The 72,089-nt window shown below is 51.5% G+C and overlaps 1 protein-coding gene across 1 annotated transcript; it reads left to right on the top strand.

Annotated features, from left to right (window-relative positions):
• The first annotated feature begins 24,474 nt into the window (after window positions 1-24,474).
• Window positions 24,475-65,352, top strand: LOC140411516 (heme-binding protein 2-like). Its single transcript, XM_072500603.1, has 5 exons — window positions 24,475-24,533; window positions 46,967-47,160; window positions 58,372-58,501; window positions 62,491-62,665; window positions 63,566-65,352. The coding sequence occupies exons 1-5, from the start codon at window positions 24,515-24,517 to the stop codon at window positions 63,729-63,731; spliced, it is 684 nt and encodes a 227-aa protein (XP_072356704.1). The 5' UTR covers window positions 24,475-24,514; the 3' UTR covers window positions 63,732-65,352.
• The last annotated feature ends 6,737 nt before the right edge of the window (window positions 65,353-72,089 follow it).

Here is a 72,089-nt window from a genome sequence, read left to right as displayed (position 1 = left end):
ACGACCGCAGGGGATCCCTGCACTGACTGCTTTTTCCCAGTCCCTCTTACAGTTACCCACCTATCTCCAATCTTTGGTGTAACTAATTCCCTGAAGCTGCTATCTATGACCCCTTCTGCCTCCCGAATGATCCAAAGTTCTTCCAACTCCAGCTCCAGTTCCCTAACTCGGTCTTGGAGGAGCTGGAGATGGCAGCACTTCCTGCAGGTAAAATCAGCAGGGACACTAACTGCATCCCTCACCTCAAACATCCTGCAGGAGGAACATTGCACTCCCTTCCCTGCCATTCCTCTAACTTTCTACCAAGATCTGGCTAACAACTAAATTAAATTTTTTATAAAAAATAATAATAATATAATAAAATATGGTACTTACCTCAGACCAATGGGTTTTATTATTAGGTTAGAGGAGGAGGGCGGGTGGGAGACACTACACGTGTAGTGTCTCGGGTTTCCTCTCCACCAGAATTTATTGGTGAGGGTCTTCCCAGACGTCCGCGGGTCGACTTCCTGTTCCCGCCTAAAACACTAATTAAAAAAAAAAACATTTCTCAGCTCCTTCTGAAATTGACTAACCAGCCAGCTCCACTCCCGCCGAAATCGACTGGCCTGCCCCTGCAAAGACAAGTGCTTTTAAAGGACAGACTTACCTCCCAGCAACCACTTCCGCAATGCTCCCGCTGAAACTGACTCACCAGCTGATTCTCCCGCCGAAATCGACTGTCTTTGAGAAAGTAACAAGGAAGTTAGACAAAGGAGAACCAGTGGACGTGATTTATTTAGATTTCCAGAAGGCCTTTGACAAGGTGCTACATAGGAGACTGTTAAATAAGTTAAGAGCTCATGGTGTTCAGGGTAAGATCCTGGCATGGACAGAGGATTGGCTGACTGGCAGAAGGCAGAGAGTGGGGATAAAGGGGTCTTATTCAGGATGGCAGCCGGTGACTAGTGGTGTGCCTCAGGGGTCTGTGCTGGGGCCACAACTTTTCACAATATACATTAATGATCTGGAAGAAGGAACTGAAGGCTCTGTTGCTAAGTTTGCAGATGATACAAAGATCTGTCGAGGGACAGGTAGTATTGAGGAAGCAAGGGGGCTGCAGAAGGACTTGGACAGGCTAGGAGAGCGGGCAATGAAGTGGCAGATGGAATACAATCTGGAAAAGTGTGAGGTTATGCACTTTGGAAAGAGGAATTTAGCCAGACTATTTTCTAAATGGAGAAATGCTTCGGAAATCAGAAGCACAAAGGGACTTGGGAGTCCTTGTTCACGATTCTCGAAAGGTTAATGTGCAGGTTCAGTCGGCCGTTAAGAAGGCAAATGCAATGTTAGCATTCATGTCGAGAGGGCTACTTCTGAGGCTGTATAAGGCTCTGGTCAGACCCCATTTGAAGTATTGAGAGCAGTTTTGGGCCCCGTATCGAAGGAAGGATGTGCTGGCCTTGGAAAGGGTCCAGAGGGGGTTCACAAGAATGATCCCTGGAATGAAGAACTTGTCGTATGAAGAACGGTTGAGGACTCTGGGTCTGTACTCCTTGGAGTTTAGAAGGATGAGGAGGGATTATTACACAGAGGGCCGTGGGTGCCTGGAACTCGCTGCCGGAGGAGGCGGTGGAAGCAGGGACGATAGTGACATTTAAGGGGCATCTTGACAAATACATGAATAGGATGGGAATAGAAGGATACGGACCCAGGAAGTGTAGAAGATTTTAGTTTAGAGGGCAGCATGGTCGGCACGGGCTTCGAGGGCCGAAGGGCCTGTTTCTGGGCTGTACTTTTCTTTGTTCTTTGCTCTTTGTTCTTATTGAAACTTACAAGATACTGCGAGGCCTGGATAGAGTGGACGTGGAGAGGATGTTTCCACTTGGAGGAAAAACTAGAACCAGAATCTCAGACTAAAGGGACGATCCTTTAAAACAGAGATGAGGAGGAATGTCTTCAGCCAGAGGGCGGTAAATCTGTGGAACTCTTTGCCGCAGAAGGCTGTGGAGGCCAAATCGCTGAGTGTCTTTAAGACAGAGATAGATAGGTTCTTGATCAATAAGGGGATCAGGGGTTATGGGGAGAAGGCAGGAGAATGGGGATGAGAAAATATCAGCCATGATAGAATGGTGGAGCAGACTCGATGGGCCGAGTGGCCTAATTCTGCTCCAATGTCTTATGGTCTTATGGTGAGCCTAACGTCAGGCAGCCGTTAGCATAGTGGTTAGCACTGTTGTTCCACAGCGCCAGGTTCCCAGGTTCGATTCCCGACTTGGGTCACTGTCTGTGCGGAGTCTGCACAGGTGGACAGTGAGAGCCTTTTCCCTCGGATGGTGATGTCTAGCACGAGGGGACATAGCTTTAAATTGAGGGGAGATAGATATAGGACAGATGTCAGAGGTAGGTTCTTTACTCAGAGAGTAGTAAGGGCGTGGAATGCTCTGCCTGCAACAGTAGTGGACTCGCCAACACTAAGGGCATTTAAATGGTCATTGGATAGACATATGGACGATAAGGGAATAGTGTAGATGGGCTTTAGAGTGGTTTCACAGGTTGACGCAACATTGAGGGCCGAAGGGCCTGTACTGCGCTGCAATGTTCTATGTTCTATGTTCTCCCCGAGTCTGCGTGGGTTTCCTCCGGGTGCTCCGGTTTCCTCCCACAAGTCCCGAAAGACGTGCTGTTGGTGAATTGGACATTCTGAATTCTCCCTCTGTGACCCGAACAGGCGCCGGAATGTGGCGACGAGGGGATTTACACAGTAACTTCATTGAAGTGTTAGTGTGAGCCTACCTGTGACAATAACAAAGATTATTAATAATTATATTTATTATCTGATACAGGCCCTTGATTTCAATGCCGATTGTTTCCTTATTCACCTTGCTGCCTTTCTCCCTAGTTCTTGATTCTCCCCCTGCTCTGAATCCTTACAGAGGTTCCCACCCCCTGGCATATCAGCTTAAACCCTCCCCAACCGCTCTAGCAAGTACCCCCCACAAGGACATCAGTCCCAGTCCTGCCCAGGTGTAACCCATCCAGTTTGTACAGGTCCCACCTCCCCCAGAACCAGTTCCAATGCCCCAGGAATCTGAACCCCTCCCCCTGACACCATCTCTCCAGCCACAGAGTTATCCGATATATCCTGCTATTCCGACTCTGACTAGCACGTGGTACTGGGAGTAATCCTGAGATCACTGCCTTTGAGGTCCGATTTCTCAACTTGCTTCCTAACTCCCTACATTCTGCTTTTAAGCTCACATTCCAGGCCCTCATCCCTTTTATTACCTCTGACGTTGGTACCGATGTGCGCCACGGCCACTGACTGTACCCGCTCCCCCTCCAGAATGTCCTGTACCCGCTCCGAGACACCCTTGCCCCCAGCACCAAGGGGGCAACACACTCTGCTGGATTCTCGTTTGCTGCCATAGAAATGGCGATCTGTTCCCCCATCTACAAGTCAGAAGGAGGCCATTCGGCCCACCGAGTCTGTACCGACCCTCTGACAGAGCACCCTATCTGGCTAGTCCCAGGCCCGGCAAACATGTAACCCCACCTAACCTTCGGACAATAAGGGGCAATTCAGCACGGCCAATCCAACTAACCAACACATCTTTGGGCTGTGGGAGGAAACCGGAGCACCCGGAGGAAACCAACGCAGTCACAGGGAGAACGTGCAGACTCCGCACAGACACCCAATGTCGGAATTGAACCCGGGTCATTAGCCACCGTGCTGACCCGGGTCCCTGGTGCTGTGAGGCAGCAGTGCTAACCACTGTGTCACCGTGCTGCCCCGGGTTCCTGGCACTGTGAGGCAGCAGTGCTAACCACTGTGTCACCGTGCTGACCCGGGTTCCTGGCACTGTGAGGCAGCAGTGCTAACCACTGTGTCACCGTGCTGACCCGGGTCCCTGGTGCTGTGAGGCAGCAGTGCTAACCACTGTGTCACCGTGCTGCCCCGGGTTCCTGGCACTGTGAGGCAGCAGTGCTAACCACTGTGTCACCGTGCTGACCCGGGTTCCTGGCACTGTGAGGCAGCAGTGCTAACCACTGTGTCACCGTGCTGACCCGGGTCCCTGGTGCTGTGAGGCAGCAGTTCTAAGCACTGTGTCACCGTGCTGACCCGGGTCCCTGGTGCTGTGAGGCAGCAGTGCTAACCACTGTGTCACCGTGCTGACCCGGGTCCCTGAAGCTGTGAGGCAGCAGTGCTAACCACTGTGTCACCGTGCTGACCCGGTACACTGGTGCTGTGAGGCAGCAGTGCTAACCACTGTGTCACCGTGCTGACCCGGGTCCCTGGTGCTGTGAGGCAGCAGTTCTAACCACTGTGTCACCATGCTGACCCGGGTCCCTGGTGCTGTGAGGCAGCAGTGCTAACCACTGTGCCACCGCGCTGACCCGGGTCCCTGGTGCTGTGAGGCAGCAGTGCTAACCACTGTGTCACCGTGCTGACCCGGGTCACTGGCGCTGTGAGGCAGCAGTTCTAACCACTGTGTCACCGTGCTGACCCGGGTCCCTGAAGCTGTGAGGCAGCAGTGCTAACCACTGTGTCACTGTGCTGACCCGGGTCCCTGGCGCTGTGAGGCAGCAGTGCTAACCACTGTGTCACCGTGCTGACCCGGGACACTGGCGCTGTGAGGCAGCAGCGCTAACCACGGTGTCAATTGACAGACAGACACTTTGGTCGAATTGAGTGGATTATAAATTAGGAAAAACCAATCAGAGATGAAAAGATGGTGAGTCTTTAAGATAATAATCTCCTTAAAAATCACTTGTCGGGATGGAATAATCCATTCCGGGATCAGTCTATCTCTTTCTGAAACCTATTTATTTGCTGCTTGCTTTTGCTAAATCACCATTTTCCTTTTGTTTAAATCAATCCCTAATTTTGTTCTGTGAATGATGATTTGAAGAATTACCAGGATTTGTATTTTAAACTCAACCACTGTATTCGCTAAAGACAATCTACCTGACCTAAGTCTGTATTGTAATCAAAGTTTACCAGTGGACACTAAAGTTGCCAATAATGTTCAACAAAACTTTGCCAAAAAGCACAGCCTGAATCTCTATTATTTGGGAACTAAGAAGGGATAACGCATATCTAGAGTTCCGAAAAGACACAGAGATCCATCCGTGGTCCCAGTTATATTGCAGCAAGGAAACACAGTGATATCCCTCCAAACCTCTCTCAGTCCGACAGCTCAATTAGATATACAATCGCAACCACATCCTCAAAACATTCTAATCTTCCGGATCCTGGGATTTGAGGTGGGGCCAACTGTGTAACCAATATAGAGGCAGGTGTCCTGCTCTGCGATGTTCCTCCCCTGGGAGACAGACATAGAATTCCAGGATTAAGTCCCGAGATCGGATGTGGGGACTCTGGTAATTGAATTTTCACAGTAACTTCCCCCAAATGATTGGAGTCTTCCCTCATTCAGAAACTGATGATGTTTGATGCTTCTTTCTGTTGTTATGATGTGACAGGTAGTAAGTGCCAGGCTACCCAAATCCCAAAGGGAAACTTGAACAAGTTATCACAACAATTTGTAATTTATATTTACACAGAAGATGTCTAAAGTCAGAGGAAAGAATTTCAAACCACTTGCCACTATTTTGAAAACTATATTTGAACATTTATTTTGAAGAAAAGAAAAAACATGAAAGACACAAAATAATATTGACACAGTTGACAGCATTTCTCCAAATATATCCCCAAATAATTTCTGCTTAATTCACGCTGAGCTAATTTGTTACAGCGATCACTGAAAACTTACACAGGCTTTTCTCTCACTCTCATTCCATACAGGGACCAAAGATTGTCACCAAAACCTTGCAGAAACAAACACTTTTCCCTGATAATGACAGAAACTACTTCCTTACTGCTTCAACATCTCAGAACCACACCTACTGATACAGGTGTACATCTCGCTCTTCAAATATTTATGTTTCCCTTTCATCTTTAACTTTTATCGTTTGACCTTCCAATAGTCGTCTCTGTTCTCAGAAGGTGCAGTACATTCATGGTATTTTTATGGCCACTACTTTTGGGTTAACATACACTTAATACTTTGCTTTAGTTAGTTTGACATCCTTTAATTGTACATGTTCCTTTTGAAATAAACAGTTAACTTCAAGTCACTTCCCTTATCTTCCTAATGCACATTTCCATTCAGCCGCTCCCTGGTTCAGTAATGGAGCCGGAAGATCCAGGACACGTTTCTTTTGAGGCACTTACGAGGAAGCAACCACTGTGAGCGATTGTGATCGAGGTGTCGTTTCATTAGATTCCCCCCAGACATGAACTTGGTAAGAGACAGGTCCCGTTTGACGCACGACAATGCCAGATTGCCAGTGAGCACCATCATTGAAGTTATGAACCCGGCATCGTCAGGTATGAATCAACAAAGTGGTCTACCTTGAACTGGGCAACGCCCTTGCAAATTTTGGTTACGACACACCTTTGCACCGATATCCGGTCGAATCAATGTCCGTTGTGTACGATGAGTACGACCCATTAACATCCCAGCGGGGATACCCCAGTTACTGCCTGTGGCGTGATTGTGTCCAAAACTAGTAATCTAGCCAGTCTTGTGTCCCTCTTGTGTCCCCTCAGCACCTGACATGTTTCACTGAGATCATTGACAGGTCTTCTAAACTCCAATGGGAATTGGCCAAACCTGTTCCAGCTTCCTCCATAAGAAAAGCCCTTCATCCCAGAAATCGGCCGAGCAAACCTCCTCTGATCTGATTCTAATGCAATTGTATCCCAGAAGGAGACCAAAACTGTGCACAGTATTCCAGATGTGTCTCCCCAAGGCCTCGTACAGCTGCAATCCACCTTACCTGCACATCTTTGGGATGTGGGGGTGAAACCCAGGCTGACTCGAGAAGAAAGTGCAAACTCCATACGACAGTGACCCGGGGCCGGAATCGAAACCGGGTCCTCCGCTCCGTGAGGCAGTAGTGCTAACCGTGGTGCGGAACGGAAGCACAGTGGTTTGCATTGTTGCTTTACAGCTCCAGGGTCCCAGGTTCGATTCTTGGCTTGGGTCACTGTCTGTGAATACTTTGCATCAGTATTCACCAAAGAGAAGGAATTGGTAGATGTTGAGTCTGGAGAACGGTGTGTAGATAGCCTGGGTCACATTGAGATCCAAAAAGATGAGGTGTTGGGCGTCTTAAAAAATATTAAGGTAGATAAGTCCCCAGGGCCTGATGGTATCTACCCCAGAATACTGAAGGAGGCTGGAGAGGAAATTGCTGAGGCCTTGACAGAAATCTTTGGATCCTCACTGTCTCCAGGTGATGCCCCGGAGGACTGGAGAATAGCCAATGTTGTTCCTCTGTTTAAGAAGGGTAGCAAGGATAATCCAGGGAACTACAGGCCGGTGAGCCTTACTTCAGTGGTAGGGAAATTACTGGAGAGAATTCTTCGAGACAGGATCTACTCCCATTTGGAAGCAAATGGACGTATTAGTGAGAGGCAGCATAGTTTTGTGAAGGGGAGGTCGTGTCTCACTAACTTGATTGAGTTTTTCGAGGAGGTCACTAAGATGATTGATGCAGGTAGGGCAGTGGATGTTGTCTATATGGACTTCAGTAAGGCCTTTGACAAGGTCCCTCATGGTAGACTAGTACAAAAGGTGAAGTCACACGGGATCAGGGTGAGCTGGCAAGGTGGATACAGAACTGGCTAGGTCATAGAAGGCAGAGAGTAGCAATGGAAGGATGCTTTTCTAATTGGAGGGCTGTGACCAGTGGTGTTCCACAGGGATCAGTGCTGGGACCTTTGCTCTTTGTAGTATATATAAATGATTTGGAGGAAAATGTAACTGGTCTGATTAGTAAGTTTGCAGACGACACAAAGGTTGGTGGAATTGCGGATAGCGATGAGGACTGTCAGAGGATACAGCAGGATTTAGATTGTTTGGAGACTTGGGCGGAGAGATGGCAGATGGAGTTTAATCCGGACAAATGTGAGGTAATGCATTTTGGAAGGTCTAATGCAGGTCGGGAATATACAGTGAATGGTAGAACCCTCAAGAGTATTGAAAGTCAGAGAGATCTAGGAGTACAGGTCCACAGGTCACTGAAAGCGGCAGCACAGGTGGAGAAGGTAGTCAAGAAGGCATACGGCATGCTTGCCTTCTTTGGCCGGGGCATTGAGTATAAGAATTGGCAAGTCATGTTGCAGCTGTATAGAACTTTAGTTAGGCCACACTTGGAGTCTAGTGTTCAATTCTGGTCACCACACTACCAGAAGGATGTGGAGGCTTTAGAGAGGGTGCAGAAGAGATTTACCAGAATGTTGCCTGGTATGGAGGGCATTAGCTATGAGGAGCGGTTGAATAAACTCGGTTTGTTCTCACTGGAACGAAGGAGGTTGAAGGGCGACCTGATAGAGGTCTACAAAATTATATGGGGCATAGACAGAGTGGATAGTCAGAGGCTTTTCCCCAGGGTAGAGGGGTCAATTACTAGGGGGCATAGGTTTAAGGTGAGAGGGGCAAGGTTCAGAGTAGATGTACAAGGCAAGTTTTTTACGCAGAGGGTAGTGGGTGCCTGGAACTCGTTACCGGAGGAGGTGGTGGAAGCAGGGACGATAGTGACGTTTGAGGGGCGTCTTGACAAATACATGAATAGGATGGGAATAGAGGGATACGGACCCAGGAAGTGTAGAAGATTGTAGTTTAGTTGGCACGGGCTTGGAGGGCCGAAGGGCCTGTTCCTGTGCTGTACATTTCTTTTCTTTCTTCTGTGCGGAGTCTGCACGTTCTCCCCGTGTCTGCGTGGGTTTCCTCCGGGTGCTCCGGTTTCCTCCCACAAGTCCCGAAAGATGTGCTGTTAGGTGAATTGGACATTCTGAATTCTTCCTCTGTGACCCGAACAGGCGCCGGAGTGTGGCGACTAGGGGCTTTTCACAGTAACTTCATTGCAGTGTTAATGTAAGTCTACTTGTGACAACAAAGATTATTTTTTTCAATTAAAAAACAAATCTCCCTTCCCCCATCTTGCCCTCTTCCCCAACATTCCCTTGCTTCTACTGTTAATATCGCGCTGCCATGTCACACTTATAATAATCACTCATAGATCAGTCAGTCCGGTTGAATGAATTTCAGTCATGCTTATTTATTTAAGAACATATTTTAGGACATTCACACAAAATTAACTGGAAAATACTTTTTTCCTGTGTCTCTAGAAATGTCCTTCAGCCACCAACAAGTGGTAGCAAAAAACTTCAAGATAAAAGTGACTTCAGATTTACAAAATTAAAAGTCATTTCAACAAAGCCTTTAAAAGTAACTTTTACCAACGCTCCAAGGAATTTCCGACGGCTATAATTCCTCTGCTAATCAGTTGGACGGATCACATTCTTAAGGGAATCCTTATCTGGGTTTAGCCCCTTCCTTAGTTTCATTGGTTCAGCTGAGACCCCTTTGATCTGTTCAGGAAAGTGCCAGTCACTTAACAGGTGATTGGTTAATTAGACATTAATCAATTACTCCAAATGAATTAATTAACTTTCCCATGACTTTTGTCCCACGTTCAAACTCCCTACGTCATCTCTGGTCTCAGTTACGATATTGTTTCAAGCTTGGTGAATGTACCTTCATCTCAGTACTTGTGGTACATCAAGGTGATGAGAGGCATGGATAGAGTGGATAATCAGAGACTTTTTCCCAGGGTGGAAATGGCTGTCACGAGGGGACATAATTTTAAGGTGATTGGAGGAAGGTATGGGGGAGATGTCAGAGGTTCTTTACACAGAGAGTGGTGGGTGTGTGGAATGCACGGCCAGCAGAGGTGGTGGAGTCAGAGTCATTCGGGACATTTAAGTGACTCTTGGATTGACACATGGACAACAGTAAATTGAAGGGGTGTAGATTAGGTTAATCTTAAATTAGGACAAGTGGTTGGCGCAACATCGTGGCCCAAATGTCCTGCACTGTGCTGTACTGTTCTATGTTTTATTATTCGTATCATTTGAGACAGTCATGGACAGTATTCAAACAATTAAAACTTACTCATATTTCTACAAATTCAGTAATTTTCAAGAATCATTTTATCTAATATTTTAAAGGGCCCCCCTCTATAATTGTTGAATCCAATGCCAGGACCATAAGAACATAAGAACATAAGAACTAGGAGCAGGAGTAGGCCATCTGGCCCCTCGAGCCTGCTCCGCCATTTAATGAGATCATGGCTGATCTTTGTGGACTCAGCTCCACTCTCCGGCCCGTATACCATATCCCCGAATCCCTTTATTCTTTAGAAAGGTATCTATCTTTTTCTTAAAAACATTTAAAGAAGGAGCCTCAACTGCTTCACTGGGCAAGGAATTCCAGAGATTCACAACCCTTTGGGTGAAGAAGTTCTTCCTAAACTCAGTCCTAAATCTACTTCCCCTTATTTTGAGGCTATGCCCCCTAGTTCTGCTTTCCCCGACCAGTGGAAACAACCTGCCCGCATCTATACTATCTATTCCCTTCATAATCTTATATGTTTCAATAAGATCCCCGGCGTGGGTCGTGAAGGTCAGCCGGCGTGGACAGCGAAGGTCAGCCGGCGTGGACAGCGAAGGTCAGCCGGCGTGGGTCGTGAAGGTCAGCCGGCGTGGACAGCGAAGGTCAGCCGGCGTGGACAGCGAAGGTCAGCCGGCGTGGACAGCGAAGGTCAGCCGGCGTGGACAGCGAAGGTCAGCCGGCGTGGACAGCGAAGGTCAGCCGGCGTGGGTCGTGAAGGTCAGCCGGCGTGGGTCGCGCAGGTCAGCTGGCGTGGACAGCGAAGGTCAGCCGGCGTGGACAGCGAAGGTCAGCCGGCGTGGACAGCGAAGGTCAGCCGGCGTGGACAGCGAAGGTCAGCCGGCGTGGACAGCGAAGGTCAGCCGGCGTGGGTCGCGAAGGTCAGCCGGCGTGGACAGCGAAGGTCGGCCGGCGTGGACAGCGAAGGTCAGCCGGCGTGGGTCGTGAAGGTCGGCCGGCATGGACAGCGAAGGTCGGCCGGCGTGGACAGCAAAGGTCGGCCGGCGTGGACAGCGAAGGTCGGCCGGCGTGGGTCGCGAAGGTCAGCCGGCGTGGACAGCGAAGGTCGGCCGGGTTGGGTCCTGAAGGTCGGCCGGGTTGGGTCCTGAAGGTCGGCCGGGTTGGGTCCTGAAGGTCGGCCGGGTTGGGTCCTGAAGGTCGGCCGGGTTGGGTCCTGAAGGTCGGCCGGGTTGGGTCCTGAAGGTCGGCCGGTTGGGACCTGAAGGTCGGCCGGGTTGGGACCTGAAGGTCGGCCGGGTTGGGTCCTGAAGGTCGGCCGGGTTGGGTCCTGAAGGTCGGCCGGGTTGGGTCCTGAAGGTCGGCCGTGTTGGGTCCTGAAGGTCGGCCGGGTTGGGTCCTGAAGGTCGGCCGTGTTGGGTCCTGAAGGTCGGCCGGGTTGGGACCTGAAGGTCGGCCGGTTGGGTCGCGAAGGTCGGCCGGGTTGGGTCCTGAAGGTCGGCCGGTTGGGACCTGAAGGTCGGCCGGGTTGGGACCTGAAGGTCGGCCGGGTTGGGTCCTGAAGGTCGGCCGGGTTGGGTCCTGAAGGTCGGCCGGGTTGGGTCCTGAAGGTCGGCCGTGTTGGGTCCTGAAGGTCGGCCGGGTTGGGACCTGAAGGTCGGCCGGTTGGGTCGCGAAGGTCGGCTGGGTTGGGTCCTGAAGGTCGGCCGGGTTGGGTCACGAGGGTCGGCTGGGTTGGGTCCTGAAGGTCGGCCGGGTTGGGTCCTGAAGGTCGGCCGGGTTGGGTCCTGAAGGTCGGCCGGGTTGGGTCCCGAAGGTCGGCCGGGTTGGGTCCTGAAGGTCGGCCGGGTTGGGTCCTGAAGGTCGGCCGGGTTGGGTCCTGAAGGTCGGCCGGGTTGGGTCCTGAAGGTCGGCCGGGTTGGGTCCTGAAGGTCGGCCGGGTTGGGTCCTGAAGGTCGGCCGGGTTGGGTCCTGAAGGTCGGCCGGGTTGGGTCCCGAAGGTCGGCCGGGTTGGGTCCTGAAGGTCGGCCGGGTTGGGTCCTGAAGGTCGGCCGGGTTGGGTCCTGAAGGTCGGCCGGGTTGGGTCCTGAAGGTCGGCCGGGTTGGGTCCTGAAGGTCGGCCGGGTTGGGTCCTGAAGGTCGGCCGGGTTGGGTCCTGAAGGTCGGCCGGGTTGGGTCCTGAAGGTCGGCCGGTTGGGTCCTGAAGGTCGGCCGGGTTGGGTCCTGAAGGTCGGCCGGGTTGGGTCCTGAAGGTCGGCCGGGTTGGGTCCTGAAGGTCGGCCGGGTTGGGTCCTGAAGGTCGGCCGGGTTGGGTCCTGAAGGTCGGCCGGGTTGGGTCCTGAATGTCGGCCGGGTTGGGTCCTGAAGGTCGGCCGGGTTGGGTCCCGAAGGTCGGCCGGGTTGGGTCCTGAAGGTCGGCCGATGGTAAAAATGGGTCCCCGGAAACAGAGTTTGAAAAACACTGGTCTACACGGAGTCACCTCCAGACTGAAATCCAGCTCCTCCCACAGTGATGACATCACCCTGTTGGGGCATAACCAGGATCACAAACCCATCTCCAGGTGACATCATAAAGGAGACAACAGCCAATCACAGCAGCTCGAATGATGTCACCGAGCAGCTGTGGCCCCTCCCACTCAGGATGTAACAGGGTCACATGACCAGGCTCTTGTCCAGTCTGTCTACAGGCTCATCATATAACCTGTGTTCATGGCCAATCCGTCCTGTCTCTGACTCCGCGGACTCCCCATGGACGGAGTCTCCTGAGAGCATCGCCCAAAATGTCCCCTCATCAACCCTGTCTCTGGTGTTACAAATGTGACGTTCCGCTATTCAGTAATGTCCCTGCACACCTCACACTTTATACCTCACACAGACTCCCTCTCTTTATATCAGGGAATGTCTCTGTACTGCTCCAGTAGGAAGCAGTTTGAGGGAATGGTGTTGGGATGGGGCAGGAATGTCACTGCCTCCTCTATGTGTGAAATCACTTCATTCCCTGGAATAGGAAGGGGCATCAGAGGCAATAATTGTTGGAATGATAAGCAGTATCCAGTGATTTGAGTATTGGAGCAATAATTATATCAGGCCAATGACTGGTTAAACCTTCCCCACAATAGTCCATCAAATATTCCCAGATCACGTACATCACAGGGTTACACACAGAATAAAGCACTTTCTACAAAGTCCTACAGCACGGGGTTAGATATAGAGTAAAGCTCCCTCTACACTGTCCCCATCAAATACTCCCAGGACAGGTACAGCACGGGGTTAGATACAGAGTAAAGCTCCCTCTATACTGTCCTCATCAAACACTCCCAGGACAGGTACAGCACGGGGTTAGATACAGAGTAAAGGTCCCTCTACACTGTCCCCATCAAACACTCCCAGGAAATGTACAGCATGGGGTTAGATACAGAGTAAAGCTCCCTCGACACTGACACCATCAAACACTCCCAAGACAGGTACAGCACGGGGTTAGATAGAGAGTAAAGCTCCCTCTACACTGCCCCCATCAAACACTCCCAGGACAGGTACAGCATGGGGTTAGATACAGAGTAAAGCACCCCCTACACGGTCCCCATCAAACAATCCCAGGACAGGTACAGCACGGGGTTAGATACAGAGTGAAACTCCCTCTACACTGTCCCGATCAAACACTCCCAGGACAGGTACAGCACGGGGTTAGATACAGAGTAAAGCTCCCTCTACACTGTCCCCATCAAACACTCCCAGGACAGGTACAGCACTGGGTTAGATACAGAGTAAAACTCCCTCTACACTGTCCCGATCAAACACTCCCAGGACAGGTACAGCACGGGGTTAGATACAGAGTAAAGCTCCCTCTACACTGTCCCCATCAAACACTCCCAGGACAGGTACAGCACGGGGTTAGATACAGAGTAAAGCTCCCTCTACACTGTCCCCATCAAACACTCCCAGGACAGGTACAGAACGGGGTTAGATACAGAGTAAAGCTCCCTTCCTACACTGTCGCTATCAAACACTCCCAGGACAGGTACGGCAGGGGGTTAGACACAGAGTAAAGCTCCCTCTACACTGTCCCCATCAAACACTCCCAGGACAGGTACAGCACGGGGTTAGATACAGAGTAAAGCTCCCTCTACACTGCCCCCATCAAACACTCCCAGGACAGGTACAGCACGGGGTTAGATACAGAGTAAAGCTCCCTCTACACTGCCCCCATCAAACACTCCCAGGACAGGTACAGCACGGGGTTAGATACAGAGTAAAGCTCCCTCTACACTGTCCCCATCAAACACTCCCAGGACAGGTAAAGCACAGGGTTAGATACAGAGTAAAGCTCCCTCTACACTGTCCCCATCAAACACTCCCAGGACAGGTACAGCACGGGGTTAGATACAGAGTAAAGCTCCCTCTACACTGTCCCCATCAAACACTCCCAGGACAGGTACAGCACGGGGTTAGATACAGAGTAAAGCTCCATCTACACTGTCCCCATCAAACACTCCCAGGACAGGTGCTATAGAAAGGATAGAACAGGAGGTAAGAGAGGAGTGGGAGTGGCGTTTTTGATTAGGGAGAACATCACAGCAGTACTTAGAGGGGATATATCCAAGGGTTCGCCCACTGAGTCTATATGGGTGGAACTGAAAAATAAGAAGGGAGAGATCACCTTGGTAGGACTGTACTACAGGCCCCCAAATAGTCAGCGGGAAATTGAGGAGCAAATATGTAAGGAGATTACAGATAGCTGCAAGAATAATAATGTGGTAGTAGTAGGGGACTTTAACTTTCCCAACATTGACTGGGACAGCCATAGCATTAGGGGCTTGGATGGGGGGAAATTTGTTGAGTGTATTCAGGAGGAATTTCTCATTCATTATGTGGATGGACCGACCAGAGAGGGGGCAAAACTTGACCTCGTCTTGGGAAATAAGGAAGGGCAAGTGACAGAAGTGCTAGTGAGGGATCACTTTGGGACAAGTGACCATAACTCCATTAGTTTTTAGATAGCTATGGAGAATGATAGGTCTGGCCCAAGAGTTAAAATTCGTAATTGGGGCAAGGCCAATTTTGATGGTATCAGACAGGAACTTGCAGAGGTAGATTGGGGGAGACTGTTGGCAGGCAAAGGGACGGCTGGTAAATGGGAGGCTTTTAAAAATGTGTTAACCAGGGTGCAGGGTAAGCACATTCCCTTTAGAGTGAAGGGCAAGGCTGGTAGAAGTCGGGAAGCCTGGATGACTCGAGATATTGAGACTCTGGTCAAAAAGAAGAAGGAGGCATATGACGTACATAAGTAACTGGGATCAAGTGGATCCCTTGAAGAGTATAGAGATTGTCGAAATAGAGTTAAGAGGGAAATCAGGAGGGCAAAAAGGGGACATGAAATTGCTTTGGCAAATAATGCAAGGGAGAATCCAAAGAGATTCTACAGATACATAAAGGGGAAAAGAGTAACTAGGGACAGAGTAGGGCCTCTTAAGGATCAACAAGGACACCTATGTGCAGAGCCACAAGAGTTGGGTGAGATCCTGAATGAATATTTCTCATCGGTATTCACGGTGGAGAAAGGCATGGATGCTGGGAAACTAAGGGAAATAAATAGTGATGTCTTGAGAAGTGTGCATATTACAGAGGAGGAGGTGCTGGAAGTCTTAAAGCGCATCAAGGTAGATAAATCCCCGGGACCTGATGAAATGTATCCCAGGATGTTGTGGGAGGCTAGGGAGGAAATTGCGGGTCCACTAACAGAGATATTTGAATCATCGGCAGCCACAGGTGAGGTGCCTGAAGATTGGAGAGTGGCGAATGTTGTGCCCTTGTTTAAGAAGGGCAGCAGGGAAAAGCCTGGGAACTACAGACCGGTGAGCCTAACGTCTGTAGTAGGTAAGTTGCTAGAAGGTATTCTGAGAGACAGGATCTACAAGCATTTAGAGAGGCAAGGACTGATTCGGGGCAGTCTGCATGGCTTTTTGCGTGGAAAATCATGTCTCACAAATTTGATTGAGTTTTTTGAGGGGGTGACCAAGAAGGTAGATGAGGGCAGTGCAGTAGACGTTGTCTACATGGACTTTAGCAAAGCCTTTGACAAGGTACCGCATGGTAGGTTGTTGCAGAAGGTTAAAGCTCACGGGATCCAGGGTGAGGTTGCCAATTGGATTCAAAATTGGCTGGACGACAGAAGGCAGAGGGTGGTTGTAGAGGGTTGTTTTTCAAACTGGAGGCCTGTGACCAGTGGTGTGCCTCAGGGATCGGTGCTGGGTCCACTGTTATTTGTGATTTATATTAATGACTTGGATGAGAATTTAGGAGGCATGGTTAGTAAGTTTGCAGATGACACCAAGATTGGTGGCACAGTGGATAGTGAAGAAGTTTATCTAGGATTGCAACGGGATCTTGATCAATTAGGCCAGTGGGCCGACGAATGTCAGATGGAGTTTAATTTAGATAAATGTGAGGTGATGCATTTTGGCAGATCGAATCAGGCCAGGACCTACTCAGTTAATGGTATGGCGTTGGGGAGAGTTATAGAACAAAGAGATCTAGGAGTACAGGTTCATAGCTCCTTGAAGGTGGAGTCGCAGGTGGACAGGGTGGTGAAGAAGGCATTCGGCATGCTTGGTTTCATTGGTCAGAACATTGAATACAGGAGTTGGGACGTCTTGTTGAAGTTGTACAAGACATTGGTACGGCCACACTTGGAATACTGTGTGCAGTTCTGGTCACCCTATTATAGAAAGGATATTATTAAACTGGAAAGAGGGCAGAAACGATTTACTAGGATGTTGCCGGGACTTGATGGTTTGAGTTATAAGGAGAGGCTGGATAGACTGGGACTTTTTTCCCTGGAGCGTAGGAGGCTTAGGGATGATCTTATAGAGGTCTATAAAATAATGAGGGGCATAGATAAGGTAGATAGTCAACATCTTTTCCCAAAGGTAGGGGAGTCTAAAACGAGAGGGCATAGGTTTAAGGATAAAGGTGAGAGATTCAGAAAGGCCCAGAGGGGCAATTTCTTCACTCAGAGGGTAGTGAGTGTCTGGAATGGGCTGCCAGAGGTAGTAGTAGAGGCGGGTACAATTGTGTCTTTTAAAAAGCATTTAGATAGTTACATGGGTAAGATGGGTATAGAGGGTTATGGGCCAAGTGCGGGCAACTGGGACTAGCTTAATGGTAAAAACTGGGCGGCATGGACTGGTTGGGCCGAAGGGCCTGTTTCCATGCTGTAAACTTCTATGATTCTAGGTACGGCACGGGGTTAGATACAGAGTAAAGCTCCCTCTACACTGTCCCCATCAAACACTCCCAGGACAGGTACAGCACGGGGTTAGATACAGAGTAAAGCCCCCTCTACACTGTCCCCATCAAACATTCCCAGGACAGGTACAGCACGGGGTTAGATACAGAGTAAAGCTCCCTCTACACTGTCCCCATCAAACACTCCCAGGACAGGTACAGCACGGGGTTAGATACAGAGTAAAGCTCCCTCTACACTGTCCCCATCAAACATTCCCAGGACAGGTACAGCACGGGGTTAGATACAGAGTAAAGCTCCCTCTACACTGTCCACATCAATCACTCCCAGGACAGGTACAGCACGGGGTTAGATACAGAGTAAAGCTCCCTCTACACTGTCCCCATCAAACACTCCCAGGACAGGTACAGCACGTGGTTAGATACAGAGTAAAGCTCCCTCTACACTGTCCCCATCAAACACTCCCAGGACAGGTACAGCACGGGGTTAGATACAGAGTAAAGCTCCCTCTACACTGTCCCCATCAAACACTCCCAGGACAGGTACAGCACGTGGTTAGATACAGAGTAAAGCTCCCTCTACACTGTCCACATCAAACACTCCCAGGACAGGTACAGCACGTGGTTAGATACAGAGTAAAGCTCCCTCTACACTGTCCACATCAATCACTCCCAGGACAGGTACAGCACGGGGTTAGATACAGAGTAAAGCTCCCTCTACACTGTCCACATCAAACACTCCCAGGACAGGTACAGCACGGCGTTAGATACAGAGTAAAGCTCCCTCTACACTGTCCCCATCAAACACTCCCAGGACAGGGACAACGCAGGGTTAGATACAGAGTAAAGCCCCAGACCACAGCAATGTGGTTGTATCAGGTTGTCAACAGGTGGACAGGGTGGTGAAGGAGGCATTCAGCAGGCTGGGTTTCATTGGTCAGAGTATTGAATACAGGAGTTGGGATGTATTGTTGAAGTTGTAGCAGACATTGCTCAGACCACACATGGAATACTGTGTTCAGTTCTGGTCACCCTATTATAGGAAGGATATTGTTAAACTAGAAAGAGTGCAGTAGGAAGTCTTACAACACCAGGTTAGATTCTGTAGCAGCTCGGACACTGAACGGCCTAACGGAATGGCACGGAATAGCACACTTCAGCTCAGGCCCATCAGAAAACACAGGGCACGGAATGAGCTTTGACTTTTCGGGGTGGAGATATTTGCAGTCTTTCCAGCCTGCCACAAGGGGGAGCTGCAATGTCAACACAGTTGTGGGGGGAGATTTCCCTTCGGAAAGAATATGGGGAGAGGTTGGACAACATCTGCTCCTGGTTCTGGGTCTGTTGATTTGGGGGGAGGGGGAGCAGATGTTTTTGTGCCATTGAGTCACGGGTCAGCCCAGGTTTCTGCCTGTGTCCCTGAACAGCGAGTTGTTCATTTCTGTGTGAGCTCTCTGGTGCTCTGGGGTAAAAGACAGGTGATATCCTGCAGGGAATTCTCTGTCCAATATTCAGTCAGGGGCCTGGGAGCAGAGCATCATCCTGTCCTCTCGTCACAAATGGGATGTGGTGGGTCTGGGACAGAAGGGAAATTACAGGAGGATGATAAGGATGTGCTACTAAAAAGATTAATGATGGAATGTGCCAATTTGCTTTGTTAGCCCAGTCTGGGGTCATTCAGGCAGAGGTCGCTGCAAATGAACAGCACTGACACCAAATGCTTAGCTCCCAAACCCCCTTTTGGGTGTAATGTCAAGGCTCCAGTACAAGTGAGGATGCATTATACAGTGCAAGCTCACAGCTTGCTTCGTGCCCTGAAGGTACATTAAGCAGCAACATTAAAGGGGCTGGTGCAGGAGGATCGCCGACATCTGAAAGTTGCCCTCCAAGCCAGCCACCACGCTGACGTGGATATATATCTGACAGGGTCAGAATGCTGGAACTCCCTCCCTAACAGCACTGAGGGTGTACCTACACCACACGCACTGCAGCGCTTCAACACGGCAGCTCACCACCACCTTCTCAAGGGCAATTAGGGATGGGCAATAAACACTGGCCCAGACAGCTAAGCCCACACCCAAGAGGTGAACTAAAAAACACGGTTCCATTTAGTCCGAATTCTGAGAATTTGACGAGGTCGTGATTGTCGAAAATTATAAGAAAACCAATTGAAGATTTTTATTTTGCCCCTGCCGTGTGTTTAGAATACTGGTATAATTATAATACAACGAGGGCAGCACGGTGGCACAGTGGTTCTCTGTCGGTTATTCTTTTGTCTACTATGTACGTCCTGTGTACGTTCGCCCGGCCGCAGAAATATACTTTTCACTGGACTTCGGTACGTGTGAGAATAAAAACCAATCAATCAATAGCTGCTGGACGGGGACTGTGGCAGGCGGTGAGGGAAGCAACAAGAGGGACAAACATACTTGACCCCATCCTCACCAAGCTGCCTGCTGCAGAGGGATCTGTCCATGACAGGATCGGTAGAAGTGACCGCCGCACAGTCCTTGCGGAGACAAAGTCCCGTCTTCACATTGAGGATCCCTCCATCGTGCTGTGTGGAACTACAACTGCGCGAACAGATCGAGCCACTCCAGCCTGGCCCTCCATGAGGTGCTGGGGGCCATCAGCAGCAGCACTGTACTCAGCCTCAATCTGATTCATAGATTCATAGAATTTACAGTGCAGAAGGAGGCCATTCGGCCCATCGAGTCTGCACCGGCCCTTGGAAAGAGCACCCCACTTAAGCCCACACTCCCACCCTATCCCCGTAACCCAGTAACCCCACCTAACATTTTTTGGACACTAAGGGCAATTTAGCACGGCCAATCCACCTAACCTGCACATCTTTGGACTGTGGGAGGAAACCGGAGCACCCGGAGGAAACCCACGCACACACGGGGAGAACGCGTAGACTCCGCACAGACAGTGACGCAAGCCGGGATCGAACCTGGGACCCTGGCGCTGTGAAGCAACAGTGCTAACCACTGAGCTACTGTGCCGCCCATTTCCCAACAAGAAGTCAAGTTTTGCCCCCTCCCCATTCGGCCCATCCACGTACTGAATGAGAAATTCCTCCTGAATACACTCGACAAATTTCTCTCCATCCAAACCCCTGGTGCTATGGCTGTCCCAGTTAATGTTGGGAAAGTTAACGTCCCCGACTATTACCACCCTATTGTTCCAGCAGCTATCTGTAATCTCCTGAGCAGTTTCTATTCAAACCCGTTTCCCCGGTGACGCTACTCACGAGATGAACAAAGGACAAGAGTGGATTTGTTGTTCAACCCAATGTTATTCCAGAATCTTATTGTCCAAACTCGATTCACAAAAACAACTGGAGTCAAATGTTTCCACAAGGCCCAAAATCAAACCTGATCATCAAACAAACATCGACTAAATGTCTTTCTGTCTCTCAGTGTCCAGAGTAAAATGAGCTGGCACAAACATCGCAGCAAATGCTCTGCCTTTATCTGTCTCTCACTAACTTAACTGCGACAATTGTTCTGCTATCTCTGTAAGGTGGGGAATAAAATATCCCTGTGATCACAGAGCTGTCTTTAAAACTGATGGGGGAAATCTCGGAATAATGTTCACCCTGTGCTGATCGGGGCTGTGTCCATTCCCTGAAATGTGAATGTTTAAGAAGGTGATTTCTGATTCCAGTATCTGAGTATCCAATAGCAGGGCCGGCCCTCTCAGTGACCCTGTATTGTTATAGAGTGAATGTCCCAGGTGTCAGCGTGAAGACCAATCCTTTTCCCGCTGATTGACACAATCGGGTGGGTGTAAAAGGAGCTGCGATTCCCTATATCTCAGATTGTATTACTGCCCAAGGGGAGATTCCAGCCTCTCCTGTGATCTCTGTGAGGGGAAGTTGTCCTGGGATGTGGAACTGAAACATATCTGAACAGGAATGTCCCACCTTTAACCTGCGTCTGTGAGGACGTCTCTAATCTCAACCTGCTGCCAGTTGTGTCAACGATTTATTCCTTGTCTGGGAAAGGGAAAAATTAAACCAGCAGTGTTCCTGTTCCTGCTGGAATCCACTGACCTCTGCTCTACAAACTCCACACCTGGTTTTTTATTTTCCTTTTTTAAATAAATTTAGAGTACCCAATTCATTTTTTCCAATTAAGGGGCAATTCAGCGTGTTCAATCCACCTACTCTGCACATCTTTGTGTTGTGGGGGTGAGACCCACGCAGACACGGGGAGAATGTGCAAACTCCACACGGACAGTGACCCAGAGCCGGGATCGAACCTGGGACCTCGGCGCCGTGAGGCAGCAGTGCTAACCACTGTGCCACCGTGCTGCCCCTCACGTGGGTTTTAATGAGGACAGGATTGGGATCAGCTGTGCCGGTATCCCAGACGACGAGGGAACACAAGTTCAAGGGGAGGGGCGGAAGGTTCAGTGGAGGGAAGATTTTTTATCAAAAAAACATTTTATTGAGGCATTTGTGATTTTTTAACAACAATTTTGAATGTAAACAAACCTCAGTAAATACCCCCCCCCCCCCCCCCCCCCCCCCCACCGACAACCACACCCGGCCAACATGGCTTAATCCAGAGTTCCCCAGTCCCCCCTCCTCCTCTTGCCGATCCGACCTCAACTATCTGCCCTCCGCCCCCTCCCTACCCCCCCCCCCCCCCCCCCCCCCCCACTAGCGTATCTGTGACAGGTTAGTTTTCCCCGAAGAAGTTGCTAAACGGCTGCCACCTCCGAACGAACCCTAACGTTGATCCTCTCGGGGTGAACTTCATTTTCTCAAGCCTGAGAAAGTCGGCCACGTCGCTGAGCCAAACCCCCGATTTCGGGGGCTCCGAGTCCCTCCTCGCCAATAAGATCCGTCTCCGGGCTACCAGGGAGGCAAAGGCCAAAACCTCAGCCCCTCTTGCCCCCTGGACTCCAGGGTCTTCCGACACTCCAAAAATCGCCACCTCTGGACTCGGTGCCACCTCGTTTTTAACACCGTGGGCATGACCTCCGCACACCCCTGCCAGAATCCCCTCAGCTTCGGACATGCCCAAAACATGTGGACATGATTCGCGGCCCTCACGCACACCTCACACACCTGTCCTCTACCCAAACAAACCTGCCCCTCCGGGTCACCGTCATGTGTACCCTGTGGACCACCTTAAATTGTACCAGGCTGAGCCTGGCACGTGATGAAGACGTGTTCACTCTACTCAGGGCATCCTCCCACAGACTCCTTGCCCAACTCATCTTCCCATTTACGCTTTACCTCCCCTATCTGGGTTCCTCTCACTCCCTGAGCTCTTTATGAATTTCTGAGACCTTCCCCTCCCCCACCCCCGATTTCGACACTACCTTGTCCTGTATCCCCTGTGGCGGGAGGAGCGGAAAGGTGGAAACCTGCCTTTGTACAAAGTCCCTCACCTGCAGATAGCGAAACCCATTCCCACGCGGCAATTCAAACTCCTCCTCCAAATCCTCCACACAGGGAAAGCTCCCATCAATAAACAGATCCCCCAGCCTCCCAATCCCTGCTCTCGGCCACCTCCGAAACCCCCCATCCATCCTCCCCGGGACAAACCGGTGATTACCACCGATTGGAGCCCACACCGACACTCCCTCCACTCCCATATGCTGCCGCCATTGTCCCCAAACTCTCAGAGCTGCCACCACCACCGGGCTTGTAGGGTACCGAGCTGGCGAGATCGGCAGAGGTGCCGTTACCAATGCCCCCAAGCTTGTGCCCCTACATGATGCCGCCTCCACCCACTCCCACCCCGACCCCTCCCCACGACCCACTTCCTGATCATGGCTATATTTGCTGTCCAATAACAGTTCTTAAAATTGGGTGGGGCCTCTTAAAAAAGGCTGTAGAATAAAAATAGGGAGACACTGGAATATGAAGTCTCAGGAGAAACGTCATCTTTACGGTCTGTACCCCCCCCCCCCCCCCCCCCGCCAGTGACAAAGGGAGCATGTCCCACCTCCGAAAGTCCTCCTTCATCTGCTCAACTAACCGGGTCAGATTTAATTTGTGTAACTGCTCCCATCCCCGTGCCACCTGAATACCCAGGTAGCGAAAACCTACTACCATCACTTTCAACGGCAGAATAATAATCTTTATTAGTGTCACAAGTAGGCTCACATTAACACTGCAATGAAGTTACTGTGAAAAGCCCCTAGTTGCCACATTCCGGCGCCTGTTCGGGTCACAGAGGGAGAATTCAGAATTCTCAGCGGGTACGGGAATTGAACCCTCGCTGCTGGCCTTGTTCTGCATCACAAACCAGCTGTCTAGCCCACTGAGCTGAACCAGCCCCTAACCTGGGCACCCCCCCAATCTCCTCTCCTGCCCCCTCGCCTGGATCGCAAAGACCTCACTCTGACCCATATTCAATTTATACCCCGAAAACCCGCCAAATTCCCCTGGAACCCGCAAAAGCTAATTTTAAACATTTATTTTAAAATATCAAACACAATAAGTTGTTGAATATATGACTGCACCAATCTTGCGCTGTATCGGGGCTCTCTACCAGGCGGCATGTTGTCACCAGCCTACTTTTGTTTAAACAAGAAACATGGTCATGGACATATTTTATTTACCTATCTGTCCTTTACACCTAATCCTGCAGTTTCAGAATTAAAACATCTGTGTTGTGAGACAGGTTAGTTTTACCCTACTGATGATCACAACGTATTTGTGTCAGGGAAGTTTTAACCCTGAACTAATGAAACACCGGCTTGGTCACATGTCATATGTATTGCAGCTGTCATATGTATTTCAACTGTCCGAACTTCCAATGAACACCATAAAACTAATATTTTCTTATTCTTACATACGTGATTCTGTACCCTGATTAAAATCTCTTGTGTATGAAAATTACCCTGGAAATGTCATTGCTAACTACACTCAAACTATAATCTTTTAAATCACTATGTCAGACGACACACCAAAATAAGTTAGGTAACAATCATTCTGGAGCCTATTCTAAAATTCCAGATTATAAACCCAAGGTTACTTTCTTAGAAGATAAACCTTAGCAGAGAGATATTAACATTCACAGACCAAACACACACATTCTCACAGGTCGCAAATATCAGCGTAAAGAGACAGCAATTTCACAATCGCTTCATTAAAATACTGAACAAAATCTACCATTCTCATTCGGCATGAAACTTTATCTATGTTATTCCATTTCAGTCGATTGCCACTGATTAACTTTCTAGGCATTAGCTATTCTTAGAGACGTATATTTCTTTGCACAGGTGACCTGCTTGCTGAAATGGTTACATTTTTGTGCAGAATCGAAAGAGGCGGAGAACTTGGCATGATGCCATTTTTATCTGGTACGTGACCTCAAACTTTATTTATTCTTTCCTTCAATGTTACTCAAATTTCTTTCTTGTTCGTCAAACTGAATTCAATTTTCAATGTTTGCTATTTAACCAGTGTTTGAAAGAGATGTGACTGGATGGATATTTTTTTCTGCTTCAACTGAATTGAATTACTGCCGAGTTATCTGGACGGCTCGAAACGATGTGAAGTTATTCTGGACAAGAATCCATTGTTACGTTTCGAACCATAATCTTGTATTGACTTTACTCCCCATTTTCCGTTTTGGGAGGGGGATTTGTCAACCTCAGATATTTCTGAACAAAAGCTGATTGAGCGTTTCAGCCCCTTTCTGATCTTTTGGACTTTCCTTTATTTGATTTTTTTCCCTCCCTGTCCTTTGGATATGTCTAAACTTTTAGTTGATTTAAAATGTCCATTTCCAGGGAGCCTAATTCTTTCCCCTCTCCTTGAGACATTCCAGGACAGTCTTTAGCCGTAATTGGAGCAGTTTTCTGTGATGTCGTTGCCAGTTTGCACAGTCTGTACTGCCGCTATCTTTACTCGCTTTATTGCTGTGCTTAAAGGAGTCAGAGCTCAATTCCTTGAAACTAGCCTGTTTTCCAAACGGTGTGAAGGCTTCATTTCAGTCATTTGTTCTTCTAACTGGTGAACTAAGATGACTCCTGTTTTATTTGTCTGATCTCACTTCTGTGTATCTCACCATTGTCTCTGTTCCACGGGGGCTGCGTGGGATCCCACCCATCTTTCATCAGTGTTTATTTTCTACCAGAGTATTTTGCTCTTACCCGAACGCCAGACTCATGGCTCCCCGGGGGGACCCCAGAAAAGCGGCCTTGTGCCTCGCTTTTCCATGACGTGTTAACCGTGTCGTCTCTGTCACCCTGATATAAAATGGCTGAACAAGCCTCATTCCCTGTAAACTGTCTCATGAGAGCCAAGCGTGGGTCTGTATAGAGAGTGTCCCAACAGCCGCTGATAACAGCTTCACAGAACAAGACTTGCAATGTATCCTTGACAAGCTCAAGGTCTACAGCTGGAGACAGGACACATCATGATGTTAGTTTTGAATGACTTCTGTATGAAGTTAGGGGCGGGTAAGACAACACCCACTTTAACCATATATGTGATAATTGGGGATGCTTGGAAAATTGATGTACCGCATGTAATAAGTGTGACGTGAATATAGTTGATTGATTGTATGTAATTGAGAAAACAACTAATTCCGCCCCTTGAATCTGTATATTAACCCGTGTGAGCCTTAGCTCAAGTGAGAAAGGGTGCTGTCAATAGGCTGCGGAGTCCCCAGGCCTTGTCTCCCAGAATTCTGACATAAACTGCTTTTTTTTACTTATACTCAGGCCTTCGTGGGAATATTTTCACCTCTAACATTTGCCGTAGTCTGGCGGGATGTTGCTGAGCCGGACGCCGCTCGAGCCGGTGGACAAGGCGAGTAGTCAAACCGTTGACCACCAGAAATTAGAGTCACACGGCGAGGCGGACGGACGGTGAGGTCACATCCAACGAATCTGCTATCAAGGCCAAGTGAGTAACAGACTCAGTTTAAAATGTCTTTTTATGGTTTTGTTTTGTTGGTCCGCTATACCATTTTCTTCAGTACTAATTGGCGGCTCGAGGCCCCATGCCGAGCCTGAATTAAGGGGGCAATTGAGCTCTCACGTGACGGCCAGAGTTAGTTGGGAATCCGAGGCGCACAGACTGTTGAGTGAATAACGGGTGGTGAAATTTATTGTGACACAGTGCCAAGCCAGGCCCGCCACCCTACGGGAGTGGACGACCGGTAAAGCCTCTGAGCACAGTCGCCTAGTCACACCGGATACGCGGAAATAGCTAACAACCATTTTGTGTCTTTTCTGGTATTAACAGCATTGTGTAAACACTCTCTATTTCGACAAATTGCCTCTTCTAAACAGGCATCGAAGCCAATGAGTACCTTTTGTTTCATCAGAACTATTCAAAAGTAATATAGGAGCACAAATGTAGTGACAGGGCCACCTATAATTTATATCATAGTCCAGTATCACAAAATGCCCTCCAACACATCTTTTTAATTTTAGAAGGGCTCCTATTGGACAGGGGGGCAGGAACAGATAGTTCAATCCCCGCCGACTGTCTGTCCAATCAGAGTCCCTGGTCTATTTGAGTCACTCCAGGGCACAATCGAAACTCTTGGCCATTCTTTGGTGCAGCATTCTCTTCACATTTCCCAGCTGCAATAACTTCCAGATATTTTCCCTGCCCCCTTTCCGGATGCCCGGGATCATTCCCTCCAGTCTCTGCTGTGAGGAATCACACTCACACCCGCCACCCACCTCCTCATTCCTGTCAGCTTCTGGCTTGTGACAATCTGTGTAACTAATCCCGGGAATAAAGAGTCAGAGAGAATTACAGCTCCATTTTGAATATCAGGGTAGAAAATTCAGCAATTTACTTTGCCCAGGTGCAGGTGAAGTCACTTTGAGCTTGTGACAATGTTTTTCTTCGTCTCCCATGAGTTCAACATCAGAAGTTGCAAAGCACCATGTAAATGTTACTGTGAAGAGAGGCCAGGCGATGGTGTGTGGCTCTGTCAATGCAAAGTCATCACATCAGCTGAGTGCCTCACTCAATAACAAGGTCATTGGAAATGTCCGGGAGATCTGGGGCACCCACTGACCACTGAAGTAAAACTGCCCCAAAGGCAGATCTGAAACCTCATTTCAATTGTCCATCGGGACATTTACAGGGCCCACATTTCAGAGCAATAGGTGGAGCTGATTTTTATATTTGAAATTGTTCCATTGCTCCTCAATCCTGCAGGAAAATGAAGCTGTAAAAACTTTAACCAGGAACGTATTTGGTTGAGTCATTGCAGATTGTGGTCACATGGTATTTATTATTGCTTCTTGGGGTGTGGGAGTTGTCGACAAGGTTGGTTTTTATGACCCTTTCCTTGGTCCCCTTGGTGGGGGCAAACAGCAGCAGCCAGAGCAGTGGCACCACGGCTGGCTCTGATGTTCAGAAGGGAGGGTCAAAGCGCAGAAGAGCAATAGTAATAGGGGACTCTATAGTCAGGGGCACAGATAGGCGCTTCTGTGGGCGTGAAAGAGACTCCAGGATGGTATGTTGCCTCCCTGGTGCCAGGGTCCAGGGTGTCTCCGAACGGGTAGAGGGCATCCTGAAGGGGGAGGGCAAACAGGCAGAGGTCGTTGTACATATTGGTACTAACGACATAGGCAGGAAGGGGCATGAGGTCCTGCAGCAGGAGTTCAGGGAGCTAGGCAGAAAGTTAAAAGACAGGACATCTAGGGTTGTAATCTCAGGATTACTCCCTGTGCCACGTGCCAGTGAGGCTAGAAATAGGAAGATAGAGCAGCTAAACACGTGGCTAAACAGCTGGTGTAGGAGGGAGGGTTTCCGTTATCTGGACCACTGGGAGCTCTTCCGGGACAGGTGTGAACTATATAAGAATGACGGGTTGCATCTAAACCGGAGAGGCATAAGTATCCTGGCCGCGAGGTTTGCTAGTGTCACACGGGAGGGTTTAAACTAGTATGGCAGGGGGGTGGGCACGGGAGCAATAGGTCAGAAGGTGAGAGCATTGAGGGAGAACTAGGGAATAGGGACAGTGTGGCTCTGAGGCAGAGAAGACAGGGAGAAGTTGCTGAACACAGCGGGTCTGGTGGCCTGAAGTGCATATCTTTTAATGCAAGAAGTATTATGGGTAAGGCAGATGAACTTAGAGCTTGGATTAGTACTTGGAACTATGATGTTGTTGCCATTACAGAGACCTGGTTGAGGGAAGGGCAGGATTGGCAGCTAAACGTTCCAGGATTTAGATGTTTCAGGTGGGATAGAGGGGGATGTAAAAGGGGTGGCGGAGTTGCGCTATTGGTTAGGGAGAATATCACAGCTGTACTGCGGGAGGACACCTCAGAGGGCAGTGAGGCTATATGGGTAGAGATCAGGAATAAGAAGGGTGCAGTCACAATGTTGGGGGTTTACTACAGGCCTCCCAACAGCCAGCGGGAGATAGAGGAGCAGATAGGTAGACAGATTTTGGAAAAGAGTAAAAACAACAGGGTTGTGGTGATGGGAGACTTCAACTTCCCCAATATTGACTGGGACTCACTTAGTGCCAGGGGCTTAGACGGGGCGGAGTTTGTAAGGAGCATCCAGGAGGGCTTCTTAAAACAATATGTGGACAGTCCAACTAGGGAAGGGGCGGTACTGGACCTAGTATTGGGGAATGAGCCCGGCCAGGTGGTAGATGTTTCAGTAGGGGAGCATTTCGGGAACAGTGACCACAATTCAGTAAGTTTTAAAGTGCTGGTGGACAAGGATAAGAGTGGTCCTAGGATGAATGTGCTAAATTGGGGGAAGGCTAATTATAACAATATTAGGCGGGAACTGAAGAACCTAGATTGGGGGCGGATGTTTGAGGGCAAATCAACATCTGACATGTGGGAGGCTTTCAATTTCAGTTGAAAGGAATTCAGGACCGGCATGTTCCTGTGAGGAAGAAGGATAAATACGGCAATTTTCGGGAACCTTGGATAACGAGAGACATTGTAGGCCTCGTCAAAAAGAAAAAGGAGGCATTTGTCAGGGCTAAAAGGCTGGGAACAGACGAAGCCTGTGTGGAATATAAGGAAAGTAGGAAGGAACTTAAGCAAGGAGTCAGGAGGGCTAGAAGGGGTCACGAAAAGTCATTGGCAAATAGGGTTAAGGAAAATCCCAAGGCTTTTTACACGTACATAAAAAGCAAGAGGGTAGCCAGGGGAAGGGTTGGCCCACTGAAGGATAGGCAAGGGAATCTATGTGTGGAGCCAGAGGAAATGGGCGATGTACGAAATGAATACTTTGCATCAGTATTCACCAAAGAGAAGAAATTGGTAGATGTTGAGTCTGGAGAAGGTTGTGTAGATAGCCTGGGTCACATTGAGATCCAAAAAGACGAGGTGTTGGGTGTCTTAAAAAATACTAAGGGAGATAAATCTCCAGGGCCTGATGGAATCTACCCCAGAATACTGAAGGAGGCTGGAGAGGAAATTGCTGAGGCCTTGACAGAAATCTTTGGATCCTCACTGTCTTCAGGTGATGTCCCGGAGGACTGGAGAATAGCCAATGTTGTTCCTTTGTTTAAGAAGGGTAGCAAGGATAATCCCGGGAACTACAGGCCGGTGAGCCTTACTTCAGTGGTATGGAAATTACTGGAGAGAATTCTTCGAGACAGGATCTACTCCCATTTGGAAGCAAATGGACGTATTAGTGAGAGGCAGCATGGTTTTGTGAAGGGGAGGTCGTGTCTCACTAACTTGATAGAGTTTTTCGAGGAGGTCACTAAGATGATTGATGCAGGTAGGGCAGTGGATGTTGTCTATATGGACTTCAGTAAGGCCTTTGACAAGGTCCCTCATGGTAGACTAGTACAAAAAGTGAAGTCACACAGGATCAGGGGTGAGCTGGCAAGGTGGATACAGAACTGGCTAGGTCATAGAAGGCAGAGAGTAGCAATGGAAGGATGCTTTTCTAATTGGAGGGCTGTGACCAGTGGTGTTCCGCAGGGATCAGTGCTGGGACCTTTGCTCTTTGTAGTATATATAAATGAGGAAAATGTAACTGGTCTGATTAGTAAGTTTGCAGACGACACAAAGGTTGGTGGAATTGCGGATAGCGATGAGGACTGTCAGAGGATGCAGCAGGATTTAGATTGTTTGGAGACTTGGGCGGAGAGATGGCAGATGGAGTTTAATCCGGACAAATGTGAGGTAATGCATTTTGGAAGGTCTAATGCAGGTAGGGAATATACAGTGAATGGTAGAACCCTCAAGAGTATTGAAAGTCAAAGAGATCTAGGAGTACATGTCCACAGGTCACTGAAAGGGGCAACACAGTTGGAGAAGGTAGTCAAGAAGGCATACGGCATGCTTGCCTTCATTGGCCAGGGCATTGAGTATAAGAATTGGCAAGTCATGTTGCAGCTGTATAGAACCTTAGTTAGGCCACACTTGGAGTATAGTGTTCAATTCTGGTCGCCACACTACCAGAAGGATGTGGAGGCTTTAGAGAGGGTGCAGAAGAGATTTACCAGAATGTTGCCTGGTATGGAGGGCATTAGCTATGAGGAGCGGTTGAATAAACTCGGTTTGTTCTCACTGGAACGAAGGAGGTTGAGGGGCGACCTGGTAGAGGTATACAAAATTATGAGGGGCATAGACAGAGTGGATAGTCAGAGGCTTTTCCCCGGGGCAGAGGAGTCAATTACTAGGGGGCATAGGTTTAAGGTGAGAGGGGCAAGGTTTAGAGTAGATGTACGAGGCAAGTTTTTTACGCAGAGGGTAGTGGGTGCCTGGAACTCGTTACCGGAGGAGGTGGTGGAAGCAGGGACGATAGTGACATTTAAGGGGCATCTTGACAAATACATGAATAGGATGGGAATAGAGGGATACGGACCCAGGAAGTGTAGAAGATTGTAGTTTAGTTGGGCAGCATGGTCGGCACGGGCTTGTAGGGCCGAAGGGCCTGTTCCCGGGCTGTACATTTCTTTGTTCTTTTGTTCTTTGTTCGAAGATGGCGATGAGCCCTGTTTGTAAACGCTGCGTTCCATGTGGTGCAGATACACCAACATCGTTAAGTTGTCCGTTCCAGGATTTCAAGCCAGCGGCAGTGGGAAAATGGAGATTGAGTTTTTGGAGAGGAACGTGGATTGTTCCCACTTCCCGGACCTGCGAGGTTAATCTGCCTGTTGTAGCCTCATTGACAGCGAGGTGTGATTGGATAACTCAGTGAAGATTCCAGCAGCAGTTTAAATTTGTCTTGGACAGGAGCACCAATGTGTGAGCGTACACCAGCCACCTATTGGGCCAGCTGAGATCCAATCAGACAGCACAGGCTGGAGGGTAAAGCAGGGCCTGAAACCCATCCTGGGCAGCAGCTCCATTTTCATTCCCATTGACTCTGGTGGAATGGATTGGAGTGTAAATCAGGCCCTGATCTACGATCACCCAATCTGTCGTACTGCCCAAAACAACCCCCTCCCCATGGCTCTATCCTGGTCTCCATGACACTGGCCCACATCACAGGACAACTCACTAACTGGGACCGGGCTGGATTTCAGAGACACATTGAGACAGTTTGAATATTGAAGAGATGCAACTGAATGCCCCATAACAGGAAGCATCTGCTCCCTGTCTACTTTATCCACACCTTTTATCATCTTGTCTCCATCTTATACACTGGGAGCTGCCTGTTACACTGAGAATAGGGAGTGGGATTTGTTGTGTGTGTTTGAAAAGTCAGATAGAGAACAAGCCCCTCCTGACCCTTCACCAAAGTTCTATCTGTATCGCTGGGAAATTTATCAGCCTTACAGGTGTCAGGCATTTGGATATTTTGTGTTTTCCTGTCATGCTGGAAGGCCTTTCTTTGCTTCTTTATAACGTGTTTTACACAGAGGGTAGTGGGTGCCTGGAACTCGCTGCCGGAGGAGGCGGTGGAAGCAGGGACGATGGTGACGTTTAAGGGGCATCTTGACAAATACATGAAAAGGATGGGAATGTCGGGATACGGACCCCGGAAGTGCGGAGGATTTCAGTTTAGACGGGCAGCATGGTCGGTGCAGGCTTGGAGGGCCGAAGGGCCTGTTCCTGTGCTGTACATTTCTTTGTTCTTTGATTGGATTAGTTGAGATGGTGGACACACACAGGAGAGAGAAAACACTGAGAAACGTCGCCAGGAATTTAGACAGACTTTGGGGAAGTACTTTAAAAAGTTGATACACTTCTGCCCGAAAATCTACAAGAAATTGGGACCAATTGTCTACTGGTGGGAGGACCTCTGCGATTAGGATTCATCCAAATTCACCCATGGGTGCGCCTGCTGTCCCACCTGGCGGGAATCGGCATCCTGCTTCTGGCTGTGTCCCTAACTGTGCTCCCACTGAAATTCTCCCGATGGAAGAAAGGATTAATGGGACCCCTGGACCCAGAAAAAGCAGTCTGCCACCACGAGAGGATCCACGATGTCCACACTACCCCGTTTCCGTCTGGGTTTATATAGAACGGTCACAGTGTGCGGCTGCAGGCGTTTTGCTGCCCTCGACACAGAGCGCAGAGTATTGAAGTTGTTCAACGTGGAATCACGGAGAGGTCCGTGTGGGATGAAATGAGGAACTGCAGTGGCCAGGAGCGGTACTGCAGTGGCCAGGAGCGGTACTGCAGTGGCCAGGAGCGGTACTGCAGTGGCCAGGAGCGGTACTGCAATGGCCAGGAGCGGTACTGCAGTGGCCAGGAGCGGTACTGCAGTGGCCAGGAGCGGTACTGCAATGGCCAGGAGCGGTACTGCAGTGGCCAGGAGCGGTACTGCAGTGGCCAGGAGCGGTACTGCAGTGGCCAGGAACGGTACTGCAGTGGCCAGGAGCGGTACTGCAGTGGCCAGGAGTGGTACTGCAGTGGCCAGGAGCGGTACTGCAATGGCCAGGAGCGGTACTGCAGTGGCCAGGAGCGGTACTGCAGTGGCCAGGAGCGGTACTGCAGTGGCCAGGAGCGGGACTGCAGTGGCCAGGAACGGTACTGCAGTGGCCAGGAACGGTACTGCAGTGGCCAGGAGCGGTACTGCAGTGGCCAGGAGTGGTACTGCAGTGGCCAGGAGTGGTACTGCAGTGGCCAGGAGCGGTACTGCAGTGGCCAGGGGCGGTACTGCAGTGGCCAGGAGCGGTACTGCAGTGGCCAGGAGCGGTACTGCAGTGACCAGGAGCGGTACTGCAGTGGCCAGGAGCGGTACTGCAGTGGCCAGGAGCGGTACTGCAGTGGCCAGGAGTGGTACTGCAGTGGCCAGGAGCGGTACTGCAGTGGCCAGGAGTGGTACTGCAGTGGCCAGGAGCGGTACTGCAGTGGCCAGGAGTGGTACTGCAGTGGCCAGGAGCGGTACTGCAGTGGCCAGGAGTGGTACTGCAGTGGCCAGGAGCGGTACTGCAGTGGCCAGGAACGGTACCGCAGTGGCCAGGAGTGGTACTGCAGTGGCCAGGAGCGGTACTGCAGTGGCCAGGAGCGGTACTGCAGTGGCCAGGAGCGGTACTGCAGTGGCCAGGGACCCGGGTTAACACTGCTGCCTCACAGAGCCAGGGACCCGGGTTAACACTGCTGCCCCACAGAACCAGGGACCCGGGTTAACACTGCTGTCTCACAGTGCCAGGGACCCGGGTTAACACTGCTGCCTCACAGTGCCAGGGACCCGGGTTAACACTGCTGTCTCACAGTGCCAGGGACCCGGGTTAACACTGCTGCCTCACAGTGCCAGGGACCCGGGTTAACACTGCTGTCTCACAGTGCCAGGGACCCGGGTTAACCTGCTGCCTCACAGAGCCAGGGACCCGGGTTAACACTGCTGTCTCACAGTGCCAGGGACCCGGGTTAACACTGCTGTCTCACAGTGCCAGGGGCCCGGGTGAACACTGCTGTCTCACAGTGCCAGGGACCTGGGTTAACACTGCTGTCTCACAGTGTCAGGGACCCGGGTTTACACTGCTGTCTCACAGTGCCAGAGACCTAGGTTAACACTGCTGTCTCACAGTGCCAGGGACCCGGGTTAACACTGCTGCCTCACAGTGCCAGGGGCCCGGGTTAACACTGCTGTCTCACAGTGCCAGGGACCCGGGTTAACACTGCTGTCTCACAGTGCCAGGGACCCAGGTTAACACTGCTGTCTCACAGTGCCAGGGACCCGGGTTAACACTGCTGTCTCACAGTGCCAGGGACCCGGGTTAACACTGCTGTCCCACAGTGCCAGGGACCCGGGTTAACACTGCTGTCTCACATTGCCAGGGAGCTGGGTTAACACTGCTGTCTCACAGCGCCAGGGACTCGGGTTAACACTGCTGTCTCACTGTGCCAGGGAGCCGGGTTAACACTGCTGTCTCACAGTGCCAGGGACCCGGGTTAACACTGCTGTCTCACAGTGCCAGGGACCCGGGTTAACACTGCTGTCTCACAGTGCCAGGGAACCGGGTTAACACTGCTGTCTCACAGTGCCAGGGACCCGGTTTAACACTGCTGCCTCACAGTGCCAGGGACCCGGGTTAACACTGCTGTCACACAGTGCCAGGGAGCTGGGTTAACACTGCTGTCTCACAGCGCCAGGGACCCGGGTTAACACTGCTGTCTCACAGTGCCAGTGAACCGGGTTAACACTGCTGTCTCACAGCGCCAGGGACCCGGGTTAACACTGCTGTCTCACAGTGCCAGGGATTCGGGTTAACACTGCTGTCTCACAGTGCCAGTGAACCGGGTTAACACTGCTGTCTCACAGCGCCAGGGACCCGGGTTAATACTGCTGTCTCACAGTGCCAGGGACCCGGGTTAACACTGCTGTCTCACAGTGCCAGTGAACCGGGTTAACACTGCTGTCTCACAGCGCCAGGGACCCGGGTTAACACTGCTGTCTCACAGTGCCAGGGACCCGGGTTAACACTGCTGTCTCACAGTGCCAGTGAACCGGGTTAACACCGCTGTCTCACAGCGCCAGGGACCCGGGTTAATACTGCTGTCTCACAGTGCCAGGGTCCCGGGTTAACACTGCTGTCTCACAGTGCCAGCGAACCGGGTTAACACTGCTGTCTCACAGTGCCAGGGACCCGGGTTAACACTGCTGCCTCACAGTGCCAGGGACCCGGGTTAGCACTGCTGTCACACAGTGCCAGGGAGCTGGGTTAACACTGCTGTCTCACAGTGCCAGGGAACCGGGTTAACACTGCTGTCTCATAGTGCCAGGGAACCGGGTTAACACTGCTGCCTCACAGCGCCAGGGACCCGGGTTAACACTGCTGTCTCACAGTGCCAGTGACCCGGGTTAACACTGCTGTCTCACAGTGCCAGGGACCCGGGATAACACTGCTGCCTCACAGTGCCAGGGACCCGGGTTAACACTGCTGTCACACAGTGCCAGGGAGCTGGGTTAACACTGCTGTCTCACAGTGCCAGGGACCCGTGTTAAAACTGCTGTCTCACAGTGCCAGGGAACCGGGTTAACACTGCTGTCTCACAGTGCCAGGGACCCGGGTTAACACTGCTGTCTCACAGTGCCAGGGATCCGAGTAAACACTGCTGTCTCACAGTGCCAGGGACCCGGGTTATCACTGCTGTCTCACAGTGCCAGGGACCCGGGATAACACTGCTGCCTCACAGTGCCAGGGATTCGTGTTAACACTGCTGTCACACAGTGCCAGGGACTCAGGTTAACACTGCTGCCACACACTGCCAGGGACCCGGGTTAACACTGCTGTCTCACAGTGCCAGGGACCCGGGTTAACACTGCTGTCTCACAGTGCCAGGGACTCGGGTTAACACTGCTGTCTCACAGTGTCAGGGACCCGGGTTAACACTGCTGCCACACAGTGCCAAGGACCCGGGTTAACACTGCTGTCTCACAATGCCTGGGATCCGGGTTAACACTGCTGTCTCACAGTGCCAGGGGACCCGGGTTAACACTGCTGCCTCACTGTGCCAGGGGACCCGGGTTAACACTGCTGTCTCACAATGCCAGAGACCTGGGTTTACACTGCTGTCTCACAGTGCCAGGGACCCGGGTTAACACTGCTGTCTCACAGTGCCAGGGACCCGGGTTAACACTGCTGTCTCACAGTGCTAGGGACCCGGGTTAACACTGCTGTCTCACAGAGCCAGGGAACCGGGTTAACACTGCTGTCTCACAGTGCCAGGGACCCGGGTTAACACTGCTGTCTCACAGTGCCAGGGGACCCGGGTTAACACTGCTGTCTCCCAGAGCTAGGGACCCGGGTTAACACTGCTGTCTCACAGTGCCAGGGACCCGGGTTAACACTGCTGTCTCACAGTGCCAGGGACCCGGGTTAACACTGCTGTCTCACAGTGCCAGGGACCCGGGTTAACACTGCTGTCTCACAGTGCCAGGGACCCGGGTTAACACTGCTGTCCCACAGTGCCAGGGACCCGGGTTAACACTGCTGTCTCACATTGCCAGGGAGCTGGGTTAACACTGCTGTCTCACAGTGCCAGGGACTCGGGTTAACACTGCTGTCTCACAGTGCCAGGGACCCGGGTTAACACTGCTGTCTCACAGTGCCAGGGGCCCGGGTGAACACTGCTGTCTCACAGTGCCAGGGACCTGGGTTAACACTGCTGTCTCACAGTGCCAGAGACCTGGGTTAACACTGCTGTCTCACAGTGCCAGGGACCCGGGTTAACACTGCTGCCTCACAGTGCCAGGGGCCCGGGTTAACACTGCTGTCTCACAGTGCCAGGGACCTGGGTTAACACTGCTGTCTCACAGTGCCAGGGACCCGGGTTAACACTGCTGTCTCCCAGAGCTAGGGACCCGGGTTAACACTGCTGTCTCACAGTGCCAGGGACCCGGGTTAACACTGCTGTCTCACAGTGCCAGGGACCCGGGTTAACACTGCTGTCTCACAGTGCCAGGGACCCGGGTTAACACTGCTGTCTCACAGTGCCAGGGACCCGGGTTAACACTGCTGTCCCACAGTGCCAGGGACCCGGGTTAACACTGCTGTCTCACATTGCCAGGGAGCTGGGTTAACACTGCTGTCTCACAGCGCCAGGGACTCGGGTTAACACTGCTGTCTCACTGTGCCAGGGAGCCGGGTTAACACTGCTGTCTCACAGTGCCAGGGACCCGGGTTAACACTGCTGTCTCACAGTGCCAGGGACCCGGGTTAACACTGCTGTCTCACAGTGCCAGGGAACCGGGTTAACACTGCTGTCTCACAGTGCCAGGGACCCGGTTTAACACTGCTGCCTCACAGTGCCAGGGACCCGGGTTAACACTGCTGTCACACAGTGCCAGGGAGCTGGGTTAACACTGCTGTCCCACAGTGCCAGGGACCCGGGTTAACACTGCTGTCTCACAGTGCCAGTGAACCGGGTTAGCACTGCTGTCTCACAGCGCCAGGGACCCGGGTTAACACTGCTGTCTCACAGTGCCAGGGATTCGGGTTAACACTGCTGTCTCACAGTGCCAGGGACCCGGTTAACACTGCTGTCTCACAGTGCCAGGGACCCGGGATAACACTGCTGCCTCACAGTGCCAGGGACCCGGGTTAACACTGCTGTCACACAGTGCCAGGGAGCTGGGTTAACACTGCTGTCTCACAGTGCCAGGGTCTCGGGTTAACACTGCTGTCTCACAGTGCCAGGGAACCGGGTTAACACTGCTGTCTCACAGAGCCAGGGACCCGGGTTAACACTGCTGTCCCACAGTGCCAGGGACTCGGGTTAACACTGCTGTCTCACAGTGCCAGGGACCCGGGTTAACACTGCTGTCTCACAGTGCCAGTGAACCGGGTTAACACTGCTGTCTCACAGCGCCAGGGACCCGGGTTAACACTGCTGTCTCACAGTGCCAGGGTCCCGGATTAACACTGCTGTCTCACAGTGCCAGGGAACCGGGTTAACACTGCTGTCTCACAGTGCCAGGGAGCCGGGTTAACACTGCTGCCTCACAGTGCCAGGGACCCGGGTTAGCACTGCTGTCACATAGTGCCAGGGAGCTGGGTTAACACTGCTGTCTCACAGTGCCAGGGAACCGGGTTAACACTGCTGTCTCATAGTGCCAGGGAACCGGGTTAACACTGCTGCCTCACAGCGCCAGTGACCCGGGTTAACACTGCTGTCTCACAGTGCCAGGGACCCGGGTTAACACTGCTGTCTCACAGTGCCAGGGACCCGGGATAACACTGCTGCCTCACAGTGCCAGGGACCCGGGTTAACACTGCTGTCACACAGTGCCAGGGAGCTGGGTTAACACTGCTGTCTCACAGTGCCAGGGACCCGTGTTAAAACTGCTGTCTCACAGTGCCAGGGAACCGGGTTAACACTGCTGTCTCACAGTGCCAGGGACCCGGGTTAACACTGCTGTCTCACAGTGCCAGGGACCCGGGATAACACTGCTGCCTCACAGTGCCAGGGATTCGTGTTAACACTGCTGTCACACAGTGCCAGGGACTCAGGTTAACACTGCTGCCACACACTGCCAGGGACCCGGGTTAACACTGCTGTCTCACAGTGCCAGGGACCCGGGTTAACACTGCTGTCTCACAGTGCCAGGGACTCGGGTTAACACTGCTGTCTCACAGTGTCAGGGACCCGGGTTAACACTGCTGCCACACAGTGCCAAGGACCCGGGTTAACACTGCTGTCTCACAATGCCTGGGATCCGGGTTAACACTGCTGTCTCACAGTGCCAGGGGACCCGGGTTAACACTGCTGCCTCACTGTGCCAGGGGACCCGGGTTAACACTGCTGTCTCACAATGCCAGAGACCTGGGTTTACACTGCTGTCTCACAGTGCCAGGGACCCGGGTTAACACTGCTGTCTCACAGTGCCAGGGATCCGGGTTAACACTGCTGTCTCACAGTGCTAGGGACCCGGGTTAACACTGCTGTCTCACAGAGCCAGGGAACCGGGTTAACACTGCTGTCTCACAGTGCCAGGGACCCGGGTTAACACTGCTGTCTCACAGTGCCAGGGGACCCGGGTTAACACTGCTGCCTCACAGAGCCAGGGACCCGGGTTAACACTGCTGTCTCACAGAGCCAGGGACCCGGGTTAACACTGCTGTCTCACAGTGCCAGGGACCCGGGTTAACACTGCTGTCTCACAGTGCCAGGGGACCCGTGTTAACACTGCTGTCTCACAGTGCCAGGGACAGGGGTTAACACTGCTGTCTCACAGTGCCAGGGGACCCGTGTTAACACTGCTGTCTCACAGTGTCAGGGACCCGGGTTAACACTACTGTCTCACAGTGCCAGGGGACCCATGTTAACACTGCTGTCTCACAGTGCCAGGGACCCGGGATAACACTGCTGCCTCACAGTGCCAGGGAGCCGGGTTAACACTGCTGTCTCACAGTGCCAGGGACCCGGGTTAACACTGCTGCCTCACAGTGCCAGGGAGCCGGGTTAACACTGCTGCCTCACAGTGCCAGGGACCCGGGTTAACACTGCTGCCTCACAGTGCCATGGAGCCGGGTTAACACTGCTGCCTCACAGTGGCAGGGAGCCGGGTTAACACTGCTGCCTCACAGTGCGACGGAGCCGGGTTAACACTGCTGTCTCACAGAGCCAGGAACCCGGGTTAACACTGCTGTCTCACAGTCCCAGAAACCCGGGTTAACACTGCTGTCTCACAGTGCCAGAGACCCGGGTTAACACTGCTGTCTCACAGAGCCAGGTACCCGGTTCATTTCCAGCCTCGGGTGACTGTGTGGAGTCTGCACCTTCTCCCCGTGTCTCCGTGGGTTTCCTCCGGGTGCTCCGGTTTCCTCCCACTGTCCAGATGTGCAGGCTTGGTGGATTGGTCATGTTAATTGCCCCTTAGTGTCCAAAGGTTAGCTGTGGTTATGGGGATATGGTGGGGAGTGGGCCTAGGTAGGGTCGGTGCAGATTCAATGGGCCGAATAGCCTCTTTCTGCACTATAGGGATTCTCTGTGTGGTCATTGCTCCGATTAAAGGCAGCCCATTGCCAGGTATTTCTTGTGGAGTAAATTAAACAATGTCTTCTCACCTTTATGTGTCTTGTTTTACAATAGGCTGGGAACGGATTCTCTCGGCTAAATACAGAGGATGCTGCATCACAACAGGTGCTGGCATCAAATCATTAGAGGAGGAGGGGGCGCAGTGGCCTTGTCGCTGGACAAGTAATCCAGGGGAATGCTCTGGGATCCCCGGATCGAATCCCACTCTGGCAGGTGGTGAAATTTTAATTCAATAAAGAGAATCTGGAATTTAAAGTCGATTGATTGATAAAATCCCCCCTGGTTCACTAATGTCCTTTCGGGAAGGAAATCTGCCGCCCTTACCCGGTCTGGCCTACACGTGACTCCAGACCCACAGCAATGCAGTTTCCTCTGAGAACATAGAACATTACAGCGCAGTACAGGCCCTTCGGCCCTCGATGTAGCACCGACCTGTGAAACCACTCTAAAGCCCATCTACACTATTGCATTATCGTCCATATTTTTATCCAATGACAATTTGAATGCCCTTAGTGTTGGCTAGTCCACTACACACCGGACGCCTTCTTAACAACCCTGTCAACCTGGGTGGCAACTTTCAGGGATCTATGTCCATGGACACCGAGATCTCTCTGCTCATCCACACTGCCAAGAATCTTACCATTAGCCCAGTACTCTGTCTTCCTGTTATTCCTCCCAAAATGAATCACCTCCCACTTTTCTGCATTAAACTCCATTTGCCACCTCTCAGCCCAGGGCTGCAGCTTATCTATGTCCCTCTGTAACTTGTAACATCCTTCCGCACTGTCCACTGGCTTGTCTTAGCAAACCACTCAGTTCCAGGGCAATTAGGGTCGGGCAACAAATGCCGGCCCCGCCCAGCAACACCCACATCCCAAGAATGAATAAAAAAAGATTGGAGCTGGAGTAGATCAATCAGCCCCTCCAACCTGCTCCATCGTTTCATTAGATCATGTCTGATCAAACTGTGGCCTTAACTCCACTTTGCTGCCTGTCCCCATAACCCTCGACTTCCTTTCCCACCAGAAACCTGTCTAACTCAGGCAGGGGGGTGAATGCTGAGTGTGTGAACTGGAATCAATAGTGAAATATCTGCCCCGTGCGGTTCACATTTCCTGTCTAACTCAGGCAGGGGGGTCAATGCTGAGTGTGTGAACTGGAATCAATAGTGAAATATCTGCCCCGGGCGGTTCACATTTCCTGTCTAACTCAGGCAGGGGGGTCAATGCTGAGTGTGTGAACTGGAATCAATAGTGAAATATCTGCCCCTGGCGGTTCACATTTCCTGTCTAACTCAGGCAGGGGGGTCAATGCTGAGTGTGTGAACTGGAATCAATAGTGAAATATCTGCCCCGGGCGGTTCACATTTCCTGTCTAACTCAGGCAGGGGGGTCAATGCTGAGTGTGTGAACTGGAATCAATAGTGAAATATCTGCCCCGGGAGGTTCACATTTCCTGTCTAACTCAGGCAGGGGGGTCAATGCTGAGTGTGTGAACTGGAATCAATAGTGAAATATCTGCCCCGGGCGGTTCACATTTCCTGTCTAACTCAGGCAGGGGGGTCAATGCTGAGTGTGTGAACTGGAATCAATAGTGAAATATCTGCCCCGGGCGGTTCACATTTCCTGTCTAACTCAGGCAGGGGGATCAGTGCTGAGTGTGTGAACTGGAATCAATAGTGAAATATCTGCCCCGGGCGGTTCACATTTCCTGTCTAACTCAGGCAGGGGGGTCAATGCTGAGTGTGTGAACTGGAATCAATAGTGAAATATCTGCCCCGGGCGGTTCACATTTCCTGTCTAACTCAGGCAGGGGGGTCAATGCTGAGTGTGTGAACTGGAATCACTAGTGAAATATCTGCCCCGGGCGGTTCACATTTCCTGTCTAACTCAGGCGGGGGGGTCAATGCTGAGTGTGTGAACTGGAATCGATAGTGAAATATCTGCCCCGGGCGGTTCACATTTCCTGTCTAACTCAGGCAGGGGGATCAATGCTGACTGTGTGAACTGGAATCAATAGTGAAATATCTGCCCCGGGCGGTTCACATTTCCTGTCTAACTCAGGCAGGGGGATCAATGCTGAGTGTGTGAACTGGAATCAATAGTGAAATATCTGCCCCGGGCGGTTCACATTTCCTGTCTAACTCAGGCAGGGGGTCAATGCTGAGTGTGTGAACTGGAATCAATAGTGAAATATCTGCCCCGGGCGGTTCACATTTCCTGTCTAACTCAGGCAGGGGGATCAGTGCTGAGTGTGTGAACTGGAATCAATAGTGAAATATCTGCCCCGGGCGGTTCACATTTCCTGTCTAACTCAGGCAGGGGGGTCAATGCTGAGTGTGTGAACTGGAATCAATAGTGAAATATCTGCCCCGAGCGGTTCACATTTCCTGTCTAACTCAGGCAGGGGGGTCAATGCTGAGTGTGTGAACTGGAATCAATAGTGAAATATCTGCCCCGGGCGGTTCACATTTCCTGTCTAACTCAGGCAGAGGGGTCAATGCTGAGTGTGTGAACTGGAATCAATAGTGAAATATCTGCCCCACGCGGTTCACATTTCCTGTCTAACTCAGGCAGGGGAGTCAATGCTGAGTGTGTGAACTGGAATCAATAGTGAAATATCTGCCCCGGGCGGTTCACATTTCCTGTCTAACTCAGGCAGGGGGGGTCAATGCTGAGTGTGTGAATTGGAATCAATAGTGAAATATCTGCCCCGGGCGGTTCACATTTCCTGTCTAACTCAGGCAGGGGGGTCAATGCTGAGTGTGTGAACTGGAATCAATAGTGAAATATCTGCCCCGGGCGGTTCACATTTCCTGTCTAACTCAGGCAGGGGGATCGATGCTGAGGGTGTGAACTGGAATCAATAGTGAAATATCTACCCCGGGCGGTTCACATTTCCTGTCTAACTCAGGCAGGGGGGTCGATGCTGAGTGTGTGAACTGGAATCAATAGTGAAATATCTGCCCCGGGCGGTTCACATTTCCTGTCTAACTCAGGCAGGGGGATCAATGCTGAGTGTGTGAACTGGAATCAATAGTGAAATATCTGCCCCGGGCGGTTCACATTTCCTGTCTAACTCAGGCAGGGGGGTCAATGCTGAGTGTGTGAACTGGAATCAATAGTGAAATATCTGTCCCGGGCGGTTCACATTTCCTGTCTAACTCAGGCAGGGGGGTCAATGCTGAGTGTGTGAACTGGAATCAATAGTGAAATATCTGCCCCGGGCGGTTCACATTTCCTGTCTAACCCAGGCAGTGGGGTCAATGCTGAGTGTGTGAACTGGAATCAATTGTGAAATATCTGCCCCGGGCGGTTCACATTTCCTGTCTATCTCAGGCAGGGGGGATCAATGCTGAGTGTGTGAACTGGAATCAATAGTGAAATATCTGCCCCGGGCGGTTCACATTTCCTGTCTAACTCAGGCAGGGGGATCAATGCTGAGTGTGTGAACTGGAATCAATAGTGAAATATCTGCCCCGGGCGGTTCACATTTCCTGTCTAACTCAGGCAGGGGGGTCAATGCTGAGTGTGTGAACTGGAATCACTAGTGAAATATCTGTCCCGGGCGGTTCACATTTCCTGTCTAACTCAGGCAGGGGGATCAATGCTGAGTGTGTGAACTGGAATCAATAGTGAAATATCTGCCCCGGGCGGTTCACATTTCCTGTCTAACTCAGGCAGGGGGGTCAATGCTGAGTGTGTGAACTGGAATCAATAGTGAAATATCTGCCCCGGGCAGTTCACATTTCCTGTCTAACTCAGGCAGGGGGGTCAATGCTGAGTGTGTGAACTGGAATCAATAGTGAAATATCTGCCCCGGGCGCTTCACATTTCCTGTCTAACTCAGGCAGGGGGATCAATGCTGAGTGTGTGAACTGGAATCAATAGTGAAATATCTGCCCCGGGCGGTTCACATTTCCTGTCTAACTCAGGCAGGGGGGTCAATGCTGAGTGTGTGAACTGGAATCAATAGTGAAATATCTGTCCCGGGCGGTTCACATTTCCTGTCTAACTCAGGCAGGGGGGTCAATGCTGAGTGTGTGAACTGGAATCAATAGTGAAATATCTGCCCCGGGCGGTTCACATTTCCTGTCTAACTCAGGCAGTGGGGTCAATGCTGAGTGTGTGAACTGGAATCAATAGTGAAATATCTGCCCCGGGCGGTTCACATTTCCTGTCTATCTCAGGCAGGGGGGATCAATGCTGAGTGTGTGAACTGGAATCAATAGTGAAATATCTGCCCCGGGCGGTTCACATTTCCTGTCTAACTCAGGCAGGGGGATCAATGCTGAGTGTGTGAACTGGAATCAATAGTGAAATATCTGCCCCGGGCAGTTCACATTTCCTGTCTAACTCAGGCAGGTGGGTCAATGCTGAATGTGTGAACTGGAATCAATAGTGAAATATCTGCCCCGGGCGGTTCACATTTCCTGTCTAACTCAGGCAGGGGGGTCAATGCTGAGTGTGTGAACTGGAATCACTAGTGAAATATCTGCCCCGGGCGGTTCACATTTCCTGTCTAACTCAGGCAGGGGGGTCAATGCTGAGTGTGTGAACTGGAATCAATAGTGAAATATCTGTCCCGGGCGGTTCACATTTCCTGTCTAACTCAGGCAGGGGGATCAATGCTGAGTGTGTGAACTGGAATCAATAGTGAAATATCTGCCCCGGGCGGTTCACATTTCCTGTCTATCTCAGGCAGGGGGGATCAATGCTGAGTGTGTGAACTGGAATCAATAGTGAAATATCTGCCCCGGGCGGTTCACATTTCCTGTCTATCTCAGGCAGGGGGGATCAATGCTGAGTGTGTGAACTGGAATCAATAGTGAAATATCTGCCCCGGGCGGTTCACATTTCCTGTCTAACTCAGGCAAGGGGGTCAATGCTGAGTGTGTGAACTGGAATCACTAGTGAAATATCTGTCCCGGGCGGTTCACATTTCCTGTCTAACTCAGGCAGGGGGATCAATGCTGAGTGTGTGAACTGGAATCAATAGTGAAATATCTGCCCCGGGCGGTTCACATTTCCTGTCTAACTCAGGCAGGGGGGTCAATGCTGAGTGTGTGAACTGGAATCAATAGTGAAATATCTGCCCCGGGCAGTTCACATTTCCTGTCTAACTCAGGCAGGGGGGTCAATGCTGAGTGTGTGAACTGGAATCAATAGTGAAATATCTGCCCCGGGCGGTTCACATTTCCTGTCTAACTCAGGCAGGGGGATGAATGCTGAGTGTGTGAACTGGAATCACTAGTGAAATATCTGCCCCGGGCGGTTCACATTTCCAGTCTAACTCAGGCAGGGGGGTCAATGCTGAGTGTGTGAACTGGAATCAATAGTGAAATATCTGCCCCGGGCGGTTCACATTTCCTGTCTAACTCAGGCAGGGGGGTCAATGCTGAGTGTGTGAACTGGAATCAATAGTGAAATATCTGCCCCGGGCGGTTCACATTTCCTGTCTAACTCAGGCAGGGGGGTCAATGCTGAGTGTGTGAACTGGAATCAATAGTGAAATATCTGTCCCGGGCGGTTCACATTTCCTGTCTAACTCAGGCAGGGGGGTCAATGCTGAGTGTGTGAACTGGAATCAATAGTGAAATATCTGCCCCGGGCGGTTCACATTTCCTGTCTAACTCAGGCAGTGGGGTCAATGCTGAGTGTGTGAACTGGAATCAATAGTGAAATATCTGCCCCGGGCGGTTCACATTTCCTGTCTATCTCAGGCAGGGGGGATCAATGCTGAGTGTGTGAACTGGAATCAATAGTGAAATATCTGCCCCGGGCGGTTCACATTTCCTGTCTAACTCAGGCAGGGGGATCAATGCTGAGTGTGTGAACTGGAATCAATAGTGAAATATCTGCCCCGGGCGGTTCACATTTCCTGTCTAACTCAGGCAGGTGGGTCAATGCTGAATGTGTGAACTGGAATCAATAGTGAAATATCTGCCCCGGGCGGTTCACATTTCCTGTCTAACTCAGGCAGGGGGGTCAATGCTGAGTGTGTGAACTGGAATCACTAGTGAAATATCTGCCCCGGGCGGTTCACATTTCCTGTCTAACTCAGGCAGGGGGGTCAATGCTGAGTGTGTGAACTGGAATCAATAGTGAAATATCTGTCCCGGGCGGTTCACATTTCCTGTCTAACTCAGGCAGGGGGATCAATGCTGAGTGTGTGAACTGGAATCAATAGTGAAATATCTGCCCCGGGCGGTTCACATTTCCTGTCTAACTCAGGCAGGGGGGTCAATGCTGAGTGTGTGAACTGGAATCAATAGTGAAATATCTGCCCCGGGCAGTTCACATTTCCTGTCTAACTCAGGCAGGGGGGTCAATGCTGAGTGTGTGAACTGGAATCAATAGTGAAATATCTGCCCCGGGCGGTTCACATTTCCCAGCAACCGGCATCACAGAGATAATAATATTAATCTATATTATTGTCACGAGTAGGCTTACATTAACACTGCAATGAGGTTACTGTGTAAATCCCCTAGTCACCACATTCCGGCGCCTGTTCGGGTACACAGAGGGAGAATTCAGAATGTCCAATTCACCAACAGCACGTCTTTCGGGACTTGTGGGAGGAAACCGGAGCACCCGGAGGAAACCCACGCAGACACGGGGAGAACGTGCAGACTCCACACAGACAGTGACCCAAGCCGGGAATCGAACCATGGACACTGGAGCACTGAAGCAACAGTGCTAACCACTGTGATACCGTGCCGCAAGTAATTTCTAAATGGTTTCTAAATTCCAGGCTGTGGTCAAAACACCAAAAAATATTTCCATAGTTAATCAGCTGGGGCGTTTCTTCAACGTCTGATGTTCCCGTAGCTAAACTTTATTCAAAATCATCCACTAAAAACTGTATAAAAATCCCTGAGCTCTCTGCTCAAACTGCAGATCGAGCTGAAGGTGCTGAGGGGCATTCAGTGAATTCACCAGTGACCTGTACCGACACCAAGATGCTGAGAATCGTCTTAACCGTGTGTGTCCTCTTCTGGAACCAACTCGCTGCACAGGATGCGGTAGACGAGATGATCGAACTCTGTGAACAAGAGGAATGCCTTAAACCCGAAGTCATCATTAAGGACAAGGTGAGTATAGTTCAGAGTTCGCTGCATTCTGTAATATTTGTACCAGTGGAAATTATTTAATGCCTGTGTTTTTGGGTCGAGTCCCCTTTACTCTCTTTACTGTCAAACATCTGTCTGACTCAGGCAGGGAGGGTTGTCAATGCTGAGTGTGTGAACTGGAATAAACAGTGAAATATCTGCCCCGGGCGGTTCACACATCCCGGGACCCGGCACTCACACAGTTAATGGTTTCTAAATTCAAGGCTGGGATCAGGAAAGTATTCTGAGGAGCAGAATCTATCTGTACTTTAGACACGGATTAATCAGGGATAGTCAGCGTGGAAGGTCTTTCTTGACAAATACAGTTGAATTATTTGAGGCGGTGAGCAGGAGTGTTGATGAGGGGAATGCATTTGGAATGGTCGATATGGGCTTTAGCCAGGCTTTTGATAGGGTCCCTCGTGGCAGACTGATCCAGTCAGGGCCCATGGCACCCAAGGTAAAGAGACACATTGGACCCACAATTGGCTGAGAGGCAGGAAGCTGAGGGTGGTCTCTGAAGGCAGAGGGCAGGTTAATATTTTCGCTGGAGCAGAGAAGACTGAGGGGCGATCTGATCGAGGTGGACAAGATTATGAGGGGCATGGACAGGATAATAATAATAATCTTTGTTATTGTCACAGGTAGGTTTTTACACTAACACTGCAATGAGGTTACTGTGGAAATCCCCTCGTCGCCACATTCCGGCGCCTGTTCAGGTCACAGAGGGAGAATTCAGAATGTCCAATTCACCAACAGCACGTCTTTCGGGACTTGTGGGAGGAAACCGGAGCACCCGGAGGAAACCCACGCAGACACGGGGAGAACGTGCAGACTCCGCACAGACAGTGATCCAAGCCGGGAATCGAACCTGGGACCCTGGCGCTGTGTAGCAACAGTGCTAACCACTGTGCTACCGTGACGCCCCACGCTCGACCCCTCCCCAACACTCCCCGCACCCCCCCACCCCCGTCCCCTCCCCGACACCCTCCCAACCCCGAACCCGAAACTCTCCCCAACACTCCCCCCACACCCCCTACCCCTCCCTGACACTCCCCACCCCCCACCTCCGACCCCTCCCCGGCACTCACCACCCCCACCTCCGACCCCTCCCCGACACACCACTCCCCCACCCCGACCCCTCCCCGACACTCCACCCCCACCCCGACCACTCCCCAACACTCCCCACACCCCCTACCCCTCACCCCCGACCCCTCAACAACGCCCCCCCAACCCCCCACCCCCCCACCCAACCCCTTCCCGACACTCCACCCCAGACCCGACCCCTCCCCAACACTCCCCACTCCCCCCACCCCGACCCCTCCCCGACACTCCCCACTCCCCCCACCCCAACCCCTCCCCGACACTCTCCCCACCTCCGACCCCTCCCCAACACTCCCCACTCCCCCCACCCCGACCCCTCCCCGACACTCTCCCGAACTCCGACCCCTCCCCGACACTCCCCACTCCCACCACCCCGACCCCTCCCTGACACTCCCCCCACCCGACCCCTTCCCGACACTCCACCCCAGACCCGACCCCTCCACAACACTCCCCCCACACCCCCTACCCCTCCCTGACACTCCCCACCCCCCACCCCGACCCCTCCCTGACACTCCCCCACAACCCCCACCCCGACTCCTCCCTGACACTCCGCACCCCGACCCCTCCCAGACGTTCCCCACCCCGATCCATCCCCGACACTCCCCACCCCCACCCCGAACCCTCCCCGACACTCCCCCCTCCCCCGACCCCTCCCCGACACACCCCATCCCCGACCCCTCCCCGACACTCCCCACCTCGACCCCACCCCGAAACTCCCCACCCCCTCCCCGTCCCCGACACTCCCCACCCCGACCCCTCCCCGACACTCCCCACCCCCGACCCCTCCCCGACACTCCCCACCCCCACCCCGAACCCTCCCCGACACTCCCCCCTCCCCCGACCCCTCCCCGACATACCCCACCCCCGACCCCTCCCCGACACTCCCCACCTCGACCCCACCCCGAAACTCCCCACCCCCTCCCCGTCCCCGACACTCCCCACCCCGACCCCTCCCCGACACTCCCCACCCCCGACCCCTCCCCGACACTCCCCCCTCCCGACCCCTCCCCGACACTCCCCCCACCCCGACCCCTCCCCGACACTCCCCACCCCCGACCCCTCCCCAACACTCCCCACTCCCACCACCCCGACCCCTCCCCGACACTCCACCCCAGACCCGACCCCTCCACAACACTCCCCCCACACCCCCTACCCCTCCCTGACACTCCCCACCCCCCACCCCGACCCCTCCCTGACACTCCCCCACAACCCCCACCCCGACTCCTCCCTGACACTCCCCACCCCGACCCCTCCCCGACACTCCCCACCCCCGACCCCTCCCTGACACTCCCCCCTCCCGACCCCTCCCCGACACTCCCCACCCGCCTACCCTCGACCCCTCCCCGACACTCCCCACCCCGACCCCTCCCCGACACTCCCCACCCGCCTACCCTCGACCCCTCCCCGACACTCCCCACCCCCGATCCCCCCCCGACACTCCCCATGCCCCCACCCCCGACCCCTCCCCGACACTCACCACCCCCGACCCCTCCCCAACACTCCCCACCCGCCAACCTCGACCCCTCCCCGACACTCACCACCCCGACCCCTCCCCGACACTCCCCACCCGCCTACCCTCGACCCCTCCACAACGCTCCCCACCCCCCATCCCCGACACTCCACACTCCGCCCCACCCCAACCCCTGACCCCCCCGACACCATATCCGACCCCACCCTCCCTACCCTGGGCGGCCTCCTCCCCGGCAAAGGCCCCTCCCACAGCCGCGGCAGTGCCGTCGCGACATCTCTGACGTCCCCCCCACGCCGACCCCTACCTCCTCCTTGGAATCCCGGCCGTGGTCTCCACCATCGTGGCCCTCCCGTGACGTTGCCCCCTTGGCCCCTGGAGCACCCGGAGGAATCCCACACAGACACGGGGAGAAGGTGCAGACTCCACACAGACAGTGACCCAGCGGGGAATCGAACCTGGGACCCTGGAGCTGTGAAGCCATCTGAGCCCATCCGAAGCTCAAACCCACTCCCCTCACACCAGACCCCCACCCTACACCCCAGAAAGCAGCCCCCACACACCGGATTGTGTGTGTGCCCCCCCCCAACCCACAACAACAGGGGTGGTACAACTGCCCAGGGACCCCTGTGATAGGGAGACCCCACAGAGACCCTGTGATAGGGAGACCCCCCCACAGAGACGCCCGTGATAGGGAGACCCCCCCACAGAGACCCCTGTGATAAGGAGACCCACCCCACAGAGACCCCTGTGATAGGGAGACCCACCCCACAGAGACCCCTGTGATAGGGAGACCCCCCCCTCCCCACAGAGACCCCAGTGATAGGGAGACCCCCCACTGAGACCCCTGCGATAGGGAGACCCCCCCATAGAGACCCCAGTGACAGGGAGACCCCCCCACAGAGATCCCTGTGATAGGGAGACCCCCCCCCACAGAGACCCCTGTGATAGGGAGACCCCCTCCCCACAGAGACGTCTGTGATAGTGAGACCCCCACAGAGACCCCGTGATAGGGAGACCCCCGAACAGAGACCCCTGTGATAGGGAGAACCGCACAAAGACCCCCATGATAGGGAGACTTCCCCACAGAGACCCCTGTGATAGGGAGACCCCCCCCACAGAGACGCCCGTGATAGGGAGACCCCCCACAGAGACCCCTGTGATAAGGAGACCCCCCCCACTGAGACACCTGTGATAGGGAGACCCCCCCACAGAGACCCCCGTGATAGGGAGACCCCCCCACAGAGACCCCTGTGATAGGGAGACCCCCCCACAGAGACCCCATGATAAGGAGACCCCCACAGAGACCCCTGTGATAGGAAGACCCCCCCCCCACAGAGACCCCCGTGATAGGGAGAACCCCCCACAGAGACCCCTGTGATAGGGAGACCCCCCCCCACAGAGACCCCGTGATAGGGAGACCCCCACAGAGACCCCTGTGATAGGGAGACCCCCCCCACAGAGACCCCGTGATAGGGAGACCCCCACAGAGACCCCTGTGATAGGGAGACCCCCCCCACAGAGACCCCGTGATAGGGAGACCCCCACAGAGACCCCTGTGATAGGGAGACCCCCCCCACAGAGACCCCGTGATAGGGAGACCCCCACAGAGACCCCTGTGATAGGGAGACACACCCCCCACAGAGACCCCGAGATAGGGAGACCCCCACAGAGACCCCTGTGATAGGGAGACCCCCCACAGAGACCCCTGTGATAGGGAGACCCCCCCCCCCACAGAGACCTCTGTGATAGTGAGACCCCCACAGAGACCCCGTGATAGGGAGACCCCCCACAGAGACCCCTGTGATAGGGAGACCCCCACAAAGACCCCTGTGATAGGGAGACTCCCCCACAGAGACCCCTGTGATAGGGACACCCCCCACACAGAGACCCCTGTGATAGGGAGACCCACCCCACAGAGACCCCTGTGATAGGGAGACCCCCCCCTCCCCACAGAGACCCCAGTGATACGGAGACCCCCCACTGAGACCCCTGCGATAGGGAGACCCCCCCATAGAGACCCCAGTGATAGGGAGACCCCCCCACTGAGACCCCGTGACAGGGAGACCCCCCCACAGAGATCCCTGTGATAGGGAGACCCCCCCCCACAGAGACCCCTGTGATAGGGAGACCCCCCCCCACAGAGACGTCTGTGATAGTGAGACCCCCACAGAGACCCCGTGATAGGGAGACCCCCGAACAGAGACCCCTGTGATAGGGAGAACCGCACAAAGACCCCCATGATAGGGAGACTTCCCCACAGAGACCCCTGTGATAGGGAGACCCCATCCCCACAGAGACCCCGTGATAGGGAGACTTCCCCACAGAGACCCCTGTGATAGGCAGACCCCCCCCACTGAGACCCCTGTGATAGGGATACCCGCACAAAGACCCCTGTGATAGGGAGACTTCCCCACAGAGACCCCTGTGATAAGGAGACCCCCCCCCACAGAGACCCTGTGATACGGAGACCCCCCCACACAGAGACCCCTGTGATAGGGAGACCCCCCCACTGAGACCCCTGTAATAGGGAGACCCCCCCCCCCCCACAGAGGCCCCTGTGATCGGGAGATCCCCCCACAGAGACCCCTGTGATAGGGTGACCGCCCCCCCCCCCAGAGACCCCTGTGATATGGAGACCCCCCCACAGTGACCCCTGTAATAGGGAGACCCCCCCCCCACAGAGGCCCCTGTGATAGGGAGATCCCCCCACTGAGACCCCTGTAATAGGGAGACCCCCCCACAGAGACCCCTGTGATAGGGAGACCCCCCACAGAGACCCCTGTGATAGGGGGACCCCCCCCCCACAGAGATCCCTGTGATACAGAGACCCCCTCCCCCACAGAGACCCCTATGATAGGGAGACCCCCCTCCCACAGTGTCCCCTGTGATAGGGAGACTTCCCCCCACCCACAGAGACCCCTGTGATAGGGAGACCCCTCCACAGAGACCCCTGCGATAGGGAGACCCCCACAGAGACCCCTGTGATAGGGAGATCCCCCCTCACAGAGACCCCTGTGATAGGGAGACCACCCCCACAGAGACCCCTGTGATATGGAGACCCCCACAGAGACCCCTGTGATAGGGAGATCCCCCCCCCACAGAGACCCCTGTGATAGGGAGATCCCCCCCCCACAGAGACCCCTGTGATAGGGAGACCGCCCCCACAGAGACCCCTGTGATAGGGAGACCTCCACACAGAGACCCCTGTGAAAGGGAGACCCCCCACAGAGACCCCTGTGATAGGGAGACCCCCCCACAGAGAACCCTCTGATACAGAGACCCCCCCCACACAGGGGCTCCTGTGATAGGGAGACTTCCCCCCGCCCACAGAGACCCCTGTGATAGGGAGCCCCCCCCATAGAGACCCCTGTGATAGGGAGACCCCTCCACAGAGACCCCTGTGATATGGAGACCCCCACAGAGACCCCTGTGATAAGGGGACCCCCCCCCCACAGAGACCCCTGTGATAGGGAGACCCACCCCACAGAGACCCCTGTGATAGTGAGACCCCCACAGAGACCCCTGTGATAGGGAGATCCCCCCCCACAGAGACCCCTGTGATAGGGAAAGCCCCCCCCACAGAGACCCCTGTGATAGGGAGACCCCCCCACAGAGACCCCTGTGATAGGGAGACCCACCCCACAGAGACCCCTGTGATAGGGAGACCCCCCCACAGAGACCCCTGTGATAGATAGAACCCCCCACAGAGACCCCTGTGATAGGGAGACCCCCACAGAGACCCCTGTGATAGGGAGATCCCCCCCCCACAGAGACCCCTGTGATAGGGAAAGCCCCCCCCACAGAGACCCCTGTGATAGGGAGACCCCCCCACAGAGACCCCTGTGATAGATAGAACCCCCCACAGAGACCCCTGTGATAGGGAGACCCCCCCCACAGAGACCCGTGTGATAGGAAGACCCCCCCATAGCGACCCCTGTGATGGAGAGACCCTCACAGAGACCCCTGTGACATGGAGACCCCCCCACAGAGACCCCTGTGATAGATAGAACCCCCCACAGAGACCCCTGTGATAGGGAGACCCCCACAGAGACCCCTGTGATAGGGAGATCCCCCCCCCACAGAGACCCCTGTGATAGGGAAAGCCCCCCCCCCACAGAGACCCCTGCGATAGGGAGACCCCCCCACAGAGACCCCTGTGATAGATAGAACCCCCCACAGAGACCCCTGTGATAGGGAGACCCCCACAGAGACCCCTGTGATAGGGAGACCCCCACAGAGACCCCTGTGATAGGGAGATCCCCCCCCCACAGAGACCCCTGTGATAGGGAGACCACCCCCACAGAGACCCCTGTGATAGGGAGACCCCCCCCACAGAGACCCCTGTGACAGTGAGACCCTCCCCACAGAGACCCCTGTGACAGTGAGCCCCCCCCCACAGAGACCCCTGTGACAGTGAGACCCCCCCACAGAGACCCCTGTGACAGTGAGCCCCCCCCCCCCCCAGGGTCCCCTGTGACAGTGAGCCCCCCCCCCCGGGTCCCCTGCAATGGGCAGCTCAGGGGGCCGCACGACGTGTGCACCGGGGCCAATGGGCACGGGACTGATCGTCTCCATGTTCACCAACTAGACGGGGGGGGGAATCTGTCCTGGGGCACGGACACCGCATCCCACCCCCAGGCCCCCACATCCCCCGCCTGCCGCTCGGTGATACATACCTGCGGCGCTCCGAGCTGGGGGCCCTGGGTTGGCAGTAACAGCGGGTCGGAGCCATGGGATGGAGGGTGATGACAGCCCGCTCTGCCATGAGCTCCGTGCTCCACATCGTTTGACAATGTCTGCCTCATGCCCACGGTCGCACCTTCCACCTGGGTGAACCCTGCATGCCAGCTGGCCAGTCCACCACACGGTCGGTGGGGTGGGAGGTGGGGGGTGGGGGGGGAGAGTACCGTGGGGAGCCCTCGCCACCCACAACATCCGCCCATTCCCCCCCCCACCGCACCTCCTCTGTGGCCCGCCCAGACCAGCCCACCCCTCACACCCTGACAGAGCACCGAGGCCGGTTGGAACGGTGTGAACTGGTGTTTAATGTGAAAACCCGAGACCCTAACTCGAAACTGTGCCCTGCACCCGTGCCAACTTAACTGGTGTCTAACGTTCTGGCCTTCCAGCCCTAACACTGCGCCTAGGTAGTTCCCCAGACGGTACAGCAGGAGTGGAGGAGGCCCTGCTGTGATTCCCGCCCTGCCACCTGGGTCCCGGTTGGCGGGTGCCTTCTGCGGCGATCGGGCCTGGATGGGCCCGGCTCCTGCCCGTGTGTCCCAGGTGGTGTGGTGCCGGCCTGTTCTGCCTGCTGCCCACTGGAGGCTCCAGGGACAGGAGGGGTGGAGTCTGGGGCTGCGGTGTTCTGATACCTCCCCTGTGGGTGTCTCCGGCACAGCCCCAGCACCTCCTCCTCCCTCGGGGTGCCCGGTGGCCCCCAGGCATCTCCATGGGACTAGGGTGCGGGTAATCCCTGAGACTCCCCCGCCACCTGGCACTGCCAGTCCTGGAGGCACACTCTGGCCTCGACCAGGGTACGCACGCTCGCACCGGATCCAAAACAGGACGTCCATTCCTTGGAGATGATGCAGTGAAGATTCACTGGGTTGATTCCTGGGTCACAGAGTTGTCCAATACTGAAAGGAATCATATTGTCGGGAACTCTCTGGAATTTAGGAGAATGAGAGCGATCTCATTGAAACAGACAAGATAACAAGGTAAATTTAGGATTCCAGGTTCCTCGGGGTGTAGTATAATGGAGTATATTCGGACAGGTCCTGTGAAGGGTTAACCCTGTGATGTCACTAGCAGGAAGTGACATCTACTCGTGATCTGAGAGTCTCGCAGAAAGCAGCACGAAAAGAAGCTCGTGTCGGGGGGGTCCCGGGAATTGTATAGCCAGCTATACGAGTCGGAACCCCCGGATGGGGAGGAGGGCATGAATCAATTCCTGGGGAGTGTAGTTTTTACCTCACCACTATTCTTAGAATTTCCCTCGATACCAGAAAAGGGTCAATATATTCTTTTTTATTAGACAATTTTTTAGATTTTAGATTTTAGATTTTAGAGTACCCAATTCATTTTTTCCAATTAAGGGGCAATTTAGCGTGGCCAATCCACGTAGCTTGCACAGTTTTGGGTTGTGGGGGTGAAACCCACACAGACACGGGGCGAACGTGCAAACTCCACACGGACAGTGACCCAGAGCCGGGATCGAACCCGGGACCTCAGCGCCGTGAGGCAGCAGTGCTAACCACTGTGCCACCGTGCTGCCCGGGTCAATATATTCTAACTGGTGAGCAGGGATTTGAACTCCCTGACTCCTATGCAGACTTAAGCGGGTGCTATTCGGGTCAAACTAATGTTTCAAGTTATCCCCCGGCATAACCTGTATCTTCAGAGAAGAATTTTATTTACTTACCACCTAGGAGCTTACCTACAGGTCCAGCTTGCTAAGTAAAGTACAGTAAACTTTCAAAATGGTAATAATAACCACTCTTTCAGGTTAACAACTTGAGCTTAACTTTACATTCTAGTTAAAAAAGATTAAATTACTTTTTTTAGAAAGGCAAAAAAGGTCTTGTCTTGTGGGGACCAGTTTCAGACTTTAAGTCTTTCTTGACAATCAGTTAATTTTGGATCTTCTGCTAGTTTCTCTGGGTTGCTCGGCCCCCCGATGGTGCTTTCCCGTCACCGAGTAAGGTTCTCTCTCTCTCTGAGTTCTCTCTGAGTTCTGGTAGTTCCTGCTCTGGTCTCTGGGTTTATATTCTCTTTCTCACAGTTATTATGTTTTTATGGCTTTCTCATAAAGTAACCTTTATTTCACTTGGATTATAAAATGTATCTTTGATCTAAACCCTGCGATCTCGCCGGCTCGGTACTCCTCAAGCCCTGTGGTGGTGGCAGCCCTGAGGGTGTGGGGGCAATGGAGGCAGCATATGAGACTGGAGGGGGCATCAGTGTGGTCACCGATCTGTGACAATCCCCGGTTTGTCCCGGGGGGGCTGGATGGGGGCTTTAAGGTATATCAGCAGGCAGGGATTGAGAGGTTTGGGGATCTATTCATCCAGGAGGGATTCCCGACCTTGGAGACATTAGAGCAGGAGTTTGATTTGCCGGGTGGGAACGGGTTTCGGTATCTTCAAGTGCGGGACTTTGTACGGAGGCAGGTCCCAAGCTTTCCTCGCCTCCCCCTGAGGGGACTACAGGATAAAGTGCTGTCAAAAACAGGGATTGGAGTGGGAAGATTTCGGAGATATACAGGGAATTGTTAGGGTGGGAAGGGGCCCCTGTCAGAGAGGTGAAGAGGAAGTGGGAAGAGGAGCTAGGAGGGGAGCTGGGAACTGAACTGTGGGAAAAGCTTTGAAAAGGGTGAATGCATCCTCGTCCTGAGCTAGACTCAGCTTGGTTCAGTTCAAGGTCGTCCACAGGGCCCACATAACGGTAGCCCGGATGAGTAGGTTCTTCGAGGAGGTGGAGGACAGATGTGGGCGGTGTGGGGGTAGCCTGGCCAACCATGTCCATATGTTTTGGGCATGTCCGAAACTGAGGGAATTCTGCCAGGGATTTGCGGATGTTATGTCGAAGTCCGGGAAGGTAGGGTAACTCTGAGTCCAGAATTAACAATATTTGGGGTGTCGGAGGATCCGGGGGCAAAGGGGGGGGGGGAGGGAGGCTGATATTCTGGCCTCCTCCTCCCTGGTGTCCCGGAGACGGATCTTGCTGAGATGGAGGGACTCGGAGCCTCCGAAGTCAGGAGTGTGGGTCAGCGATATGGTAGAGTTTCTCAGTCTGGAGAAAATCAAGTTCGCTCTGAGAGGATCAATACAGGGATTGGCCCGGAGTGGGCAGCCGTTCATCGATTTCTTTGACAAACATTGAACGTCAGCAGTAAGGGGGAAAGGGAAAAGGGGGGGAGGGGAGGAAAACAGAAGGCAGGGGAATGTTAAATAAGGACAGGGAGCTTAGTCTCCGGGTAATTGGGGACAGGGCGGGAGAAGAGGGGGACGTGGTTTATTGTTTGTTCTTTTAGGGGGTATTTTGTGCGTCAACCCGCGCGATTGTTTTAGAAATGTCAATATGTTAAATTGTGAAAATTACAAATGCTTCAATAAAATATTTTCTAAAAAAAAGGCTTGAGGAGTTATTGGGCCTATTCCAGCTCCTATTTCTTATGGTCCAATGACATTGTTTTATTTTCATCTGGATTAGTGCCTGGATACGAGGACCAATTCCTAACCCATTGAAACCTTTCTGTTTCAGTAATGTGGTAAAACAGCCAAAGGGAAACACAATTACTGGACATGATTCAGTGTCGATGGCCTTCCAGAACATTCTCCACATTTGTTTCATTGAAAGCCCAAGGGGAAGGTGTGAGGCCCAATGGGCAGGATAACTCTAAAGTTGAAAGAGTGCATGAGGGGGTCAGGAAAATCAATCTGGAAGTGGTGATGCCAAGACTCCCATCAAAAATTCCAAACCCTTTTACCAGGTCAGTCCATGCAGGACATGAATACTGCTCCCACACCTGGGAACGAGGACAGTCCCCTCAACACTGATGTGTTTTGGTGCGAGTTCAGTTGTGTCACATGGTAATGGATTTTATTTTCTTGTTTTAGAATTATGATGAGTTCGAATTCGGATTTTGCCAATGGGTTCAAACTGAAGTTGATGCCGTGGATATTGAAAGTGCGCTGGCGATCGGTCAGGAGAAACTATTCAGTTATGCACGTTGTGGGAATGTTGCAGGTATGTCAGATGTTCCTTCAAAGTAACAACAGATTATAAAACAGCCATTCACTCTTTAACCTGTCACGTTTGAAACTTTCTGTACAGACTGACACACTGAGCAAAGAATTGTCAATCCCAGAGCGTTCCTCGCTCACATGTGACTAGTGGGTTGAGGCGCTATTTGGGCTACTTACACACATAGAAACAAACCGGGAAAATAGAAGCAGGAGGAGGCCATTCGGCCCCTCGAGCCTGCTCCGCCATTCATTCTGATCATGGCTGATCGTCAAGTTCCCGCCTTCCCCCCATATCCCATGATCCCCTGAGCCCTACTTCTTTGATACCTTCAGGCTTTATGTTTCCAGAATCTGGGAAGGTTCCCCACCTGTGCTGGGAGTGAGATTCCAGCTGTGGTTGCTGAATTTCCCGAGTGTAATAAAGGCTCCTTGTCAGGCATGAACCCGCTCTTGGAGTCGACATGAACCCTTGTGGAAGCTGAGAAACTGCATCTCTCTCAGCTCGGTGGATGCTGCGGGAATGCTGGCTTCTGTCTGAGACTCAGTGACAGGAAATTCTACCTTGTTAAAGAGAAATCCTGTGTAACTAGCTGCATCCAGTTATTTAATGGTTAATGGTGGTTGAGGGTGAATGTTTAATGGTTAATGGTGGTTGAGGGTGAATGTTTAATGGTTAATGGTGGTTGAGGGTGAATGTTTAATGGTTAATGGTGGTTGAGGATGAATAATTAATGGTTAATGGTGGTTGAGGGTGAATGTTTAATGGTTAATGGTGGTTGAAGGTGAATGTTTAATGGTTAATGGTGATTGAGGGTGAATGTTTAATGGTTAATGGTGGTTGAGGGTGAATGTTTAATGGTTAATGGTGGTTGAGGGTGAGTGTTTAATGGTTAATGGTGGTTGAGGGTGAATATTTAATGGTTAATGATGGTTGAGGGTGAATGTTTAATGGTTAATGGTGGTTGTGGGTGAATGTTTAATGGTTAATGGTGGTTGAGGGTGAATGTTTAATGGTTAATGGTGGTTGAGGATGAATGTTTAATGGTTAATGGTGGTTGAGGGTGAATGTTTAATGGTTAATGATGGTTGAGGGTGAATGTTTAATGGTGGTTGAAGGTGAATGTTTAATGGTTAATGGTGGTTGAGGGTGAATGTTTAATGGTTAATGGTGGTTGAGGGTGAATGTTTAATGGTTAATGGTGGTTGAGGGTGAATGTTTAATGGTTAATGGTGGTTGAGGGTGAATGTTTAATGGTTAATGGTGGTTGACGATGTCCAGTTGATGTTATATATGTAAACTTTCAAAACGAGTTTGACAAATTACCATTTTTACAATAAACTGTTAGCAAAATTTCAACTCATGTGATGGAAGGGGACGGCAGCACGGATCCAGAATTGATCCATTGATTGGTTGATTGATATTTATTGTCACATGTTACTCAGTACAGTGAAAAGTAGTTTTCTGCGGCCAGGGGAACAAATGATACATCAACAAATAGTGATTGGTTACAGTGCGGAACAAGGCCAAACAAGAGCAGCATCGGGCGTCGTGAACAGTGTTCTTACAGGGAACAGATCAGTCCGAGGGGGAGTCGTTGAGGAGTCTTGTAGCTGTGGGAAAGAAGCTGTTTCTATGTCTGGATGTGCCGGTCTTCAGAGTTCTGTACCTTCTGCCTGATGGAAGGGTCTGGAAGAAGGCAATGCCTGGGTGGGAGGGGTCTCTGATAATGCTGCCTGCCTTCCTGAGGCAGCGGGAGGTGTAGACAGAATCAATGGGAGGGTGGCAAGCTGGTGTGATGCGTTGGGCTGAGTTCACCACACTCTGCAGTTTCTTGCGATCGTGGACTGAGCAGTTTCCATACCAGGCTGTGATGCAGCCGGATAGGATGCTCTCTATCGCACATCTGTAGAAGTTTGTGAGAGTTGATGCAGACATGCTGAATTTCTTTAGCTTCCGTAGGAAGTAGACACGTTTTTGGGCTTTCTTGACTGTTGCATCAACGTGAGTGGACCAGGGCAGGCTGTTGGTGATGGTGACCCCCAGGAACTTAAAGCTATCGACCATCTCCCCTTCGGAGCCATTGATACAGACGGGAGTGTGTGCCGTGCTGCGCTTCCTGCAGTCGCTGATCAGTTCCTTGGTCTTCCCAACATTTAGAGAGGGTGTTTTCGGTACACTATGCAACCAAGTGATCTCCCTCCTGTAGTCTGATTCGTCGTTGTTTGAGATGCGGCCCACCACAGTCGTATCATCCGCAAACTTCCAGATTGAGTTGGAGTTAAATCTTGCCGCACAGCCGTGTGTGTGCAGGGAGTACAGTAGAGGACTGAGCACACATCCTTGCGGGGCCCCGGTGTTGGGGACTATTGTGGAGGAGGTGCTGTTACCTATCCTGACAGATTGGGGTCTGTTGGTGAGGAAGTCGAGGCTCCAGCTGCACAGGGAGGGGTCAAGTCCAAGGTTGCGGAGTTTGGTTATTAGTCTTGTTGGGAGAATGGTGTTGAAGGCGGAGCTGTAGTCGATGAATAGCAGTCTTACACAGGTGTCCTTGTTGTCGAGGTGTTCGAGTGTTGATTGCAGAGCCAGGGAAACAGCATCTGCTGTGGACCGGTTGCGGTGATCGGCGAACTGCAGTGGATCGAGACCGTCTGGGAGGCTGGCAGGGATCCGTCTCATGACTAGCCACTCGAAGCATTTCATGATAACAGACGTCAGGGCCACCGGTCGGTGGTCGTTGAGGCAGGCTACCTTGTTCTTCTTTGGTGCTGGTATTGTGGTGGTCTTCGTGAAGGAGGTGGGGACCTCAGAGCGGGGGAGTGAGGTGGTGAAGATATCTGCGAATACACTCGCCAGCTGGTCTGTGCAGGCTCTGAGTGCTCGCCCAGGGACTCCGTCGGGGCTCGTCGCTTTCCGCGGATTCACTTTCAAGAAGGCAGCTCTTACCCCTGAGGCTGTAATAGTGGGTACGGGTGTGTCCAGGGCTGTTGGGGCGGGAGGCACTGATACATTGGCTGACTGCTCAAAGCGGGCATTGAACCTGTTCAGTTCCTCGAGTAGAGATGCTCCAGCCCCAGATATTCCGCCCGGCCTTGCTTTATAGCCTGTCATCTTGTGTAGGCCCGGCCATAGTTGATGGGCCCAGTGGCCTAATTCTGCTCCTATGTCTTATGGTCTTATGGTCGTGCGTTGGGTCGTTGGCCTGGGATTCTAGTTTGATCCGGTATTGCCTTTTGCCGTCCCTGATGGCTTTCCATACGTCGTACCTGGATTTCTTATCGAGGTCAGGGGGGTCAGACTTGAACGCCTCCGTCCGGGACCTCAGCAGCGAGTGGGCCTTTTGGTTGAGCCGGGTTTCCGCTTGGGGAATACCCGTATTGTCTTCTTTGCGACACCGTCCTCGACACACTTCCTGGTGAAGTCTGTGACGGTGGTTGCGTATTCGTCCAGGTTCGCTGCCGGGGCCTTGAATATGGACCAGTCCACAGACTACAAGCAGTCGTGGAGAATGGCCTCAGATTCCTCGGACCAGCACTGCGCGGTTTTCCTGACTGGCTCAGCGCGCTGGAGTTGCTGTTTGTCAGCCGGAAGTAGGAATACCGACCTGTGGTCGGATTTGCCAAAGTGTGGTTGGGGAATGGAGCGGTCGGCCCCTTTGATGCCCGTGTAGCAGTGTCCAGGGTGTTCGCACCTCTGGTGGAGCAGGAGACATGTTGATGGAGTTTGTGTGGAACCTTCCTGAGGTTGGCCTGGTTGAAGTCTCCAGCCACGATTGTCAGGGCTTCGGGTGATTTGTTTCTTGGTTGTTGATGGTGGAGTTAGTTCGTCACGTGCTGCTCTACATCCTGGCTACTTGTTCATTTGCATATTCCCTTAAAGTGATATCACAACATTTTCCACATCTCACCAAAGTGACCCTGCCCCCTCACCTGTAACTTGTTACTCCCCGTAAGCTGATCACCCAGTTAAATGTCGTGTCTCTCTGTCTACAGGTACCGTTATTCCTCTCTCTGCACCTTGGGGAGTTTTTGGATACTTGGAAAATGGCAAAATACAACAAAGATTCAGTGTGTTTGTCTGGATAGTTCCCGAAGTCAACAACCCACCGGAACCAACAGATCCAGCAGTTACATTACAAACTGGACTTCCTGTTGGGTACTATGTTAGGTGAGTTTAGTGACTGATATATTGGGATTGATGTTCCTTTCTGTCAGCTCTTGTATCAACATCAGCCTGGGGCGGGATTCTCCCGTTTTGAGACTAAGTGCTGTGGTGTGGGCAGGAATGTGGAGTGTTCCTGCTGCGGATTCTTGCCGGAAAACACTCCGAATCTTCCCACCCATCAGTAATTATTCCCCTGGGTGTTTTCCGCTGTTTTCAGCTGTGGGTCAGGCCTGGATGGTGTGTAGTCCGCCCTCCTGCCCGGGTGTCATATTGAAAAGATGTCCAACAACACTGAGCCATGTTGACAAAAGAAGGTGGACCTCCTGAAAATGCAGATCGATTTCCAGCAACATTGGTCACCCAGAAACAGGCCAGCAGGAGGACCCCCTCCAGAACACATAATACGGAAGATCCAAGGGCCCAATCTCCCCCAACCCACTGCTGTGGTGCTCCAAGGTCCAGGGTTGTGGGCGCTCTCCACCTTCAACTCTGTGGGCAGCGCCACGCATCCTGACTTTGGCACACTACATTGTGAAGAATGTTTCTCACACTGGCGTTTTTCCCTCCAGAATGGCAGAGAATCTATCCTGGGGGGGCACCCCGAGGTCCCTCTGCTACCGCACTCTCTTTAGAACTGAGCCATTAAGTCTGGATAGGCTCTCTCCACCCTTTCTGTAAAATGCATCACCTCACATTTCTCTGTGTTAAACTCTATCTGCCACTTGTCTGCCCATTTGGCCAGCTTCTCGATGATCTTACTCCAGCTGTGGACTAACTGACTGGGCAGGCAGCTCAATGGGCTGAATGGTCAACTCCTGTCCCTGTTGTCCCGGCAACCGACTTTCCAAACAGGATTTGTCAGAAGTATAAAAATTAAATCCTCTGTTCTTAATCCTGTTGCAGGGCTTTTGACAAGAAAGTTAATGAACAACAAACTGAAGAACTTGTGATTCAATTACTGAAGGATTTGGAACAAGACAACCAGCCCTTCAATAGCACATTTTTTGCCATCGGTTATTTTGACACACAAGGGTTCATGGAAATAGGTTTTACGAAGACAGGAGAATGAAGGTTTTCTGGAAGGTTCTGTACCTTTCATGGCATCAAACAGTGAGATGTGCTTAATTCTATTCTAAACCTGTTTAACTTTCCATTGGGTTTAATCTGGAATACTGAGCATAGTTTTAATCTCCTTACCTCAAGAAGGACCTTTTGAGGGAACGCAATGTCTGTTGTGAAAATTAAATAAAAACAGAGACTCTTCAATCCGCTCCACCATTCAGGAAGATCATGGCTGATCTTCGACCTGAACTCCACCTTCCCACACTGTCCCTCGAGTGTGTAATCTGTCTGATAAACAGGGAATGCACTCCCACTAAACTCGGTTCATCCACCCTTAACTAAGGAGCCCAAACATCACCACATCATATTCTACCTGCCATGTTCTTAACCACTCACTTAACCAACCAAATGTGGAGCAAACACATGATCGTCCACCCACACGTTAACCGTACATGTGACTCCAGCCCTGATATATTTGACTGTCTCTGAGTCCCGCCTGCTCTATTTCCCCTTAATATTATTTATAATTGGGTCTCCCTTCAACATCTGAAATTCATTGCTGAACACGTCTCCACACGGCACAGATACAGGGCAAAGCTCAATTGTACCGGGTGGTGGGCCCTCTATTGGGGAACGGAGATTAATCACTGCACTAATTTGCTTTTTCTGTAATCTTGCTTTCAATGAATTGTGAGACTGAGACTGAGATGGTCCTAGTGTCAGATATAGTTCCAGAATTTTCCATCTTCACACAGCCATGGAATATATTCATATTTATCCATCATACTGCCCAGAATGTTTCAAGTTGATGTGAAAAGAGTTGGGATTTGTTACAGAGCACAGAGTATTGAAGCTGTTAAATGTGAAATCATGGAGTGATCAGATGTGGGACTGTTCCTGGGCTCTCTCACTCGGAGTTAGTTCCAGATGGAATTATTTAATTACAAGGGAATGTTTAAACTGTAAAGAGACAGTGTGTTCACCATTTGTAAAATAATGAGATTTTCATCACATCATCGGGAAGATTTTGCTTCAATGTTTGAATAGTTCTGTGTCCTGTGCTCTGAAATATAATGGGAATGGACCAGAGAACAGACTGTGTGGAATAGACACTGGACACTGTAGGAAGAACACGTCACTCACTGGAGAAACCTGCTAATGGAGACCACACCCTGTGTGGGCAGTAAAATATTCCCTTTTCCTGCCAGTCCTGAGAATCAAACACTGGACATTGTGGTGGGGATGATTAAAAAGGTTGTTTCTCAATCCGGTTTGGTCTGACTCAGATCAGTCCAAGTTCAGGAAACAGATGGGCCCAGGTCAGGAAAGTGAAAGTGGGAGTTTTGTGACCCAGGTGTGAAGCAGCTTAAAACTGGTCCTTAAACCGGAGAAAGAATCCCAATCTAAAATTAGAATCCAGAGACTGAAGGTGGAATAAAGTTTCCATTCCGATCTCCTCAAACCCACACTGGGAGCTGACTTTGGGAATATCGACAGACTGAATCTGTGACTGAGAAAATGATCGATTCAGATCTGACTCCCGTTAACAGGTGACCCATTCACAGGTTTGTCTGGTGCAGTAAATAATCCATCGTCTTCTAGTCTTTGTTTGTCTTTTGTTTTTCAAACTGCTGGGAATGGATTCTCACTGTGAAATAAAGAGGGTGATGCATTTACACATTTGGTCTCGTGTTAGATTCTTCCTCACAAATAAATCTGGGTCAATGATCACATCGCTAGTTTCATACCAGATAATCTCTCCACATTTCAGTGAAATTATTCTGTTAAGATGTTGAGGTGTAAAGTTAAAGAATGAGAAAGAATGAAGAGACGGAGAGTAATTTATTGGGAGATGTGACACTTGGAGAGCGAGCTCCATATTGGTCAGGTGACAGCTCACACCGCGTGCAGTCCGACACTTCAATCTGTCACACTCCACTCTGAGCAGTCTTTCTAACTCTGTCAATGGGATATCACTGGAGAGATAGAGGCCAACACACAACAATTCATGGATCAGTCATTGAGCTGGTGTTGGGAATTTCTTCCCTGTTTGGAAAATCTCCCCAATCTGGGTGGGGCGGGGAGGAATTTAATTTGGGATCTGGTTCATAGAATCCCGACATAGAAACAGACAGAGATACAGGAGGAGGCCATTCGGCCCTTCGAGCCTGCTCCGCTAATCATTGTGATCATGGCTGACCATCAAGTTCAATACCCTGATCCCGCCTTCCCCCATATCCCTCGAGCCCTTTCGCCCCAAGCGCTGTATCTAATTCTTTATTGAAATCACACAACATTTTGGCCTCAACTACTTTCTGTGGGAGTGAATTCCACAGATTCACCGCTCTCTGGGTGGAGAAATTTCTTCTCACCTCAGTCCTAAAAGGTTTACCCTTATCCTCAAACTATGACCCCTCGTTCTGGACTCCCCCACCATCGGGAACGTTCTTTCTGAATCTGTCTAATCCTGGTAGAATTGTGTAAGTTTCTATGAGACCCCCTCATTCTCTAAACTCCAATGAATATAATCCTAACCGATTTAGTCTCTCCTCATATGACAGTCCCGCCATCCCAGGAATCAGCCTGGTTAACCTTCGCTGCTCTCCCTCCATAGCAAGAACATCCTTCCTCAGATCAGGACACCAAAACTGCCCACAACACTCCAGGTGTGGCCTCACCAATGCCCGATACAATTGCAGTAAAACATCTCTGTTCCTAGACTCCAATCCTCTCGCTATGAAGGCCAACATACCATTTGCCTTCTTTACTGCCTGCTGTACCTGCGCACTTACTTTCAGCGACTGATGCACGAGGACAGCAAGGTCTCGCTGAGTATCTACCTCTCTCAATTTAATAATAATCTGCCTTCCTATTTTTGCTCCCGAAGCGGATAACCTAACATTTATCAACATTATACTGCATCTGCCAGGCATGTGGCCACTCACTCAGCCTGTCCAAATCCCGCTGAAGTACCTCTGTATCCTCCTCACAGCTCACCCTCCCACCCCCTGTAACTAATTATCAGCTGTAAATGTTGAGATAAAACATTTCTTTCTCTTGTCCAAATCATTAATATACAATGTGAACAGTTGGGGTCTGAGCACAGATTCCTGCGATACCCCACTAGTCACTGCCTGACACTCAGAAAAAGACCCATTTGCTCCAACATTCTGCTTCCTGTCTGCTGACCAGCTTTCTCTCCATCTCAAGGCACTACCCATAATCCCATGGGCGTTAACTATACATAGTAATCCGCTTTGTGAAACGGTATAGAAAGTCTTCTGAAAATCTAAATAAACCACATCCACCAGTTCTCCCAGGTCAACCCTTCTCATTACGTCCTCAAAGAATTCTGGTAGATTTGTCAAGCCTGATTTCCCTTTTGTAAATCCAAGCTGACTTTGTCTGATTACACCTCTGCTTTCCAAATGCTGTGCTATGATATCCTTGATAATGGACTCCAGCAACTTCGCTACTATAATGATAATAATAATCTTTATTGTCACAAGTAGGCTTACATTAACACTGCAATGACGTTACTGTGAAAAGCCCCGAGTCACCACACTCCGGCGCTATTTAAAACGGGGGGTAGAGAGAAAACAGGGAACCATAGACCAGTGACTTTCAGATTTCTGGACCATTGGGATCTCTTCTGGGGCGGGTGTGACCTACAAGAAGGACGGGTTACATCTAAACTCAGGAGGCACCAATATCCTGGCTAGGAGGTTTGCTAGTGTCACTCGGGAGAGTTTAAACTAATATTCTCCTGAGGAAGGAGCAGTGCTCCGAAAGCTAGTGATTTGAAACAAACCTGTTGGAATTTAACCTGGTGTTGTAAGACTTCTTACTGTGCTCACCCCAGTCCAACGCCGGTATCTCCACATCATTTAAACTAATATGGCAGGGGGAGGGAACCAGAGAGTGAGCTTAGAAGGTGCCAGAACTGAAGGGGAAATAGAGAACCAAACTAATAGAACATCATCCTCAGGCAGAGCAGAAAAGGTGACGAGTGTGAGTCGGGACGTGGTCAATGCAGGACTGAGGGTGTTGGACCTAAATGCGCGCAGTATACGGAACATGGTAAATGAGCTTGTTGCACATATTGAAATTGGCCGGTACGATGTTGTGGGCGTCACAGAGACGTGGCTGCAAGGGGATCAGGGCTGGGATCTAAATATCCAAGGATATGTGTCCTATCGAAAGGACAGGCAGATGGCAAAGGGAGCGGGGTTGCATTGTTAGTAAGGAATGAAGTTAAATCGATAGCAAGGAGCGATATCGGATCGGAAGGCACAAAATCTCTGTGGGTAGAGTTGAGGAATCGCAAAGGTAAAAAGACCCTGATGGGAGTTATGGACAGGCCCCCTAGCAGTAGTCAGGATGTGGGGCAGAAAATAAATCAAGAGATAGAGAAAGCATGTAAAAAAGGCATTATTACAATGATCATGGGGGACTTCAATATGCAGGTGGACTGGGAAAATCAGGTTGGTTGTGGATCCCAAGAAAGGGAATTTGTTGAATGTTTAAGAGATTTTTTTTGGAGCAGCTTGTGACAGAGCCCACTAGGGAACAGGCAATTCTGGATTTGGTGATGTGTGCTGAGGCAGACTTGATTAGGGAACTTAACGTGAAGGAACCCTTAGGGAGCAGTGACCACAATATGATAGAATTTACCCTGCAGTTTGAGAGGGAGAAGCTGCAATCAGATGTAACGGGATTACAATTAAATAAGGGTAACTACACAAAGACATGAGGGAGGAGCTGGCCAGAGTTGATTGGAGAAGGAGCCTAGCAGGGAAGACAGTGGAACAGCAATGGCAGGAGTTTTTGGGGGTTATTGGGGAGGCACAACAGAAATTCATCCCAAGGAGGAGGAAACATGCTACGGGGAGGGCAAGGCATCCATAGCTGACGAGGGATGTCAAGGACAGCATGAAAGTTAAAGAAAAAGCAGACAAAGTGGCGAGTATTAGTGGGAGACCAGAGGATTTGAAATCATTTAAAAGCGAGCAGAGGACAACTAAAAAAGCAATAAGAGGAGTGAAGGTGAAATATGAGTTCGAGTTAGTTAGTAATATAAAAGAAGATAGGAAGAGTTTCTTTCAATATATAAAAGGTAAGAGTGAAGCAAAAATAGACATTGGACCAATGAAAAACGTGGCTGGAGAAGTGATAATAGGAAACAAAGAAATGGCAGAGGAACTGAATAGTTACGTTGCATCAGTCTTCACGGTGGAAGACACCAGTGGGATGCCAGAGCTCCAGAACCAGGGGGCAGAGGTGAGTGCAGTGACCATTACTAAGGAGAAGGTTCTGGGGAAACTGAAAGGTCTGAAGGTGGATAAGTCACCTGGACCGGATGGACTACACCCCAGGGTTCTAAAAGAGATAGCTGAGGAAATTGTGGAGACAGGAAGGGTCCCAGAGGACTGGAAAGTGGCCAATGTAACACCGTGTTTAAGAAGGGAGGGAGACAGAAGACGGGAAATTATAGGCCGGTTAGCCTGACTTCGGCCATTGGTAAGATTGGTCTGTTATTAAAGATGAGATTGCGGAGTACTTGGACGTGCATGGTAAAATAGGACTGAGTCAGCACGGCTCCGTCAAAGGGAGGTCGTGTCTGACAAATCTGTTCGAGTTCTTTAGAACATAGAACATAGAACATAGAACAATACAGCGCAGTACAGGCCCTTCGGCCCACGATGTTGCACCAAAACAAAAGCCATCTAACCTACACTATGCCATTATCATCCATATGTTTATCCAATAAACTTTTAAATGCCCTCAATGTTGGCGAGTTCACTACTGTAGCAGGTAGGGCATTCCACGGCCTCACTACTCTTTGCGTAAAGAACCTACCTCTGACCTCTGTCCTATATCTATTACCCCTCAGTTTAAAGTTATGTCCCCTCGTGCCAGCCATATCCATCCGCGGGAGAAGGCTCTCACTGTCCACCCTATCCAACCCCCTGATCATTTTGTATGCCTCTATTAAGTCTCCTCTTAACCTTCTTCTCTCCAACGAAAACAACCTCAAGTCCATCAGCCTTTCCTCATAAGATTTTCCCTCCATACCAGGCAACATCCTGGTAAATCTCCTCTGCACCCGCTCCAAAGCCTCCACGTCCTTCCTATAATGCGGTGACCAGAACTGTACGCAATACTCCAAATGCGGCCGGACCAGAGTTCTGTACAGCTGCAACATGACCTCCCGACTCCGGAACTCAATCCCTCTACCAATAAAGGCCAACACTCCATAGGCCTTCTTCACAACCCTATCAACCTGGGTGGCAACTTTCAGGGATCTATGTACATGGACACCTAGATCCCTCTGCTCATCCACACTTTCAAGAACTTTACCATTAGCCAAATATTCCGCATTCCTGTTATTCCTTCCAAAGTGAATCACCTCACACTTCTCTACATTAAACTCCATTTGCCACCTCTCAGCCCAGCTCTGCAGCTTATCTATATCCCTCTGTAACCTGCTACATCCTTCCACACTATCGACAACACCACCGACTTCAGTGTCGTCTGCAAATTTACTCACCCACCCTTCTGCGCCTTCCTCTAGGTCATTGATAAAAATGACAAACAGCAACGGCCCCAGAACAGATCCTTGTGGTACTCCACTTGTGACTGTACTCCATTCTGAACATTTCCCATCAACCACCACCCTCTGTCTTCTTTCAGCTAGCCAATTTCTGATCCACATCTCTAAATCACCCTCAATCCCCAGCCTCCGTATTTTTTGCAATAGCCTACCGTGGGGAACCTTATCAAACGCTTTGCTGAAATCCATATACACCACATCAACTGCTCTACCCTCGTCTACCTGTTCAGTCGCCTTCTCAAAGAACTCAATAAGGTTTGTGAGGCATGACCTACCCTTCACAAAGCCATGCTGACTATCCCTGATCATATTATTCCTATCTAGATGATTATAAATCTTGTCTCTTATAATCCCCTCCAAGACTTTACCCACTACAGACGTGAGGCTCACCGGTCTATAGTTGCCAGGGTTGTCTCTGCTCCCCTTTTTGAACAAAGGGACCACATTTGCTGTCCTCCAGTCCTCTGGCACTATTCCTGTAGCCAATGATGACATAAAAATCAAAGCCAAAGGTCCAGCAATCTCTTCCCTGGCCTCCCAGAGAATCCTAGGATAAATCCCATCAGGTCCCGGCACTTACCTATTTTCAGCCTGTCCAGAATTGCCAACACCTCTTCCCTACGTCCCTCAATGCCATCTATTCTATTAGCCTGGGGCTCAGCATTCTCCTCCACAACATTATTTTTTTTCCTGAGGGAATACTGACGAAAAATATTCATTTAGTATCTCGCCTATCTCTTCAGACTCCACGCACAATTTCCCATCCCTGTCCTTGACTGGTCCTACTCTTTCCCTAGTCATTCGCTTATTCCTGACATACCTATAGAAAGCTTTTGGGTTTTCCTTGATCCTTCCTGCCAAATACTTCTCATGTCCCCTCCTTGCTCGTCTTAGCTCTCTCTTTAGATCCTTCCTCGCTACCTTGTAACTCTCCATCGCCCCAACCGAAACTTCACACCTCATCTTTACATAGGCCTCCTTCTTCCTCTTAACAAGAGATTCCACTTCCTTGGTAAACCACGGTTCCCTCGCTCGGCGCCTTCCTCCCTGTCTGACCGGTACATACTTATCAAGAACACGCAGTAGCTGATCCTTGAACAAGTGTATCCAGTGTGCCCAACACTTGCAGCCTACTTCTCCACCTTATCCCCCCCAAGTCACGTCTAATGGCATCATAATTGCCCTTCCCCCAGCTATAACTCTTGCCCTGCGGTGTATACTTATCCCTTTCCATCATTAACGTAAACGTCACCGAATTGTGGTCACTGTCCCCAAAGTGCTCTCCTACCTTCAAATCCAACACCTGGCCTGGTTCATTACCCAAAACCAAATCCAACGTGGCCTCACCTCTTGTTGGTCTGTCAACATATTGTTTCAGGAAACCCTCCTGCACACACTGTACAAAAAACGACCCATCTATTGTACTTGAACTATATCTTTTCCAGTCAATATTTGGAAAGTTCAAGTCTCCCATAATAACTACCCTGTTACTTTCGCTCTTATCCAGAATCATCTTCGCCATCCATTCCTCTACATCCCTAGAACTATTAGGAGGCCTATAAAAAACTCCCAACAGGGTGACCTCTCCTTTCCTGTTTCTAACTTCAGCCCATACTACCTCGGAAGAAGAGTCCCCATCGGGGCAGCACGGTAGCGTTGTGGATAGCACAATCGCTTCACAGCTCCAGGGCCCTAGGTTCGATTCCGGCTTGGGTCACTGTCTGTGTGGAGTCTGCACATCCTCCCCGTGTG

The sequence above is a fragment of the Scyliorhinus torazame genome, chromosome 4 (assembly GCF_047496885.1).
Source record: "Scyliorhinus torazame isolate Kashiwa2021f chromosome 4, sScyTor2.1, whole genome shotgun sequence".
Classification (NCBI taxonomy): Eukaryota; Metazoa; Chordata; class Chondrichthyes; order Carcharhiniformes; family Scyliorhinidae; genus Scyliorhinus; species Scyliorhinus torazame.
Note: the sequence above shows the minus strand (reverse complement) of the source record. Positions and strands in the feature narration are given on the sequence as shown.

Bases quoted from the DNA above. Each gene is read 5' to 3' on its own strand.
- LOC140411516 (XM_072500603.1), top strand. The intron at 58,502-62,490 runs GTATGTCAGATG...CTCTGTCTACAG, and splicing joins ACGTTGTGGGAATGTTGCAG to GTACCGTTATTCCTCTCTCT. The intron at 62,666-63,565 runs GTGAGTTTAGTG...ATCCTGTTGCAG, and splicing joins CCTGTTGGGTACTATGTTAG to GGCTTTTGACAAGAAAGTTA.